Source organism: Simochromis diagramma, unplaced genomic scaffold (genome assembly GCF_900408965.1).
Source record: "Simochromis diagramma unplaced genomic scaffold, fSimDia1.1 OVJJ01000176.1, whole genome shotgun sequence".
Taxonomy (NCBI): domain Eukaryota; kingdom Metazoa; phylum Chordata; class Actinopteri; order Cichliformes; family Cichlidae; genus Simochromis; species Simochromis diagramma.
In genome coordinates this window covers 672,147-744,235 of record NW_024386892.1, presented here as the reverse complement: position 1 = coordinate 744,235, position 72,089 = coordinate 672,147, and positions in this window count along the sequence as shown.

Below are 72,089 nucleotides of genomic sequence, written 5' to 3'. Positions count from 1 at the left end.
TCTATAAAAAACAGTTCTTTCTTTGTGTCTCCTAAGGCTATGGCGACCCAGTGCAGGCTGATGTCATGTTTGGTGCAGTATACAGATGTCCCCTTGCTGAAGACATGCTGAAGTAGATGCAGATCAGGAAGCAGCTGTGTCTCAGGCCACTGACTAGACAATAGCATTAAGAGAAGCCAAGGGAGATCATTCTGTCCCATGATGGTCTGACTGCGTGCATTTATTCTGTTTATCTTTCGCCAGCAGGAGTTTATTTTGAGGACTGCTTATGCGATAAGGTGGGGGAAAAAACACCGTGACAAAAGCCCAAAGAAAGAAAATGCAAAGAAAGTGGAGGAGTTATTGTCCTGTTGCAGTATATTTGCTTGTGGACCTATTGCCTATTTCATAGCTTGTGCCCTTGGCCTTTCGTCTATGAAAGTTTCGATTAATATGTGAAACTGCTTCTGAAAAAGTCACTTTACCTTTAGTTGCCAAGCAACCGTCAATCTCTAGGGGTGAAAAAAAGAAGCCCGCAGAGAGGTACCAAAAATTGCAGTTCCTCGAGTGGCCACCAGAGGCTGGTTCCAAAAGGGAGTAGGCTAAATGTCATGCTCAACTCAACAGCTGCACAGCTACAGGCTGTAAACAAAAGATGGACATGGCCCATTGATTTGCCCAATGGGATACCCCAAGTTGGGAATTATCATTGCATCTTTTTGATTTGCAGCCAAACATTATCACACTGATAAACTGAGGAACACCTATCAACCATACAGTAAAGTAGTGAAGTTATTCTCCTTTTGCCCTAAATGCGTACAATTTAAGAAAAAAAATGGATTCCAAAGACAAGGCCTTTTTGTCTGAATGGCAACCAGAGAAGAGCACTTCCATTCTTGCTTTACTTTTTAGACCTGTAAATATAAGAAAAAACCTTTGGGCCTCTATGGATGGTTTCTTTCTTCATAAGTAGGCCAATAGCTGCAGCCAGTAGCTGGTAGACCTCTAGAACTTCTTCAGGTTGCTACGTCCATCTATACAGTCTATGCTCCATGAAAAAAAAAAATCAGTTTTTGCCTCAACTTTGCACTTTTCAAACCCCATCCATCTATTTTCTTCCACTTGTCCACTACAAGGTCGCAGGGGCCTGGTGACAGTCAATCAGACGTTGAACACAAAAAGCTAGACAATCATTCATACCTATAGGCTATTTAGAACTACCAGTAACCCTAACCCATGTCTTTGGACTACACACAGAAAACTTCAAACTATACAGACTGGTTCCTGAGCCTGGTTCTGCTGGAAGTTTCTTCCTGTTAAAAAGGAGCTTTTCCTTCCCACTGTCGCCAAGTGCTTGGTCATAAGAGGCAGTTGTTGGGGGTATAGTAGGATCTTTATCATATAATATTAACTGTGTTGAGGCTACTGTTGTGATTTAAATATGTGAATAACATAAAATTGAACTGGATTGAAACCCTAAACCTACTTCCTGTGAGGAGACAGTGCTAACCATAACACTACCGTGCCACACATTTAGAGTTCTTCCAACTCTAAAATAAGTATTGTGACTCATGCTGCTGCTGATAATAAAACATCACACGGTGCGAAATGTTTTAATTCTGACAGAATTGAGAGCATCATTATCATAATTTCCTGCAGCAGTTAAGGCTTATAAAACAGCTTTTCTTCATTGTGTTTGCTATTTATTCATCACAGAATGCTCTACAGCTCTGATCACATCTGCCATAAAAATGAGGGCATTAGAACAGACACAGTTTACCCTTTTAAAACTAAGTTTTAACCTCAACTCCTTCCCATTCACAGCTTTTCACTTCATTACAGTGTTGGAAATTCATGTATTTTCAACACGGGCGGCCCCAGTTGGAAACAACGCCTGATCTGTGCAGGATAATACAGGACCATCACATAGACTAGCCAACACTACCCACTGTTCTCTTTGGATGAGAGAGAACGTCACATCAAACTGCATGCAGAAACTGGGCTGTTTAATGCTGCCTGGCTCCCCGACATCCATGCATACATTTGAGATCAAAATCCTTTAAAAACTCATTCACCAGTTATTCTTTTTTTTCTCCAACTGCAACAAAAGTCACTGTGTGAGACAGCAGTAATACGCTGACAAGTGGAACTTTGCTTCAAGTCTAGTTTTAACTGAATGCATGCTAAAATGAAGAGGTGACCTTAGTGTTGCAGTTGTGTTTGGCAAGGTAGCCATGTCTTCCAGCTAATGAGGTGACATTAAACTGACAAGAATCAGTGCTCGCTTTGACAGAATTACCTGTAGATCAGCAACAATTGGAACAAAAGAGGCCACAAAGACTTTTCTCTGTTCAGAAGATATTTCTGCAGTCATACTTCCAAAACTATGATGGGATTAGCCCAGAGCTGGTTGCTCAGGCTTTAAAAATCTAACAGCATGCCACATTTCCTTCTCTTTTATTTTCCTTCTTTCTCATAAGCCTGAAGCAAGTAGAGTTTTTAGTGTGAAATGGCACAATTAAAACTCATTCCCAAATGTCCCAAGACCAGAAGTAATAGAAACATGATACATGGGCGGAGCAATTTTATTTCTACAACAATACAAGTCAAGCTTCTTTCTTTATGGTAGGCTTACCAGTGTGCAAATCACCTTTATATATCTAATATTTTTTTATATTTTTTAATCATCTGCTAAAAACTTGTATTAACTGACCCAAGGCTTCCCTTGGAGTTCGTGGCACTGCAAAGCTTAAAACCATATTACCCGTGTATCAATTATGGATTTCCATTTAGGAAGGAGGCAGAGGCAAATCTGATAAATGAGCTTTAAAAACATTTTTCTTTATGTCTAAAAGTGGAAAAGTCTGTTACAACGCAAATGTTGATTACGAAGGAAAAGTCTATTACAAAGACTAAATTCAACCTCATTTGAACTTTTCCTGAAACTGGGTTGCATTTGGTTCAAAGGTTTAGTCCAGATTGGGTTGTCGAGAACAAAATGCAAAAGCAAAATGAGCCTCCAGAGGGTCAAAATTACTGTTCGTATGTGCCAGTGTAGCAGGGTGCTGCAGTGGTTGGCACTGCTGTCTCATAGCAGGAAGATTATGGGTGTCATCTAGGTGGTTAATTAGGAAGAAGAGTTTACTTTCAATTTTGAACCAAATTTAGATGTAATTTCTAGACATCTTTACAACGACCTAAAGAGAAAGGTTTTTCCATTTTCAACCAAATCTCCAAGCACCTAGTAAAGTCATCTTTGTAAGTTTTTATCTGTCTTGGGTGAAACTTGCATGAAAAGCATACAAGAGTGAAAACAGATATAAGATCCCTTGAAAAATTATATAAATGAAACTTGTATGTTTTGGATACTTACTAAAACAATACATGAAAGTAATGAGAAAGTGGCCACTTTCATGAGTAAATCATATAAGCCTTATATGACTCACTATATGAAGTAGGCCACATCTTATGCAAGTCTTTCATAAGTTTTTCTATTTCTTTTCCATATGGGTAATGATTTAGCTATAGCTTTCGCTAAAGGTCAAGTACAGTTTAGTGCAAAAGGCACTCTGAATGTGGCCACTTTGTTGGAGCTTCTGGTGAAACCAGCATTTATCCCAGCTAAAATTTTTATTTATGTTCACTGTTAATTATTCACATGTCAAGATAGATTTAAACATTTTTTTACAGAATTGTCGTCAGAAAGACAGTTTCTGGGAAGCAAAAACCAACCATGCAATCAAAGCATGCTCAAACATGATTGGTTAATAGGATTCTGACTTCAGCTGTACTACAAAATAAACCAGAAAACTAATCCCAACCTAGAGATTCTATATATTCATAGGCAAAATCTGGAAGCAAATATTCATGCCTTGGCTATACATGGACACAGAAAGCTGGAAACCCAACGGTGGTGGGAGTGTGCTTCAGGGGAATCAAGTCAACTTCATTAGAAGAGCTTGGATAGTTGAAACTGATGCCATGAGGCCATAGCCACATTGCGTCTGCTGCTGTCATCACCACTGTGGGACTCACCACAATAACAAATAAAATGAAGGGGAAGCTTGTTGCAGCTGAAGCTTGTTATCTTCTAACATGTGGTTACAAATTTAACATGGTCCATTTCTGCCCAAACCACGATCATTTCCTAATCCTAATTCAATTCATAATCAGTGCACACAGGCCACAAAATCAAACCTCCTCCTTTAATCATGCTTGACATTAATATACCCTTGTATACATCCATATGGCAAATCTCATATCAGGCACACTGTGTAAGCTGATTTCTCCTGCCTGCTGTCGATGTTTCGTCTGCAAGGTGCTTTGGAACCTGCCTCCACCAAAGCTCCTCTTTTTCATGCTGCGTCTGACTTAATCAATGTCATGTCTGATGTCACTGATGCCTGCTCTGTTCTGTACCTCAAGGGTGGGTCTTGCTTCTGCTCTCTCTGCCTGAGGCTTCCCATGTATGCACATGAAAGGGCAAGGAGGTGTGCTCTTCCTGCCTTAGGCGTTCCACCTATGCCAGAACAGAGGCATACCACCAACTATAAACTGCTGTGGAAGGACTTTTTTTCTTTTTTAACTAAAGCAGTCTTAACTAAAGTAGTTTTGTTGCCTAAACTTAACCAAGCAGTGACTGAAAGTGGCCAAAAAGTGAAAAACATTGTCTTGTTCTTCAGCCTCTTCATGTAGACTTCAAAATAGGGCAATAAAGGACTCTTAACAAGGAGTGAGAATCTGCTGGTTTCAAAGCAAAAACAACTAATTAACTGGAAAACCAATCATGGTCCAGTATGCAGCTTACAGAAGTGATATGTGGGAGCTTGAAATCAAATGCTCAGACATCTGTTATCCAGCAGTACCAGAGATAAACTAAAAAAATAATATTTCCAGAAAAATGGGAATTGTAAACTAGCCTATTTGACCGTTGAACACCATAAAAGACACTTCTGATTGTTAAAAGCATTTCTGATTCTTTTATTACTCATAAAACTCTCTGTATGGGGAGTTTTAATGGCCGGTGACTATAAATATCAACAGTTATATGCATTCTAAAGACAATTTCACACATTGTTACACCAGCTAGATTGGTAGTTTATTGTTTCTAGAACGGTGCAACAGAACAGAAACTCAAGCAGACACTTCAGGGTTAAGGGGCTTCTAATGCTGGGCTCAGACTCCAGGAGTTTTATTCCCTCTCCCAGCGTTCGAAGGGGAGAACTATCTGGTGCAGAACTTTGCTCGGCCCAGATATTCTGCTATTTACAGAACCACTCTTAAACCTTCCAAACTGCTCACAGACTCAATGGGACCGTCTCAACTATATTTAACACACTTCATATTTAGGATTCAAATTCAGGATGACGATGACTGATTAGGTCAGCACTTTTACAACAGCAATGAGAAAGCCTAGAAGGAGACAGATGTAAACGAGAGGATATCTGAAATGAAAACCCAGAAATATGCAACTGTTCATTACTGTTATGGGATGAAAGAAAGGGTGAACACGACTACAGATACAAAGTTATTGCAAAGATCAGTTAACGAGAGTTAAAGTCTCCTCATGTTTTCCTCATTGTAAACTATTGGCAGAATTACACCAACTTGTTGAGCCAATCTATATTTTTGCTGCACACCAAATCACATGAGCTGGTGTGTGGCGTCCTTTAGCAGGATAATTATTATTTAACTGATACAATTACTGATGTTGTTTTGAGTCTCCTTGGAAATAAAGAGAAACTAAGATGAGCAAAGTTGGGTTGTTGACAGTATAATATCATGGCATTCAATATAAAAAGCAAACTTTCATTGCATTATAATGAAAGCAAGAATGAACAACAAGCCTCCAACCCAGACAATAACCACAACCTAAACATGTAACACAACTGTACCGAACGGTTAGACAGATTGTTGCTCCATCTTTTGAATTTTACGGATTTTGCCCGTTACTGTGTTGCTTCGATTATATTGGCCTGTGAGGTGTGAAGTAATTGGACTTTTGACAATATCAGAAATCTGTCTTCATTTCTTTAAATGAAAGTGCAGCTCTGCTAACAAAAGCGCCTGCTATGTGTGGGCACCTGCAACTGTCGGATGTGGGCCATTCATCAATGATTCATGGCCGCTGCTTCAGGAGCATATGTCATTTCTCTTTTTTTCATCTCCAAAATAAAATAAATAAATAAATATCAAATAAAAAATGGAGGGACATTATTACTCTGGGGAGCAGTCGAGCAGAAACGTGCCTGAAGGTGATGTGTCTCTTCCGGAGAAAACATTATCACCTTGCCACATTTCTATCACAGCGAACATGAAGCTCCATTAAAACATATTAGTCATACACTTGTGTGTATTTGTTTATGTGTGTTTAATGCGTGTAATAGTTTAGGAAAACATTTCTAAGTTAATTTCGGAGTTAATTATCTAGTATTGGCACTCGGTGGAGAGATATCTGACTTTGGAGAATGATATTATTATTTCTGGCACCGAGGGAGTGATGCATCATTTCCCACTACAACAGATGAAACGGCAAATGGGAAGATTATGAATTCAATCTGGAGGCAGAACAAACACACACATACATGCGCTCACGGGCTCATTGTGCATCTTATTCCCAGTGTCTCAGACCAAACTTGATGTTATGAGATGTACTCGTGATTATGAAAGCAACTACTCCATCAGCCGGAGTGCAGACGTGTTTTTTGTCACTTCCAGACAGTGGACACACACACACATATCTGTGCATTCGGTTTACTCCACATCTAACAACAGAGAGTCAAACAAAGGAGCACTCAATAAAACCTTGCATGTCAGACGGTGATATTAAAATATTCAGCTTGTGTTAAGTCAAGCCTGTTTAGTGTGAATGAGTCCCTTAGTCAAGCTCTTAAAGTCAATACTGGCTAGGGCTGCTACGCTAAGAGAGACAGACAGAAAGGAAGGAAAAACACTTTCAGCTCAAACAAGCAAAATAGCCACAAAGAGCCTCTGTGCCATGTTCATAAAACCATAAACGCATTCATTAAAAAAAATAAATAAACGGAGGTAAAACAGAGACAGCCTGATGTCAGCGTTTCTTTGAAACTCATGAGCAGAAATGTGCCCTGGATTCCAATGAGGGAGGTTTCACAGCTCAGAGGGAAAGTTTAGCTGCGGGGAGGAACGCACCCGGCTCACTCTGTTCGGGTGGAAGAGCTCAAGACACAAGAACACCGCAGGGCGGAGAGCATCAACACTCATGAGCCCCGCTTCCTTAAAGGTTTCTCTCCACCTACTGTCAAATGGATACCGGTAGACATCAAAGCTGGAGGGAAACACCACGCCCCCCACTTCATTTAAAGCATGGACACTTCACACCTGACAAACTCTATCTTCTCTAGTTATTTCAGCCCGTCTCTCCTGGTTTGATATTATCAGTGTCAAGCAGAGTGCCCCCTCCTCCCCCCAGCCCTGTGATTACATCACATACTGTGTGTAAAAAATAGCATACACCCCTTCAGAGCGTGAAAACTGAAGCCTTAAACATGCATACTTTTTAATGTCCTGTTTTCTCCTGTTGGTTTGTTGTTTAGAAGTCTATGGGAAAGAGGCCATCAGCTCCCTAGACTCATACCCACTCTTTATATTTTTGTGATTTTAAGTTTAAGGGCTCAGTTGCTAGTGTGACATGTTATTAAATATAAGATGATGTTTAATTTGGAAATTGTGAGCATGTGGCGAGTCTTTGTTTTAGAAAGAGACCTGCTACGTACTTCTCTGGTTTCAAAAAGCTAAGATGGCAATGCTGAAAATGCTTTATGTTCAGTCAATTGTTGGCCACCAACTGATAGGTAGATGAGTATGTATGATTTCAGCTGTCCAAGATTTTCTTTGGATGACTAAAAACCTACAGATGTAGATGAGAGATGAGATAGCCTTTATTTGTCAGTTGCAGTTGCCCACAACCGAGATGACAGACCTTGCCGACTGTACATACAATACACAAACATCACATTGGGGAGACAGGTCAGGCTAGGTAAAGGAACAAAACAGTGAAATGTGTAACACAAAAGGATAACCCAGGAATGCACTTATACCATCACACCATAACACAATAAAACAAAAGCAACATAGGAGAATATTCCAGTGTGTACAGCTGGATCTGGGACCACTGCAATCTTTGATCGCGCCTCCAGCTGATCCGCTGTCCACATCGGATCTGAGGTAAGCATCGGAGGAGGCGTTGGATTTGGGGAAGGGATGGGGATGGTAAGGGCATATTAGTATCAATGTGCATGTGTGCGTGTGTGTGTGTGTGTATCCCATGTTCAGCTGAGAGAAAGTGTCACCACGCCCGGTTAAGCGAAGGTCAACAGTCTCCAGTGGACCCAGGTGGCCTTGAAGGAGGGACAAAGAGTTCTGACAACAGTCCTGTTATCATGGAAGAATTTTTGTTGTTCCAGTCAGCTTCGACCTTGGCAGGACTTCAGCTGGCACCAGTGGGATAGCTGCATGAGTGAAGATAATGAATGTTTGGGTTTAGTGCGAACAACTGCATCCAATTTTTACAGTTGGTCTAATGTCCGTCACTGGTCACCAATTCTCTCAATCCTCATTCTTCTTCTCCAAGATCTTATCCATATTGCAGAGCCATGAGCGTCTCCAAGATTGTTTATTGAATGCAATATGGATACACAGTCTGAGTACTCACAACCCTGCCCATCATCTATCATGTCGGCCAGCCTTGTGGGATTTTGAACAGCTGTAGCCGCTTCTTGTTCTTCGATGTTCTTTATTTAATTAAATCCATTTCCAATTCAATTTTCAATATATAGCACCAAATCACAACAACATTTGCCTTAAGGCCCTTAATATTGAGAGGTAAAGACCCTACAATAATACAGAAAAATCTCCTATGAGCGAGGACTTTGGCGACAGAGGGAACGAAAAACTCCCTTTTAACAGGAAGAAACTGCCGGGCACAGGGAGGGTTATTTATATATTAATTGTCAGGTTTGTATATATTGTCTTAAATTTATTATTATTTGTTATATAATATTATTGTTGTTGTTGTTGTTGTTGTTGTTGTTGTTGTTATTATTATTATTATTATTATTATTATTAAGAAGAAGAAGAATAGTTATTATTATTATTATTAGTTATAGTTCTTTTCCTAGTTTAATGCTGAGATGTACACAAGAGATCCACTCTATGAGTACCTGTGCAAATGGCAAACAAATCCAATAAGCTTGGACAGAGAAACCCCCGGAAGAAAAGTAAAACAGACATATACAGTGAGAGCTAATGGTTTCTAATGGTCTGCGCTTATCCAACTTAATGTGTCTCTCAAGCTATTTATAGCATAGCCATGCACTCTTTCCTAAAACACATCAGTGGCCACACTTTCAACATGTAAATTAATCAGAACGTTTTTTTGTATAGTATTTTCTTTTCTAAATGTACCTGTATATTGTTCACATGTTGAAATAAATTACCAAAATTACCAATCAAATCACCTTGAAAAATACAGCCTAAAGTTTGCAGTATTTTTTCTCCAGAAGAGCTAAGTAATATAAAAGCTGCAGTGGGGAAAAACTAGTTAACCAGAGTGATGAGAAATGCTGCTATACTACATTTTGCAAAGCTTTCTTTTTAATTTTTTGTTTTATGTGATTTTGACATTTACTGTGTTGTTTGAAATTAATTCTGCTCCTTAAAAGCTCGCGCTAACAACATTTTAAATAGCTACATTTAAATTTGAATTTATTATATACACTTAAAGGAATGAAATAAAAACTGAACCCTAGTATAAACTGTCTTGTTTCTACTGGAAAGGAGCCAGATGCAGCATATATTCTGAGTCAGAACTGATGTCCACATCCCCAGCAAGACTTCATGATCACAAAGAACACCCAAAGTGGCTCTTTTTATTAGTCTTTGACTATCACATATCATATTTATTTATTTCAATACTGTATATCAATGGAAGAAAGAGCCTGTTTCCAGAACAGAAAGCTATTATATACCTTTAATTACTTTGCTTTATTGTAATTCTGCTCTGCTGGAGGCTAATTTGCTGCAAAGCAGAGATGTGGCATAGATTAGAGAGCACAATAAATATGCCCCTTGAATTACTTAACTTATTAAGTTGTTGTTAACAACAGCCGTGACTAGTGTTGGCTAATTGTGGCAATAAAAAGTTATTTGGAACATTATAACTAATAAAAGTAAAACATAAAAGTATGACACACCTTTGCAGTTAGGTTGAACATGTTGGTTATACATCCAGTCTCCTCTACAATTACATTGTATATTGTATATATACATATATATACATACATATCTGAAATAAAAGCTAACTGCTGCAGTTTCAGGGCTGTAGTTTCAGGGCTGTAATACAGGCATCTTTTTGTCAGGTGAAGCTATTCTTTACTGTTCCTAACTTGGAGTTTTGAATTTGACAATCAAGAATCTGACAGAGAAACTACACCTTATTTCGTAACACTAATGGGGACTACACTATACCTCCGCTAAGTCGCTGTTCAGAGTTTGCAGCCTGATTCATTTGTGTATTTTTCCTTAAAATTTAACTAATAACCTCTGCAATCTTAGATAAACCGCAAATACTGTCTGCAATTTTTGGGGGAGGAAAACGTGTCTTGGAATAGTGAAATACCCCGTGAGTGGAGGTTTGAAAGTAGCCAGTCAGGGAGAATTTTTCATCTCTCCTCTATCTCTGGCACATGCAGGCCTGTATCATAACCAGTTTATTGCGTGTAGCTATCACAAGTGTTTCACCGAGTGTTCTTGTGCTTTTTGTTTTGTTCTTATTTAGGGTTCAAACGATAAAAATAAGCATTATAGGCATTTTTTGACAATAGCCATCGTTTTTTCACAATTTGCCCATTCTCTAGGAACGTAACCCCTGTGGATTTTGGGGGTCAACTGTATAAATAAACATTATGTGTTAAACAAGTCTTGCACTAGTGATTGAATTCATAAACACATCAGGAAAAGGTCAGAAAAAGGTTCATTGAGGTCATAGAATAAGGACTCATTCACACAGCCGTAGAGACTGGTCGGTGATCTAGGGCAAAATGTTATTCTCCAACTGGTTATGAGTGGTTGCTGGCAGTTGCTGTGAAATTGACTGTTAAAGCCCCATTCCAAGAGGCCTGTTGACGAACACCTCAAATCCACTGGTTGTTAGGTGTGTTCTGTGACCATTTAGCAAGTGGTTGACAGAGCTTGCTGGGAGTCACTAGATGAAATTGGTCACAAAGAAGTTTAGGGTTACCCCAAAACCTTCTTCGTGCAGTCTGCTTGGGTTTCTAGCAGGTTGCCATAATCACATGTAGAGTTTACAAAAATGCTGACTTGTCTGCAAACATTCAGAATTTACTCTGTGAACTTGAAAGTGTGACACGGTAAAGCAAAACTTTTGCTTTGAAGGTAAACATACTCTTTTTCGGCTTGTGTCACATATAAACAGTTTAACTACTGCTTGTTGAGGAGTGTAGGTATACAGGCATCTTCATACAAACTAATGGGGACGACTGTAACATGCTATTAAAGCCGTTGATATGAGTTTTTTTGTGCAGCACTGTAAACCTCTCTGCAACTATAGCGATAGCCAGCAACTATTTGCCAACCAGTTGCAGAATAAAGACTTTTCATGAGTGGCCAGTGATTGCTAGGTGGCCGTGATAAGTCCCTATAGACCTGCAGTTATTAACAGCAACCACTTGCAACTTTTTGGAGAATACGCAGTTTACTCACAGAGAGATTCTTTCCTATAAACGTCTACAGAATCTGACTTCTTTCAGAGTTGCCCCCTGCTGGTCATTAGAAAAAAATGCGGGTTTAAGGCACTTCTACAAGTGTGTCTTGTATGTGCTACACATCAGGAAAATGTACAGCACATACAACATTAAAACAAATACACTAAATAACACATTTCTTGAATATCAGAAACAATGCTGACATTATAGCAAAAAAAGTAATAAAGTACAGTAACACATTAGGAAGAAACAGTAGTCAGACATCAGAACAAATGTTGCTATATTCAACTGTCAAATGCAATGACATTCAAAAGGTTTATAATTTAATTGAACATCATGACAAACTCAATGTGTCTTTGAGTTAGGGCATTAAGACCAAGATATACACCAGCTTTTATGCAACTGAAGAAAGTTCCTCACTCATAAGTAACATGTCTTTAGTTTGTATGTATGACTGAGTAAATGGCAGCATGCACCTGGACGATAAATATAGTGCACAGAGCAACAAAAGAAATGAATAACATTTAAAAAAGAAACGAGCATTTGGTAATTCCCACCAAGACCTTTCTTCCCCATTTCCCTCATCTCTCCTCCCCTTCATCCTTTACCTGTGATTACCATACCAAAGAAATCCCTTTTCTCAGCTCTGTCCACATCGAGTCACATCTCCTTGTTATTAAAATGAAGACTCCCTCTGCAGCAGTCACCATATATGAGACTAAAGACTACTGTTTCTGATCATCGAGCTGGGAGGCTGCATTTTTTCTTTTTTAAAAGGAGGTTATTATATAAAAAATGTCTTTTGCCTGCATGTTGTTTGTCCTCTCTTTAGACTTTGAATTTAAAGAAATCCACCTGGGAGATGAGCAATGCCCACCATTGCCTTTGATTGTCTGTACATGCTCGCATGTGTGTGAGCGTCTGGGTACATGTGTGTCTGTGCACGAGTGGGCGAGTGTGTGCATCTTTTTAAGATTTGTGTCTCCGCGTCTGTGTGCGCATGCTTCTGTTGTTCGGTGGGTGGTGTTAGCGTGCGCTAACGTGTGCATTCGAGCTTTTGTGTGTGCGTGAATGCATGCGTGTGGGTGGGATGATCTTTGTTGCAGACCAGGTTTCTAGCGGAACTGGAAAGAATAAATCAAGCAATTTAAAAAAAAGAAGAAGAAAAAAAAAAGGTGCCAAACAATTGAAGTGAAAAGGCTTTTCCTCGATTTTTTTTTTCAGCAGGAAGTTTTAAAAGCGCACAACCAGCTCATCTTGAAATAATGTACTTCCTTTTGTGGGAATATAAAGCCACTGGACCATCGCCTTTCATTTAGCACACTAATTAAGACTTCTCAGAAAGAGCACCTCCAACAACTGTGCTGTTATGACAGTAGTTCCTCGATAGCTCTTAAAGTGAAAGAAGCTCCCCTAGGCCAGCAAACTTACTTTAAAAAAAAAAAAGAGAGATAAGGTATATGCACTTGATCTCTGAGGTGTCTCTTTCCTTGTAGGACAATCTGGTTGACATTTCCAAACACACATAATGCAATTTGGAATAACATAAAGCCCCATTTAGACTGGATTAGTTTTTCCTGAGAAAGTGCTGTAATTTAATTTGTTTGCATTATGGCTGTCAATCTACGAGGCCATTCATTATACATAAAGTTTAAAGTTTGAAATTAAAACCTTTTACTTTACTCAGTTTTGTGTGGGGGGGCTTGTGTATGTTACTCCTCCCCTGACGCCTAGCAGAGGGGGTTGTAACAATGCTGGCTCTGATTTTCCTCGCATTATTGCTAGGAGCAGAGATGTTTTATTTTATTTACACAAGTTGCCAAAAGGCATGAAGCACCGTTACATCAGAGCTGATCCAGAAGAGATCAGCCCTATTGGGCAGTGCAGCAGGGGGCACTTGTCCCAGATGACTTTTTTATATAAAAAGCTTTGATAGAAGCTGAGTCACTAGAAAAAACAATTCATACTTGCTTCTGCCGTGTTGCTTGTAATGTTTTATTAAGGTCAAAGAGATCTAAACACATAGTTAAAAGTATTTATTAACAAGAACTGACGAACAGAAAGGTAGCTCATTCTTACTTGGCAGGTTTGGTAACACAGTGGGCAAACAGGCAAGAAACAAAAAAGTTTCAAAGTCCAAGTCCAATTTACTCCAAGCACAGAGGAGCCGACAGAGCTGCAAGCAGCAGGTAATCACACCGGAGAGTTCCTGGAGATGGAGAAAAGACAAGGTGAGCATGAAAATAAGACATGAGGGTTAAGGTGAGCCTGAAAGATCTGGCGAGGGTGGAGAAGAAATGCTGGTCCTAAATACTGCAGCCATTATGAGAAGGTGGGAGATAGATGCATAATCAGCCCTACAGCATGAGAGGCATGCATTGCAAGATCCCCAGCCTGGCATGGAAACCTGCATCAGAGTATGTATAGAAGAAAGCAGTAGAGGGCACAACAGAGATTGGGGAAAAGCATGGGGAGGGCCTGGATTTGCTGTTATTTATTTAAATTTGAACAAATATAGATGCTAGTACTTGGGTAATGTACGCTGATCCCAACAAATGATATATTACAATAGAAGGTGTTTTGATATCATATAATAGTATTAAAAATCTAACATTCTGCTCTTTTTGAGATGATATATTTCCTAGTAGTATTAGTGGCACCCGCTAGCGTGCTACAAGTTCTACTATTAATGCTGCTTTTGGAAATAGCTAGTGCTAACAGGTGCTGTTACTAAGAATCATCTGTTGCTCATTCTTTGCTTATTATTTAAAGAATAAGGTTTGAGGTGAAGGATATGATACTAGATGTCTGAGTTTGTAAGTATTTAGACACATTTTTGACACAGTAGTCAAAACTGGATACTCCTCAGCACTCCTTTCAAGCCTTCCCGTTAGTTATCTGTTTCAAACTACAAATATTTAAATCACATATGGCCAAACTGTTGATTGTTATGACAGGTATTTATATGAACTGAAGTGTCTAACATTTTTCTCTGCCAGAGCTCCACTTGGATGTTTGCATAAATCTTGCAGAGAATCCCTTTTAGCTCCACTCCTACAGAATTAAAGCACAGAAAAGTACAGCTAGTACGCATTTAACATCTGGATGTCTTAATAACTTAACTTTAAGTACCCAGATAATGTTGACCAGTCCTTTGTTAGTTTAGGATTACTTGTTAGCATTCCAGATGTTAGCATGTATTACATTGGAAGTGATGTAGTACATTTTCACTGTGAGTCAAACCTGTGGAACTAACCTGGTACACAGAGGTTTCTGGACTAATGTACAGTTTTGGTTTTTTTTGTAGTTTTGCATCTGTACACTTACATACTGGGCTTTAAATCTCACAACCAAGATTTGATTGAAATGCAGATTTCCAGCTTCAGCTTTGTCTGTGAAGGTTCTCAGTCATCCAGGTCATCAAAGTCTAAGGAGCGTGGAAAAAAAAAAGGGTCTGGGCTTCTTTAAGTTGCTTGAACATTTTTAAATATTATCACAGTTTTTTTCATGCTTGGATGGAAATCCTTTGTAGTCGGTGACTGCCTGAAGTCTAGTAGCCATGGACATTACCACATGCTGTGTTTTCTTCCTTGTGAGGCTTTGAGAGGCCTTCACTGTAGCTGCCTTGAATTGCTGCTTGTTTATGGGTCTTTTTGCCTTCAGTTTTGTCTTCACTTAATGAAAAAGCACGAGCTGATTCTTTCTCTTCCTTATTCCACTTTCTGTCATTCAGGTACAACTTTATCTTGGATTCAACTGTCCAAAAATTGGTGTACATGGTGTGAAGGGGTGACCAACAAAGAAATTTGCAATAATCCCCTTTAGTCTAGTCTCATGGTCTTCTAAACCTTTTGGTGTTGTTGACCTGGCCAATCCATTTCTTCTTTTTGGCTTGGAATCAACGGAAGCTTCACCTTTTAATTTGTCATGGGATAACAAGGGAACAGGCTTCAATGGGCCATGACATTTCTTTTGATTCATTTGTCCAATTATTTTGAATCTTTGAACATTGAGGACTACAAATGGTTGATGACTGTGATTCCTAAACACTGAATTAAACTGCACATGCTCATATTAAAAATTAATATAACAGCACTTAATTTAACAAATGCAACCACAGTGACCTTTTGGGCTTTAGTGCACATAACTCCAATGTGAAAGTCAATAGAGTATTAATTGAAAAGGTTGTCAAAGGGTAGAGGATCCATGATGACTTTGCAGCAAACAGATTCATTTAGAACCTCTCTGACCCTTTCTTACCCTGTAACACAGTCTGCAGTCATTAATCTCGCCTGTCTCTCTATTCTTTTTCTGGCTGTGCAAGAGCCCTCAAAGTTTTCCATGCTTCTGGAAACTTTCCATCACCTAACTTCAGCAGTAACTTGCACTCCTACTCAATCCCTAAATCAACTCATCAGAATACCTTATATTCTACACCTTCCCAGTGGCCATAGCATTTTGCCCTTTTCCTGCTATGGTGTTTCAGCCTTCTTGTTCTGTTTCTCTTCCGCTATTTTGCTGAACTCTGGTCTGTCTTTGGACCTTTCCGACCTTCCTCGTGTTTGGCCCTGAGTGAAGTATTTCAATCCAACAATTATTCTCTGGGCCTTTGACAAGCAATCCTAGAATATATATAAAGCTCAGTGCAGTTAATACACATAGACACAAACAAAGGCAGGTTCTGTCAAGTGTTCAGAATAAAAGCTTTCCAGCTTCTTTGTACGCATCACATTACTTATTACAAATACTGTTCTAATTAATGCCCAAACAGTAGCTGCAGTGAAAGCAAGATGCAAATAATCAAATAAAATTATAATAATACTTAATCATAAAACCTCTCACCTGTAGATTTTTTTCACAGGAAAAGAAATAATAGTGTGGACCTTATTTCATATTGTTCATCTGCTTATTTGGTCTCTGGTGATTTTAACAGATGTAAACACATGACTAATGATTGATTGCTAGCATTCGGGTAATTAAGAGAGAGAGAGTACATCATGACACATTTTAATAAGTGTCATGATAAGATAAGCTGAAGCTACAAAGGAATTTAGACTTGATGGCTATTAAACATATCACCTTACAGAAAGAAGTTCTGGGTTTTATGTGGACTTTGCATAATTTGCCTGTGCCTACGTGGATTTTTGCCAGGCACCCCTCAGCTTCCTCCCACAGTGCAAAGACATGGATTTTAAATTATTTGGTGATTTTAAATTGGACGGAGGTGTGACTGTGAGCATAAATGTGTTTTTGTCTCTCTGTGATAGAGATACTGATACAGTGACTGATACAGTGACTGATACAGTGACGTGTCCTGAATTGGATAAGCCGATAAAAAGGGATGGATCGAAGACAGCTAAAATAACATACTGACCATTCTGACCTGAGCAGGTTATATTTTCTGATCACGTTAAGAGGGTGTACAGGAGGCAGTTTAAGAGTTCAGTTGCAGACTTCCCAGCCAGTCAGAAGTTAGAAACAACATTAGTATTTTCTGTACCATTTTTCCATTGGTTGATCAGAAACAAACATTTCTCTTAACTTTTTATTGGGTGGGCAAGATGCCTATTTTGGGTGGGCACCTGCTGCCCAAAGCCAAAACTGGCCCAACTCAGTTCAGCCCACAAAGAGCCGTAGGCTCCCTGTGAGCTAGGCCAACATCAGAACTAAACCTAACAGAAATAAAACGACTAAAATAGAACTGCATGGCAAAACAGAAATGAAACAGTGAAACATAAGCAGATAGCAGTCAACCAGCTCTCATTTCAGTTGGCTTGACCAGATACACCTGAGAGGAGACATCAAAAAAATGAAAGACCAGTTCAAACCAGCTCAATGAAAGACCGAGATCAGTACATACATAATGATCAGTAGGTGGTGGGAAAGCTGTGTCACGGTACACTAATTAGTATCCCTCTAAATTTCAGTGTTACTAATGCTACTGTGTAGTGTGGTAAATTTATTTTAGTAGTAAGATAGTAAGAGAGCTAACCCCAGTCTTCAAATAGAATTGGAAAGACAAACTTTTCAAGGCAGTGGGATGTCAACAGAGCAAGTCCTAATTTCTTGTCTGAAGATGCAGTACCACACGTCCTAATATTCAGATTTTTTACTTTTTTTTTGTCTTCTCTCCAACACAAACTCTGTCACAACATTATGGTTTTTCAGAGCACCAGTGTGACGGGCTGTAAGCAAAGCTCAGGCAGAAACAAAAGAAGAAAACTGTCAGCATAAAATAGACAAACTGTAATCTCGCAGCAACAAAAAGAAATCTTACTGAAACTGAAACCTGTGAAAATCAGGCATTATTTATGAGCCTCGAGTCTAAAATGTTGATAAATTGAAAAAAAAAAAAAAAAAAAGATGCGTCCCTGATTTATTGCATGACACAATTCCTATACAAAGACAAAGCTTCTATACTCTCTCTTATCAGGATTTCTTGTTGAATATTCACCACTAGAATACTGAAGGAGCTGCAGCTCTTTTGATCCTTTGGTGATAAAAGATAGTTTTACCTACAAGTCAGTTATTGTCTGAAACTGGAATACTGATTATCTGATGTAATCTGCTGCAAACCGACAGGCACCTTAAGTCTTTTATTTATTTGTCTCTCTCCACCCTTTTTTTCTGTTCTTCATATTGATTTTGAGTGCTTTTTATTGATTTCCTTTTGTCTCTCATAAAACATCATGGCCATTTTACAGCTGGAGTTGGTCTCAAATAGCTGGCGGGCATGTCTATCTTATGGAGGTAGAGTTTATCACTGGATGTGGGCAATGTAAGCAATAAACCTGAGAATTAGCTTATCTGTGGATTGATAGAATTTAGAGGAGCTATTTTGCAAGCTTTATGTGCCACCTCTGCTGCACAGTAATAGTGTTAATGATGGAGGTTAAAGTAACTCGAAAAAGGGCTTTTAAATTTGACAATATCAGACAACTAGGTTTACTTGTCATATTTAAACCCTCATCAGAACCAGATAATTAAGCGTTTAAAAGCAGATGGACAATGAGAGGTTAGATGTTTGATATTTGATACGTTTTGAAGCCTCAAAAGATGCATCCATATTCTTTAAATAGTCTTTAGTTTAAAAATGCCTTATTTTCATTCTGCTTTAAGTCATAAATATGATTGCAACCAGATATGATGCTTTTTGGTTGGCGTTTACATTAAAAAGACTACAGTGCCTCTAATTTGTGTATAAGGGGTTAGATCACACAGGTGTGATTGGTTTTACGGGTCATTTGCAAAGTTGTGCTCTTTTCTAAACACAGGTGTAGTCTGTTCATTTTATTATCAAGTGCAAAAATTAAGACATGTTTTATTTTTCTGAGTTAAATATCGGTGCAATTAGCAATCGTATGCTCCTTGCTGTATTTTTTGCCTTGAGAAAGGAACTAAAAATGAGTTCCCACTGTGTAAGGGTAATTTGTTACGTCAAAACACAGTTTTTACCGGAGCAACACATTAGTAAATCTGGGCCTAGAAGTGAAACCAAGGCACTGTTGTCTCAGTGGCCAGAGCTTCAGAGTAAATGCATTGTATACTTTTATCCTAAAACAAACTGTATAAAAGTACAATTTAAGTCAAAGATGATGTAATTTGGGAGGACGAGATATAAAATTATTATTACTGTGGTTCAAACAATGTTTTTGTATATAGCTAACATTAGCTAGCTATATAACATTTATCTATTAGTTTTTACAGATTACTCGATCCTGTAGCGATTGGACAGTAATATTATTAATAAGCTTAGTGGCAGTTAAATTGGTCCACCAATATTCAGAGATACTGTTAAAAAAAAAAAAAAAAAAAAAAGATTGGAGCAATATAGCAATGTGTTCAGATCCAGTGCTATACTTACACTTTGCTAACAGCTGAAAATAAACTAAGTGGCCTATTTAGCATTTTAGCTAAACACACCAAGTAAGTGTCAGGCAGTGGAAGAAAGCTATGTTTTTCTATCCAGATGGGCATTCCTGTGAGGGTTGTGATGTCATGTTAAAACTATAAAAATAAATATTTTGTGCATACTGTAAGTGAATAAGTAGTTTCCTCTAGGTGGGTGAAAAATCTACCTTCCAGGAAGATACTTAACTGCTAAATGCTCCAGTGGAGCTGCTCAGCAACTAGAATTAGAAGACTGTGGCTGTGCTGAGCAGATCCCAGCTGTGAATCTGTCTGAGTATATAAATGAGAAGCAAGCCATGGAGAAGTAAAGCGTCCAACCACAGCAAATAATTCCTGCAAGAGTAAGAGCGTGGGGGAAAAGAGACCTATTGCAATCTATATGTGAATACATCTATAGAATTCAAGTGAAATAAAATAATTAAGAATAAGAATAATTAACCCAAATATGATATTGAGTGACATCATATAGCTTGAGAATGTAGCAAATCAATTGCTAAAATTCCCTCAAAAAAAACCTTAAATGCATGTTGCCAGCCATTAAGAGAGTATTATAATTTGACAGATCAGTGGGCTCCACAGGCTATAAAAAATGATAGCAAAATGCTAAAAACGATGGATTAGTCAAATGTGAAACACTTATACTATTGTCCCGGTGCAGATATTACAAACACAGCATGGCACAACACAGTTATCCTTCTCTCTGTGGAGCTTCATTAAGAATAATTGGCCAAATGACAAGTCGCCATGTTGCACAGCCATTTCATCAGCAGTAGTCGCTGTAATTGGGAAGAGACTCGGCAGCAAGGAGAAGGTTGCCCGCCCTAATAGGAAAGGAGGCTGACTTCAAGCTCCATTCTTGAATATAAATATATAATCTAAATGCCTTCAGAAAGAGAGAATAAGCTGAAACCCAGAAATGCTAGTTTTAGAAAGCTAAAAAGGCTTCACGACCAATGTTCAGCAGCCAAGATGGAGACGTGCCACTTGAAGAAAATCAATAATGAGCTCAACGTGGTGCTTAAACTGCATTAAAAATGTCTGGTTGACACTGGCAAGCTCCTTTTTCAGCTAATGTGGGTAAATGAAAGGAGAGGAGACAAGTCCTTGAAAACAAAGGAAAAGAAGGAAAGGTTTGCAGTGACTTGAAATGCAGTAATGAGATCAGCTGATCAGCTTTATATAGTTCTTTTTTAAAAACCAACTTAATCTTCAAGGCAAGTGAAAGCTGACTGCTTTATAGTGTCATTCAAATAATCAGAAATGACTATGGGAGGATGCATATGCATGTGTGGACATCCTTTCTAATTATGGCGTTTGCTACCTTAGCACCACCTATTACCGGTGGATGGAATCAAGCCTACAGCCACGATATTTCCAGTAGCAAACTCACAGTGGAATGGGTTTTAATAGGTCAGTGACTTGGCACTATCACGGTATGCCATCTGTCCATTATGTCAGTCTGACAAATTTTTCCCCTGGTCAATTGTGAGCACGGTTTTCAAATGCAAACATCTAGGAGAAACTGCAACAGACTGTACACTGCATAATGCATTTGAAACTTGGCAGTAAATGTTGCAACCTTGGAAAAACTGCCCCAGGAAACAACATCAGCAAAAGAGTTGTTTGTCATGAGTCTAATAACATGCATTTCCAAGAGACAGCATTGATACATAAACCTAATAATAGATGGTGATTTTGTCAAGTGCAGTGCACATATTGGATACAAAATGTGAAGAGGGGATATGAACACAGTCAAACCCAATCTTAGTGAACCCATGGATAATCCAAAATGCAATTGACATAATAAGGCCCTAGGTGTAAGAAGACCCTGGAACAAGCAGAAGCATGATAAGCTATAGAAAAGAAGAGCATTAGGATTAGATGACTGTATTACACACTAAGATCCAAGACCACTGGCAAAAAAAAATAAAAATGTGAACTTACCCAGCTTGATTAGACTACACCTGAGTCAAGGTCAGGTCATGGTGATGTAGACCCGTAGCATCCAGGATGAATAGATCATCATATTTTAATGCCAACTGTGATTTGAATGCACTGTGGCCATTGTAATCGTAAGTTCTTAGGTCCCCATCCACTTCTTTCACCTGTTTGGCATTCCCAAATGGGAAATCTGTTAATAAAAGAACTATAGGGCCAAAATTAATGTAAGAGGCTTGATTTGAAAGTTAAGATCTTATAGTTTCTGAAACTGTGCTTGTTTAGTATGTGGCTAAAATTCTACATAACCCTAGCCCACTGGTTCACTGGACATCTGCTGGACAAGATGTTAAATGGTAACTGCTTAGAAGACTGAAAAATATTTGTGGTTTATGGTTTTGAGTGACAGACATGGCATTCAAAATCACGAAAGGCAAACCAGTCATATAATGTGATATGCAGTCAAGAAAAAAGTGGCTTAAGAAAGTTGAACTGGAACACAAACTTTGACCCACTTTTGTGTCAGATTTGTCAAGTGACACCATAGCTGAGTAGAAGTACATCACTGTAGAAAATGTGATCACAACGTTCCAAAGTTCGGCACTGTCATATGAATCTCTTGTCTTTAAAATGCTTTGTTAATAAAATGCCAAATTCTTGAAGGCATTCTGAATGTTATCACAATCCACTTAATTCAACTTTCCTATAAAAACCATGACCTTTACCCAATCATCTCTATGCCATTTAAACTCTTAATAAAATTCATAATGTGAAAAGTTGAAAAGTTGTGAAGACAAGGTGGACAGAAATATTCATGAACATAGTTTAACACTTATAGGTCATCATTTGCATTATGGTGCAGAAGATGCTAAAACACTCAAATGATTTCTATCAGCATGACTCAACCTTCATGCTTAGAATTATCGCCGGTAACAAGAGTTTCATGTGTTTGAGAATATGGGCTCCACCAGTAGAGTACGGTTTTGATCAAAGACCAGAAAAAATGCTCATCTGGAAAAGAGTACACTTTGGATCATGGTCATTGTTTTCTTCCTGGGATTGGTTATTCCAGAGGGTAATCGAGGTCTATCAAGTCATCCATCCATTCATTATCTGGAACTTATCCAGTTTTGGGTTCCTCATCCTGGCCACCTCTTCCACTCTATTTTGGGGGGTGCTAAAAGATACAATTTTTCCAGCAAGTCCTGGTCCAACCTGGGGCCTCCTCCTGATAGATCATAGGAGGCATCCTAAGCAGATGCCCAAGCCACAACTGGCTACTATCAATGTGGTGGAGTAGTGGCTCTGCTCTGAGTCCCCCTTGAATGTCCAAGCTCCACATATCTCTAATGGAGATATGTGGAGAGATTAGAAATTAATTTCGAAGGAAATTAATTTCCACCAGATATCTGCAACCTCATTCTTTTGGGCATCCATTGATTGCAACCTTATTGTGGTGGAGGGGTTTGTGCTTTTCAGAAGACCCTACCAGTGATCCTCGTATCACTGGTAGGGTCTTCCATTACAAACTAGTCCTGGAAAAGGGAGCAAAGAACAGTTCTATGACACCTTAGAAAAAAAATCAAGGGTCCAGTTTACTCTACCTAGAACAGGATCACTGGGGTCCCAACTGGGAGCCTGGCTCGGGGTAGTGGTTTGGAGTTCAAGGGTCTGGTGGACTTCAAGTGGAGATTATGGGGTCTGGCTGGGCTTAGCTCGAAAAGCTACCCTCCTGTGGGCCCACCACACACAGTAGTGTGGAGTGCAGGTGCTTTGTGAATTGAGGCCAAGGGTGGACCGCCATCCTGGCACTCCGATCTCCTTCCAAACTTTCTAATTCATCTTGGGAAGAAAATCTGGACAAAAAAAAAAAAAAAAAAAAAGAAACCCAAGAGTGCACAATGGCAACTCACTAAACCATTACACCCCACTCTGCAGATTAAGCTCCCTTTGTCCATTTCCTGAAAATATAACAGAAGTGGAAAGGTCACCTTGGAGATACACTGGAGTGCCAGACATGGTGCTTGACCCACTTACCGAATGGGATGTTCTAAGAGCAGTCAAAGCATAGCAGAAATGCTTGGAACTCCATATTGTATAACGTGACTACTGCAAAGGGAATGACAGCAAAAACTGAATCAGGTATGATACAGTCTGAACCATTTGACATTATCTGATACTTACATTATGTGCTCATAGTCGATGACTAAGATAAAGACTGAGTGCCAGTAAAGTGCTTTGTCCATATAATACTGTCAGTCACACAGATTGACTGAACACCTCAAGCACATCAGCGATAGATGAAAATGTGATCATGATGCACATGATCAGTGTTATCTACACTGCTTTTCTGCAGCAGTTTTTCCAATGATCCCTCTGTAGAACTGTGTGAATACCATTTAAATAAAAAGCAGTTGTGCTCCCCTCAGATGTCTACTCCAACGGTGCTCAGGTACCCATACCTCTCTACTTGAACAACAAAACATTACGATTTCTATTTTTTTTCCTTTTTTCAGCCAAATACAACTGATATATCTCCACATCAGCACACACTCCCGTTCTGGAAGCACACTCTGAGTAAATGTTAATACAAACAGCGAGACAGAAATTATGGTGGCTTGGACCTGAGCCTGTTAACCAGACCATACAAAATGCTTTGAAACACACTCCAACTGCTATTTCCAGACTCCAGAATATCAATCCCATATGTATGAAAGAATGGGTGACAGAAGGAGAAAGAGCCGTCTAGGGAGACTGGGAGATAACCTGATGAAGGGAAGTGAATGTAGTGCCTAAAAATAACAACAAAAAGATTCCACTTTTACTTGCCAGCAGCCAGTTCATTTTCAAATGCAAATCAACATTTTTTTCTATAAAGTTCCACCTCGATGAAGCACTAATGACTACGATTAAGCTCACTACAGTGAGAGTGGGTTTAGGTCCGCTGCATTCATTGGCAACTTGGCACTTAAAGAATTTTAATACGGGTTAGACAGTTAGCTCACAAATTAGACCATTTTCATGAAAAATGGATGCAAAAACCTTGTCACTATAGAATTAAAATTCATAAGAATCTATAAAGGCTGAAACAGTGTATAGGATGTATAGCATAATGCAGTGTTTTATGTGTCTGATTTGAGTGGGTTTTATATGTGGAGATATATTGCAACTTTCCTGGGTTGTGGCTAAACTATAAACTTCACTGTGACTTTGCTGATTATTTGCATGTGGGTGTGCAATGTGGAAAAGCCTCAAAAAAACAAAAAAAACAAAAAAAAAACCCAACACAGTGACACTTTATTCAACATCATTTTTGTCTTCAATTTTTCATTTTGAGATTTTTAGTCTTTGTTCATATATTTAAAAAAAAAAAAAAACTGAACAAGAAAGCCAAATAGGCACCGCTGCAGATATTTTATTTTTTCTCCATCATACCAGAGCTTCCGAGAGTGAGCAATTCCTTTTCCTTCTCAGGCAATATTTTTTAAAAAGAATTCCAACTCATACTGCCACATGAATAAATATATACTGCTGCTGTAGAACATCTTAATATCCTTCCCTTTGAGAGAAAATGGTAGAGGGGGTAGGAAAGAAGTGGGTGGAGGTTATTTTCTTGGATAATTTTACACAAGGAAATGTGAGGTGACAACCTGCTAGATGCATGCTGAGTGCCGTGGTTTATTCACTGCTTCAAGTTCAGGGGTTATCTCAGGGTATCTTAGTGTCCACTGGCAGTCACATTATACTGCATTAGAATATGTTTGATCATGGACAAGCAAGGCTTTTCATGTAAGGATCTGGGTGCACAATTGAGGCAATACAAAGAAAAGATACACAACTTGAGGAGTATCTGGTTGCCGCTGGGGAATTGGCCATGTAAGATGACAGTGGAAATAAAGATGGCGAGTTGTCAGATCAGTGATGTGCTCGTGTGCACACATGTGTTACAAGAGGCAGTTTTGATGTGAGCGTGAAAAATCTTCCACAGGTGACGGAAGTCATTTCAATCCCCCATCTGTTTTTCTGGAATGTGCACTGGTTTAATAGATGAAAGCTGGATTTCTTATGGAAAGGAGATTTAAAATTTTAAACCCGCAATCATTATTTATTTCTGTCAACAAAGGTTGAGATTACTAACTGAGATTACTGTGAATGCAGGTGTTGCGAAGACAAATCCAAACTGAAATTTTGGTTTTCTCTCAGAATCACAGGGCCTATTTAGCTTAGTTTACCATTCTGTTTTGGTTTTAATGCCCAGAATGTGCCAGTTTAAAAGACACCCCTTGCCTTGCACTAAATACTAGCAAGAAATAGTTAGAAAGTAGGTACATATACAAATAGAAAAGCAAAGATATACTGCTACAGTAGCTAGCACTAAACACTGAGAAAACAGAGTTAGCAACTAGCTTGTGTCCATAAACAAACATCTGCATGATGGCTCAGTCACACTAGAATAAATGTTTGATGGCAGCCTCCTTGCAACTAGGTAAGAACTGGTGATCGCTCAGTGACTGCATTGAATTTTTGCGTTGGGCACCTGATGACCAACTGGTTATATTCTAGTTAGATTGTTACATGAAAACAAGATTGCCGACTGATTGTAGACCATGTTGCTGTGTTGTTGCTGCACTAAAGTCACTTTGAAGATAATAGCTGACAGTGAGTGGTGCACAGACCTGGTCTCTTTTTAACACAAACATTTCAAAGGTTATCACAAGTTCATTGAACACAGGTATATTAATTTTGGTTGTCACAAGGTCTCCAAGTAGACAAGGTAGTGGGTGCATTCTGTTTGTAGGTAGTTTTGACCTTTCATGTTCAAGCAGGCTTTAACTGCATGCAGATAAAACAGTCCATGTGAACGGAGGGCTTGCATTTGCAAATTGCAATTTTAAATCCATCAGCTATCTTCTGAAGACAATTAAAATTTATTGGATTTAAAAAATGTATGTGCATTCGTAAACAATGGTCAGCACATAGAACAAGTAATCCTGTCCCAGATATCCGTCGTTATTGGTAGACCGGAAATATTTGTTGTTGTCACCAGAGGCTACTCATCAGATGATATTTGGGCTCCCAGGTGAGAGCCAGATATTTCCCACTGGTACAAACAAAAACAAAGGCAGTATTAGACTAAAGATGGTTCAGAAAACTCTCACTCTGAATGCACTGTATGCTAATGTTACTTAATATGCAGTGTTTAGTTGCTCTTTATGACCTAAAAAGGGAACAGCTTCAGCTTTCATTGTATCCTTTCCTTAACAAAAAATAAATCAATAAATTCATATACTCTATGTTAAGGGTCAGTTTGCAGGATATTAACACAATTTAAACACACACATGTACAAACCCCTTTAGTAGAATATTTAAGCCAGCCTTCAGATAAAAGGCATGGGAAGGAATGGTAACCACATGGAGCATCAATAAAAAACCAAACCAGGAAATTATTATAACGCTAATTGTTGTCATGACCCTGAAAAGGATTAAGGAGCTAGAGAAATGCACTGCATGAATAGATCCTCATTAGATGTTTCATTAAATGTTTAATGTTCTCGTGAAAAATCTTAAAAACTGGAGGGAAAAAACAGCTGTTTGTGATACATGACTGACAAACCAAATGTCCAAGTCCGTGCCCAGTAATAATCACAAAGGGTAATCATGCTAAATATGAAAACACACTATTACAATGTTTTGCTTTTTTTTTTTTTAATCTCTAACAAAGCTTCAAAGCATTGCTTGGTGGGATAAGAAAGCTTTTATGACTGTAATTATCATGTGTGTTCAGCTTACTGGGTACTGGGGCACATACTCAGATGTTGTTCGAACATCAGACGGTCTGACGATACTTATAAATAACAACAACGGAAAAAATGAAAGTGAAACGGCAATATTACTCTTGAGATGATTTCAAAAGCTGATTCCAGTTGTTGTGACAGACTTATTGCACAGTGGTATTGCAAACTCAAGTCTTGCTGTACTTGTCAGCAAAAAACACCAAACACCCCAGTGCATTTGTGGTACTTGGCAAAAATCCATCTATCTGCTGGGTTTTTGGCTGCCCATCCAGGTCCAGGTTGCTAGGGTAGGAGACTTAGCAGAGCAGCTCTAGCCGCATCCTCCTGCTTCTCCCGGGAGACTCGGAGGTGTTCGTGGGCCAGCTGGGATAAATAATTCCTCCAGCGGGTCTCTGGTCTGCCACGGGGCATTATGCCTAGTCAGACTTGCTTGAAACACCTCCGCAGGGAGGAGTCTGGCTGCTATCACCTTTACTGTTCTCCTGTCAACATGAAGGAGAAGCTGTTCTATACCAAGTTTCATCCACAAGATAAATTCAACAAAGTTTAAACAAATAATATACTGTGCAGTGGAGCAGCACAGTATATTATAAGACTAAAAAAGCTGGAGGTGACTGTGAAAAATCTACTGGAGGTACAATAAACTGATTATGCTGGCCTACAGCCAAAACACTTTTGAAATAAATGTAGAAAACTTTACTTATTTTTGGGTCACTGAAATTGAAAATTATGCTCAAAATTATTGGTTGGCTTTAGTTTTGTTGATATGCTGCTATGTCAGTTTTAACATGTTTTAATTGATGTCAGACGTGACTAAAACTACATTAGTTGGGCTTAAATGGTACTACATTTCAGATGCCACTCTTTCATGAATCATTCATCCAAACTTGATGAAACTGAGCTCACATCTTACACAACTGTATCAATTAGCAATGGTCAAATTTCAAATCTCTGTTTGGTCTTTTGGCTTATACTCTGGCCTTGTATTTTTAATGTATAATATAAAATATACAAATTTCCTTTTTCTAAATGTGTCACGGCGAGTGAGGTGAGCCGTGTGGAGGAAATGAAGGAGGATCCAAGTGCAGGCAGTCGTGAAGGTGTAAAGGTGGTTTATTGAACATGAAAGTAAATACAAACGGCAAATGGAGCTGGAACTAAACTATACTGGGATCAACTAAACTACAGAGCACAAACCTTAACGAGAACGACCAGAAGAGACTAACGGCGGACAGCAGGGAGAACACGCAGATGAGGCAGGGTGGAATACACAGACGGACCAGCAACTACAATGACGGAGGACATGACTTAAATACACACAGAGAAATACGGGAATTACACACAGGTGGTGGACACAGCTGGGAACAATCAGTAAGACGAGACAGAGGTAAAACTGAACACACTCACATGAGACGCAGACCTTCACAATAAAACATCACACGCAGGCTCGACATCGAGAGACAGACAGGAAATAACATATGAAACTAAACCCGCATCTTAAACCCAGATAAACAGAAACATGGAACTCTAATAATAAACATCATAATCATCATCATAAACATTACCATAACACGACAAGAGAACAAGAACACAATCCCTGATGCAAACTTAAATCAAAACACAATAAACTCAAAATACTGGGTCCAACGGATCCAGAACCGTGACAAAATGGAGGCAAATAATAGACTGTATATTAAAGATGCAAATAACCACTATAACATCACCCATTTATTTTGGACTTGCAAAATAAAGTCTTAACATTAGCATTTTGGCCACCACTATATTGTTTTTTGGAGCCCACAGTGTCCATAATTCTAAAAAAAGGTGGAATGCTATTACAGCAGCTAACTTGATTTTTTCCTAGCAGATCCTAGCCATGCCTTATAAAGTAAAAGTAAGAAAAGACTGAATATATTCAGTATGTTTTATGTAACATTTGTGTGTAATAGCACCACTGTCAAAACAAGTCTAAATAAATAGCTTACATACATTACATTACATGCTTACATTAATTTTTTTTAAATAGTAACTAAGTGACTAAAACAGTGGACTACTGTAGTTTTTTGTAAACACTGAACAAATAGAAAAATGTAAATAGTGCTTCTGTCAGGGACTATTGTCACTGTTGATTAATACACACTATTTCCAGCACCAACACGTTGTATGTGGGATTAGCTCAAAATAAACTCCACTGCCCATGTCAGTGGTACAATGGTGTGGCTTACTGGTGCATGCTTAATGCCTTCTGGACAACAATAGAGCTCTGTGGCTCAGAGAAATAAGCTGTGGCTACACAGGATCAAATCATTGTTCCATGTGATAGTTACCTGGAAATTGGTGACAATAACGACACTCTTATCCTTTAACACCAGTGCAGAAACCTAAGACTTACATATACTCAGCTTTTTAAAAATGTGATAATAGATGCCTTCATGTGATATGTTGTTTAACACAAGTTAAGCAAGTTAAGTGTTGAAACTTCAGGTATAAATGATCACCTTCAAGACTACATGTAACTGCATATTCTATCATTTTTCCCTACAATTCATTTGTAGACCTCATATTGTAACTTTTTTTGTGTTTTAAATTTGAAAGGAAATCCACCTCTTTAATTAGATAACATTAAACTTTAATTATCCCTGTGGGGAAACTGGGATACTGCTGCTGCAGTAGGGAATAGATGTGGATAATAATAGATCAAACACGATCTATTCAGGTTAATACCACAAAGTGATAAAGCAAAAGAACAGATAAGTGTTAGTTAACAAATACAGACATGTAAATAATGATCCATAATTTCCATTGTGTATAATGTTAGCTTTCCACATTGTTATTTTTGAAGTCTGAAGACATGGCACTGAACATACAGTCATTGCTAAAGCTTTTCACCAAATATTATATCATGGTCCATTTGTTCATATCACCATAAATGAACAAAACTGCTCCGTGAAATGACCCATTATCAACACATGGTAATGGCACCATACTGCAACAAAGTCCCCTTGCATGCTGAAAATGATACGTCCATTTAATTTATCAAGGTGAACAAGTTTCTCTCCAGTGACAAGTGATCCAAGCCTTAAGACCCCGCGTGGTGACTGAAGAGAGTCCCAGATAATGTTGTGAATAATTTATGAAACATTGTCAGTGCTTCTTCATAATGACTTCAAATGGACATCAGCCAAGCGTTAAATGACAGGGATTAATCTGCTTTAGAAATAATAGTCCTGATGGAATATTGAATCCTCTGGGACACGGCCCAACTTGAGAGCCAACTGTGACACATTGCCTCTGCCTTCAGTGCGCAGTGACCCCAAAAACACACTATTAAAAGTTCAGAGTGTTCCAGAAGTTCACTGCTTTTGTTCAGCATGTGCAATATTTCTCAGGTGGGACTTAGAGGCATGACCCCAAAATTGCCTGGGGATGTCTTCCAAAAGGGAAGACTGGTGAAGCCAAGGTAAACAAGTCAATTAATCTTTTCAAGAAAATAAGGGCACCAAATAAAGTTCCTGTGGATGTTTCAGAAGTTTACTCGATGGCATTGGGACAGAGGCACACAGAAGACTTACTGTCGGCTCCTCAGTTCCCTGCTAGTCACTATTAAACTGGTTGGTAGTAATTTCACCTTAATAAACCAATATGTTTTCTAGGAAATCTTGGGTCCAAGCATTGATGTGGATGTCACACTGTTATGCAGCGCCACCACCAATATTGTTGCTTGTGTGCAGGAGCCTTCCTGCATGAAAACTCCCCAGCTGGACAGTGCAGCCTGCCATAGCCTGGTTTGTGGCTTACATTTGAAACCTTTGAATTAGCTTTATAGTGAAAATATTCTGATGAGAATGTGGTTTTTATCTATCTACCACCGTCAAGCTTGGTTGGCAAGGTGCATCCACAGACTCAGGTGAATACACAGATAATGAAGAATTATTGTTAGACCTAACAATGAGCAATCTAGTAGAAGAACAACAGCACAGACTTCTGGATTGGTTGTTGGTACAATCCTGCACAACAATCCCTTTTTTAATTTCTTAGATAATTTAAAGTGCTCAGAAAGGCAAATATGCCACAAATATAGTCGAAAAATCCTGTTATTTTATTTGAATTGAATTAGTGGAGTAGAAGGCTTGTATACAAGTTACCTGCTGAAGTAAAGCAAACATTTAAACATGGGAAGCTTCCAAGTTATGCTTATTCTGTTGTACAGAGATTATGTCCATTTGCATAGGTATTTGCCTACACAGCGCCTATGCAAACAGGAGAAGTACGAAAAAACATCAAAGATCTAAAAATATAGTATGAGAAGCACAGCGGGTGGCTGCGGTGGACACTGTTCATTGTATTTAACACTTGGCTTTACATCAGCTATTTCTATGTGGACAAATTCCCTCTTTGGCTGGCAAGGACGGGCAACAGCACAGGCACGAATAGCCCACAGACCGCTTGTTGGTGACACTGCCTCCTAAGGACCGTAAAGAGCTACAACATGTAGGTTATGGTCAAGAGTTGCTTTGGCAGCATGAAGTGGGGGTTTTCATATTTTTGAATACCTTGGACAAACCAAGGTTAGATGATTAATGCTGTTTTAAGTAATAGCCTTTAGCTAAGATAGCCACCAAGTTGAGTCAAGTGTAGGTAAACCTGAAATGGTTCTAGGAACTGTACAATAAACAGACTGTATGTGCTTTAAAAGAACACTGCTTCTAATGGTTACTTCCTAATGTATAAAAAATGAATCATAAGGCTTATGTGTCATGCTTTGACTCAAAGTACCGCCTTTAGGATTTTTGTCATGCAACAGAATTAAGTATGACTGACTTTAGCATTTTGTTGCATGAGAAAAATGAATATTATATAAGGTTAACATCTTTCAGATTACTCGTTTTCGTTTTCATGGCTTAGGCAGGAAAAACTGGACAACTGCAGCCAGCATACATTTGGTTTGGACCATCTTCAGTCTTTGTGTGCCACTGTAAATTATTTATTATTACTTCCTTATAAAAGTTAGAGTTGAGGCACAGGGAAAATCAGATATAATGATGAATACATAAATACATTTGCACTCCGGGTACCTGCAAGTTTGCTTTAAATTCACCATTTAACTGTCATAGTTATCTGCAATGTCATAATAAAACCATTCCAATATTCATACTTACTTTTTCCCATCTGCAGGCAAATGCAAATACGATGGCGTACACTGGGGTTGATCCAACAGAATAATTGAATTGCTAGAGCCTCACGTGGTTGAAATTTTATGGTGAGCCTGGAGAAGAATTTCATCAAGAGCTGCAGCTCATTCATCCAAAATCTTGCTCAGTGATGCAAATACTCTATCATTTAAACTCATTTATCCTAGCTTTAGGGTTTGCAATGGAGACAAATGTGATAGCTCTCCCACACGCACACACGCTCACAAAAAAAGGCGTGAAAAACCCGGAAAAGCGAGGAATGCGGCGGAACGCATTCATTCATTACTCAAATAGACTTGTTGCTTTTAGCAATTCGAAAGTGGTGACATTTCATTTTACAGCCTCCAAAGCACTTTTTCTTCTCCTGGGTCTCGCTCATTCATCCTTTTCTTCTCTGAATTCATCCAGAAATGTTCTAAATGATGAGAAACTACAGTTCAAACGAGTATATTCAACAGGGCAGCTGCCAGGCTGACACAAATTGGTGAAATATGAGCTTTGGTTTCATAAGTGATGATTACTGAATCTCTCTACCTGTTCTTATTTCCATTGCCTCCTTCCTCTTGTTGATAGCTGCTGTCTCAAAATGATGTTAATAGATGCTCACGTCTTTGATCTCTCTGCAGATTTTGGGCCCCATAATGAATCCTCATTTTATTGCCACAGATATGTGTAACATACATGAAAGAGCTGGTTTCAGGTAGAGTTTCATGTTGGATGCAAGTCTCAATTGGAAAACCAAAAAATCTAATAGATCTCTCTTTACTTCGATAATTGCAATTTACATTTAAAGTCTATAAAAGGTTCAGGCAGCCAGGGGTTCATCTGAAGCTGAAGTTGTTAAATGGAAATTGAACGCTCACAGGTAGTAGAATATTATCATTGAGTACTTCAAGGTAAAAGAATAAAAGTATGTTCTGTTTCTAGTGCCACCGTCATGTATGTTCTTTATAGTTATGCTATAGCTGGGAGTTAGCTTAACATGGCTAATGTTTATATAAAGACTAAAAGCTAGATAGATGGCTCATTTCAATGCTCAACGATGTTCTTGTGAACATCTGAAACATAACCAAGCGGTTTTGATGCATCACTATGGTATAATATTAAAATAATCAAGTTGTTAAATTGTGCAGAGAAACACTATTTTTCACATTTAGCATGCAAAAAATATTATCCACCTTCTCACTTGTGAAAATAGGTTTTTCTGTTTGGGGAGAGCATACTGAAGACACGACACACCACCAAAGATGAATGGACATAGTTTGGCAGGTTCTTTGAGCATTGCACAGTCTGACCTTGGAGTGAATTTGCTAGGATGCCATTGTGATAACTTACACCTGAATGCTCCAGACCAGCAAACTACTAAAGACTAAGAAACTACCAGAGGTGCTCACACTTGCTGATGATCAGTTAATCAAGCGCATTTTGTTAGTTTTAATTACTCTGCTAGCAGTTAGGGCATACTTAGTTTTTCACAGGACTAGTTCTGGCAGGTAGCCAGCTGTACATACCAAAAACATGCCTTTCCTCACTTAATATACCAAACACACCATCGTAATTTGGCATTGCTGCCTGTTGTTTCGACCTGTTTTCGATCCTAGCATTCACTTTAGGCTCCAAGAGGAGGTTTGCTCAACTTTCTTCACATTCCATGTGTATCAAATTTCTTGCGAGTGTTTTCTCAGCTAGGAGGTTGGAGCCAAACCAACTGTAGTCTCCTGCTTTAAGTAAATATCACCTTAAACCTGTTATCTAAATGCAATAAAAAAAAATGGTGGGAGATAGAAACATGCATGGCACATGCAATAACCAACAATTTCTTTTGTGGATTTTCTGCAAAAGTCATCAATACTGTGTCCTGAATTTGGATGAAAACAGGTTTATCGCATGGACTCAGTGTTTTTCCAACAAAACTGACCACTTTATGTCTCTTAAAACTTAAAAATTTCCATGTAAAGAGCAGCTTATCAGAATAATAGTTCTCCTTGCAGATCTCCCGTGTTTGAATCAAGTCACTTGTTAAAAAAAAGGTGTAAAAATAAGTACGCTGCACCTGTTTATACCGATGTGTCAGACGTAATTAAGAAACATTTCATATCTTATGCCTTTCATCTAATTTTCAGGTTGAAGCTACAGGTTGTGAACAGTAATTAGTCTGCCAATCAAAACTGTTTTTGCCTTCTCAGTTAGCAAAAGGTGATCTTAGATTATTGGGTTTCAGTTATTCATAAAGCTTGACAAATAATCTTGTTCCATTTAGATGACACAAGGGAATGCTAATGATAATAATAATACAGGCTGTCCAAATCCTGGCACGGACCAATTGGTGTGGAGTTTACATGTTCTCCCCATGTTAGGGTACTCCAGCAACCCAAAGATATGTGTGTTGTAAGGTTAGGCAACAATTCACGCTCACATTCACAAATATGGCCAATTTAGCCTGAACATGTCAGCATTCTGTCACAGTGCTAACAAAGCCAGACAGTCAGTCAGAGTGACCCCAACTCTTGCAGCATGACAGCAGGCCTAGGCTCCAGCTCCTCAACAGGATAAGTTGTAGAAAATGCATAAATGGATGGATGTATGAATGTTTGGCTTGATACTTTAAGGCAGTAACAGACCTAATATTTTTCCTTGAAAACTACTCCATTCCATGAAATTTGCTAAAAAGCACACCTGCCAGTTCTGCAAAAATATTATATTCAGATAGGATTAGTATTGCCAGAGGACCATGTGTGATTTAAAAATGAGCCCACCACATTTCACGTGGTACATTCACATAAGCCAAGCAATAAGCCGAGTCTGTGTTTTACTAAGATTTACTGACATCTGTGGTTAGCAGCTACAGACGTAATGTTACTATTAATAGGCTACTACAGAATAACTGTTGAGCCTGCTGAAGGAAAAGAGAGAAACATTCCCAAGCAAATGCTGCCACGCATGTTGTCCATCTCATCATACAAATTCTGTCCCAGTGTTCAAAACAGTCTCCATGACTCTTGCTCAGGAAAGAGACAGAAAAAACACACACACAAAAACAGAGCACTAATAACTACACTGAACCTAGTGCCCTATACCAAGTAGTTTTTGCTGCTTAAACATAATCAAAAAAAGATGAATAATTGCATTTAAAAGAGAACTGAGAGTTTACCATAATTCAGTCAGCACTCATTCTGGATCATCTGTTATGCAGGAAGAGAAATTGGACAGGATAAATAACTTATCTTCATTGTGACAAGCATTTTATTTCACTTTATATGGTCTATGAGCCTTTTTTTCCCTTTCAAATTTCTGACACGTTCTTTTTTCTATGACCTGCATGAAACAGTATAAGAATACCTGGGGCAATGCAGTTTTGTAGTCAGGACATTGCTGTTTCACCACAGCACATTAGTGGTGTGCGGATCAATATTGAAATATTGATTCTTCTGATACCAGTAATTTATGTTCTAGAATCGCTTCTCATATTAAAATATCGATATTTTAGTACTTTGGGGTAATTTTGTAGTTTTCATTAACAGGAACACAGTGGAAAGAAACTATATCATCCGGATCGTCTAAATTGGAAGGAACTAATTCCTCTTACGCCTTAATAGTTATATGCGAAATACGGCTGTATAAATGTGCCGCAGCCCCTGGCGTGTGCACTCACAACAATGGCTGAGCGTAAACGGAGTCATGTGTGGACATATTTTACCTCCACAAACAGCCAAGACGTGGTTTGCGATACATGTGGAAAGTCAGTGAGGTGTTGTGGCAACACCACTAACCCTCATCAAACTCCTCAGAGTAAATTATATCACAGAATATGACGAGCGTATGTTGAGGTAAACTGAAGAGGAGGAGAGGGACAGGGACAGGTGCTGTAGGGCGAGACAGATGTCTCTCCTTTAGTGCTGCAGGCAGGCAACGTGTTCAACTAGCACACAACTTCAGGTTTTTTATTTCAATATGATTATTCTGCATTATTAAGCGATAAGAACAAGTAGTCTGATGTCCAGTAATCATTACAAAGCTATATTATATTGTTATTACAATTACATAATGCAATTATATATTGTACTATGAAATACAATGAAACATTACAGGTTTTTTTTTTTACAGAGTATCAGTATCGGATCAGTATTGTCGATATCACCCTAAATTTTACTTGGTATCGGATCGGAAAGGAAATCAGTGGTATCACACACCCTAGTGTAAGATCACTCATTTTCTTTGACCATCACGGTTCAGTTTTTTTTTAATATAGTGCCAAACCTGGTAAGATTTTTATTGTAAGGTAAGGGCCTTAGGGTAATACAGGAAAACTTCATCAACCAGACACCTTCTGTATTAGCAAGCACTTTGGCAACGGTGGGAAGGAAAAACTCCCTTTTAACAGGAAGAAACCTTACTTTTAAAATTCCATAACAAGCACATACAAGTGACATCAGATTAACTCTGATACGTTCGGTATTTCATAGAAACGTTGAGTCACACAGTGGAGATAACCTTATACTTTGGCAAACAACAACAACAACAACAACAACAACTGGACGGCACCTACCTATAGAGCTGATGCAGGTTATTGAAGGAATAATCAAAGATGTAGCGCTACCACATAAGTGCATCTCATAGACCCATATAGCAGTGAAGTATGAATAGCAGTAAATAATGTTTCTTTTTAATCGTGGCCATTTAGTGGAAAACATTTCTTAACACTGTAATCTGGATCAGGATAAGGTATCTGTCTGTAAGAGGGAGGAAAAAACAGTTGAATCGAGGATGCGTCACTTTTGTGGAGTAAAATGAGAGATTGCACACACTGCAGGGAGTACAGAAATTGAGAGATAACTAAGATAGCGAGCAAAAAATATTCCTTGCTGGGTTTTGTTGTTGTTTTTTGTTTGTTATCGAACTCATCTTTTATTTTTTTGTTCTGATTTTTTTCCCCTTCACTGGCAACGATTTATCAGTCCCTTGTTTTCTCTTTTTTTCTTTATCTTACCTACTCTTGACTCTTTTTTTATTACTTTTTATCATTTTGCATTCGCAGCATGAGGTACAGTCACAACGCATCCGTGAAGAGCATGTAAAGTACATATGACTGAAAGCGCAAGGTCCCTGGTGGTAACAGTTTTTAAGCAGGGAATTCAGAGTGTTTTTTTAACTTGCATTTTTTTGTTGTTGTTGTTTCCAAGACGGAAAAAAAAAAATCTTGTCTGTATCAGCACATCAAGCCTTCTCCTGTGGGGCTTGTCAGACACCCGTCATAAACTGTGACTATGAATGGCACTCTGATGACCCCGGTGTAGATGTGACACAGGCACACAAACACACGTAGAATCCCATTCCTTCATTGTGGTTACCAACTGCAAACACACATGCACACACACACACACACACACACACTTAAGCCCACACGACTTTAAACTTGTGTGAACTTCAGAGCTGATCCATGCTGGGTTTCGTGACTTGTGATTTGATTACTATGGAGAGCTGCCAGCAGTGTTTGCACTAGAAAGTTGCACTTCTGACACTTGACCACTCACCACACACACAGTGCGACACACATGTTGACTGAAACCGAAAGTCAAACACACACACACACACACACACACACACACACAATACCTTCCCATCCTTTCATATGCTCTTACAGTCTTTTTGAGCGATCACATTCCTGGGAGGGGAGTCACTCGGACAGTGTGTCTGATCTCGCTATGCTGACTTGTGATTACAGAGATAAAAGGGCAAGCCACAACCTAGGAAGCGACACCGGAGGCAAGAAATAACACCCGACACAGTTTTGCAGCAGCATCAGCAGCAATGGAGGATGACAAGGGTGTTAAGTTCCATGGAGGGAGGTCAGGTTTATCATGGACCTGGTTGGTTCAACGTGGTCGAACTGTGTGAAGCATAAAGAGAGGTAAAAAAAGAAAAACAATCTTTCCATCTGGAATGTAGTCCTTTTGATAAACAACCTGTGCTAAAAGATTGTTCTAACAACAATGAAAATCCATTCTTTCCAATTAATTTCCAATATTTTTTTTTTCCAAAAAGGTAAATGCAAGTTATTCAGTAAGACTGTTTTTGTAATTATATTATTTGCAATCAAATCTAAGTAAACTCATCCATCAGCTTTGCTAATTGAGTTACTAAACTGGACCTCCCCGCTGTGTTTGTGCTACATGTGCCTTTTGGACCGTTTAATGAAATTATCTGCCACATTATATGTGGTACAGATCGTCCAGTACGTTTACACTACAGTTTTCATGAGTCAAATTCTAGTATTTTGTGTGTTGCAGTCATATAGTCTATGGATAGAGCATTTCGAGTTTTCTAGGTTTGCTAGCTGATAACTTAGCACTTAAAGCTACATTCCCATCCCACGCACAAAACCAAAAAAGATGGCATCCAATGCTAACATTAAAAAAATTGAAGAACCCAGAAACCATGAGAACATGTATAATTAGCCAGTGTTTAAATGCTCATCTTCCTAGTTCTTAGTGCAAAGTCTGTGTAATGCTGAATTATCCCCATGTGGGAATAGCACAGCTAACAGTCTGGTGCATCATGCATGCTGCTTCATCCAGGCAGTGCAGTAAAATCATCTGAGATGGACTATGTCCTGCTGTGTGCCACATGTGAGAAAGGACAACTGTGACAAATGGCCTGATTTGACCAAAACTGCCTGAAGTTTATGTATGAAATTGGCTCAAGTTTCCCTTTGGGTTTGCTTTTAAAGCACATCAGCTACTGTCTTGACCAAAGGCCAGCCAGCCTTCTCCTGATGCTCTTGGCATGTGCAGTCAAAAATAGTCCACGGCTACTGTCCTCCTGATGAACAGTAACTTGCAGTGATGAGACTTTGCTCAGTTTGTGTCAAGGATAGAAAGTGCTGACCAGAGTGCAAAGAGACAAATAGAGGCAGACGTACCTGAGTGACTGAACTCATTGCTTAGGAGGCTGCCAGTCACTGACAGATTAAACTTTCTTTAATTAACATCAGCACATTCTTCACATGATTATTTTATAGTGGCTAGGGTGAGTGTGACTGAGTCAGATCGCAGTCGATGACTTTCAGAAAGGGGCAATCGTTAACAAAGTCCAAAATGTGTTTCTGCAGTTTAATTACATTAAATCTACTATTTGTCATGCGTTAGTTAGATAAAAAATTTTAATTATTCAAGTGTAAGAGATAAGAAAGTGAAAGAGCCCCAGTACAAATCTGCCACTTACATGCAAACTATCTAAAATGGCACTAATTTCGCTTGAGTCACAAGAATATTGATATTTCTGTGCCCAGTGAGTTATATTTGCTGGCATTGCTCTGTTCTGGTACTTCCCTGTGCATACATGGAATGCAAGACACCCCCACCCCCTTACCCCTAAGGACAAAACAGGTCTGATATCTGTGACAACAGATACTGACCTTAATAAAAAATATTGAGTTGTGGATCTCTTAAAATCATCATCAATAGTTAACTTCAATAAAAAAAAAAGTAATTATTGAAAGAATTCAGTTGAACTTCCCCTCCTTTTAACTTCCTTATTAACTTTTTCAAACTGTTTTTACATCTGATAATCAAGATCAGGGTGTCTAGATTCCACAAATTGCCCGAATTCCAGTGCTGTTATTAGGCCAACAAATGAGAGACCCTTCAGCAGACTCCACACATTGCTACGCTCGTCATGGAAAGAAATCATGTGGGCACTGGACTGGAATCGGGCCACTGTGTTTGCCGTCCTTCAGGCAGCCATCTTTAAAGCCATAATTTAATACTTAATGTCCTTTCCTGACTTTATGAGGATTGGAACTGATTGTGAACTGGGAACATGTCAAAGTCAACAACAACAAACAAAGATGCACTGGGGGACATCAGTGGCCGCGGGACATTGAAGGTTTTGACCATGAACCACAAAGGCCTGCAGGTTTTTGTCCAAATCAAGGGGCCGGCAGCCAGGGTCATTGGCTGCATGTCATATTGCATCTTTTGCACCCAGCCATTGCTTTATTTCTCTAGTAAAATTTCATATAATTTATGCCCTCTGCAACTATGATGACAATACGAAGCTGTTACCACACATTTAAATGCTTAATAGCTGTGATTGGTGTTTGCAGTACCTTACAGTGTGTTAAGATGTCCTTTTTGGGGGTATTTTTTGTCTTCATTATTTTCTTCACTATTAAAACAAACCTAAAAAAAAAAAAAAAAAAAAAAAAAAATATATATATATATATATATATATATATATATATATATATATATTAGGGGTGCAACGATACACAAAATTCACGGTTCGGTTCAGTTCGATACTTTGGTGTCACGGTTCGATATTTTTTCGATACAAAAAACAAATGTTCATGCCTTTTTAATTTGTCATTTATTAAATTTTCACGGCACATTCTGCACCACATCTCTGTGCGTTCATCATTTGTTTGATGATTGCGATTTCAATATGTCACATATTGATAGTGGCTCACCAATGCCAATGACATAATTATCCAGCTACATTTTCGAAAGAATGCGAAAGCATTGACATATATTTTCCTTCTTACGATAGGCCGACGGGCAGGGCAAAGATAGATTTTGGTAGCCCGAAAAATCGCTAGCCCCGGGACGTCGGGCTAGCGATTTTGCGAGCCCTGTATCTGATTGAGGAATCACTCATCTTTGGAAAAGAGAGTTTATTACAGAGAAATGTCTCTTTCCAAAATAAAAGCTATACTATACGCTTCTTCTGGGCTATATTCTCAGCAGCATATTAAACATATCAGGTCCCCATAAGGAGAATCATGTGCTAACGGCTGTCTAAATGACTCGGGTAAAGTTTGTAGCATGCGTGCTTGTTGTTTTTGTCGGCTTCCACTTGTCTTTGCACTAGGATCCTGTCAGCGTAAATGTGCAGTCATATTCGTTGTGTTCCCACTAGTGCTGTCAGCGTATATCTCGTTGAAATGACGTTAACGCCACAACACGGCAAATCTCCGTTAACGAGCTACCGCGGATCGCCCCGTGCGTGGGGCTGAACGGCCAACACGTTAACGAGCTAACTGCGCTAACACACTAGCTCCCACCCATGTAATTGAGCATTGCATGGCACATCCAACATACTGTTTTACTTTAGTCCATGACGCGCTTACCTTCAGGGTCATACGTCACATGAAAACCAAAATAGTTCCAAACGCCAGATCTGAATGAGGGTGGGGGAAGTTCAATTTGCCACGTTGCAAGGAGAGCTTAACTTCTGTCTCGCTAGCTTGCCCTGCGCTCAGTGAATCTGCACTCGACTCCGGCCTCTGGGCCTGCGGCTCGGTTCACTCTGGCACAGCTGGCTGCCGGCAGAGCCGGCAGGCACACCGGTGCAGCCCCCTCTAGCTTCTGCTCGGTGGCTACTAGGTGACGCCTCGTCTGGGGATCCTCAGCCCTTCCCATGAGGGTGGCACAGATGCCCCTCCGGTGGTCCTCCTTGGGCTCTCGCACTCTGGGGCCTCTGGATGTCTGGGACCTGGATCTCCTCCATGCCTGCTTCATGCCCTGGGGGACAGGGCTATGGCTCTCTACATCCTCTTGCAGACCATTACATGTGGAAACCATTTGAATACAAGCGCGCTGATCCACACAGGTGTGCACACGGGTGTTCACTATTCGTAGACTTAAAATTACACCTTTCTTGGCTGCTACTTCAAAGCACATTGTGCGCTGTCTGTCCTGCGTACTGCACAACAACATTGAATATTTAGTATTTACTGCTGTTTACACTTAGCTAGATTAATGCGATGGTGTTGTGTTTAGTATGTTGCTTTGGTTTTTTTTGCTTGTTTTCTATTATTTCTCTCTCAACAGGTGATCCAGGAGATTTTATTTTATTTTTTTTATTTTTTCTTCTTTTTTTTCCCCCCTTTCTCACTGTCCCTCTCCCCTTCTTTTTTTCTTTTCCTTCCTCTTTCTTTCTCCCTTTCCTATCCCTCCCTCATGTCTGTCCCGTCTGTAACAACTGAAAATAAAATAAAATAAATAATAAAAACAAAGGTCGATCAAATGGACCAATACGGCAATGCCACGATAATCCATTTGGCAAAATAAATCCATTGGGTATCCTTGTTGGTCTTCAGACAACAATTCTGACGGCTAAAGAACCAAATGGGACAGGCAAAAAAAAAAAAAAAAAAAAAAAAAAAAAAAAGAATCTGCGTTCGACTACTCCGCCTAGGCTGCACTGTCGAGTGCAGCTTGCCCTGCGCTCAGTGAATCTGCACTCGACTGCTCCGCCTAGGCTGCACTGTCGAGTGCAGATCCATATATATATTATATATATATATAATATATATATATATATATATATATATATATATATATATATATTAGGGGTGCAACGATATTCGTATCGATATTGAACCGTTCGATACAGTGCTTTCGGTTTCGGTTCGAACAATACAAAATTTTTAATTTATTTTATCAACTTTTCTTCTGATGATGCTGTCTGTGTTGAGAGCTCAGTGGATCTGCGTTCGACTACTCCGCCTAGGCTGCACTGTCGAGCGCAGATCCACTGAGCGCAGCGCAAGCTAGCAAGACAGAAGTTAAGCTTGTTGCAACATGGCAAATTGAACCTCCCCCACCCTCATTCAGATCTGGCCTTTGGAACTATTTTGGTCTTCATGTGAAATATGACCCTGAAGGTAAGCGCGGTAAGCGATTCTCCTTATGGGGACCTGATATGTTTAATATGCTGCTGAGAATATATCCCAGAAGAGGTGTATAGTATAGCTTTTATTTTGGAAAGAGCCATTTCTCTGTAATAAACTCTCTTTTCCAAAGATGAGTGATTTCTCGATCAGATAGATTTATTATTTTATGCCCTTGTTGTTTCAGCAACATTAAATTTAAAAACTGTATGTTTGAGTTAAAATATATATTTATAATTTTAATAAATGACAAATTAAAAAAGCATGAACATTTTTTTGTATCGAAAAAATATCGAACCGTGACACCAAAGTATCGAACCGAACTGTGAATTTTGTGTATCGTTGCACCCCCCCCACACACACACACACACACACACACCTCTGCTAACTAAAGTCACTGACCAGGCTCTCTCCACAACATTTGGGAGGTGCCTGTGGTGCATCTTTAGGGAAAATATCTGACATATAATATGGCCAGCTATTTGGTACAGATCATCAAAGTGTGTAACTCTGTGCTTCAGTGACATTAATTATGTGACTGATAAAAACTGTCATCTTAGAATCAAGGGGTTTAACAGAAATATTTCATTATCTGTTCAGGAATTACAACCATTTCTTATACACAGGTTCAGAGGCTCAAAAGTAACTGGACAACTGATTGTTATTCCATGACGAATTGATCAGATACAAGGTGTGCAGTTGATTCCAGTTGTTCAATTTGCATTTAGCAACTTTGCTTTCTTTGGAACTCTCAATAGGCTTTCCAAAGAGCTCTGAATACATGCGAAGAAGGTGTCTTGAGCAGAAAAACCAAACTATGTCGATCACACATAACGAAAAATAACTAAAAGTAGCCAAATCAACAGTCTGTACATTATTAAAAAGAAGCGATGCAGTTGTCAGCTAAGCAACACCAAAATGCCTGAAAGACCACAGAAGACCACTGAAGTACATGACCGTATAATCTTTGCCAAAATTGAGAAAACTCTTTCACAATATTTAACCAAGTCAAAAACACTCTCGGGGAGGGAACCTACAAAGTCAACAATGCCTTCATTAATGTCAATACAAAGGGTTTACCACAAGATGCAAACCACTGGTTACACTACACATGAAGCCAGATTACACTTTGCTGTAAAACATCTAAGAGCTAATAGAATTATAAGGACACCACATTATCTGCCAAACATGGTTGAGCCATTCTTATGGAATGGACATATATGGGTGACTGTGTCACTGATAATGAGACTTCTAGTAGAAGTAGTAGGAAAAATTCTGAAGTGCACAGGGCTATCTTGTCTGCTCAGATTCAGCCAAATTCTGCAAAACTGATTGGATGGCACTTCACAAATGGATAACGGCCCAAAGCATACTGGAAAAGCAATCCAATAGTTTCTCAAGGCAACGAAATTGGTCGTTGGCCTAAACCACCTGATCTCGACCCAACGGAGCATGCTTTTCACTTATTAAATACAAAACTGAATGCAGGAAGAGCCACAAACAAGCTTGACAAGCAGAGCATGTCAAGGGAGGAAACACATTTATGGATTCTAGACTTTAGGCAGTCATGGGTTTAAATTATGTTAGCCTGTTCAGATACTTTTAAACTGCAGTTAACTGTAATATGTAACACATGGTGTATTCCCATATTTGGTGTAATAACAATCCTTTATCATCCTATCCTCATGAAATAAACAAGGCCTGTTGTGATGGTAGTTTAACACTTCAACACTTTTCTACATAGCTGGTCTTAATAAGGCCAGGCGAGGATGAAAAATAAACCTCAAGGCAAAGGAAAATAGTTGATTTTGCAATTTTTTTTATTTTTTGCACATAGAGCTGTGGGGTATGTGAGACCTTAGACAAGTGCAATAACTATCAACAAAACAAAAGGGTTAACCTTTAATAATGCCGTGTAATACCACAGATTGTTTGAAATGAAAATAAGTAGCCGTGGGGTTAATTGGGATAATAATTGGAGGTTAATCACAGGCTTTGCAGCTGACCCCATAGCAAGCAGAGCTTTTTTTCTTCTCCAAACATCAGTAAGCTCTTTAAAAGTCTCCAGCTGAAAGGACATGGATTCATGGATTTATTGGCGCTAACAAGAAGTGTCAACCTGAAATATTGCATGTTCTGCTCCCTGTGTCGTAATCTGAATAAATGCCTGCACAGAGGCCATTTACAGCTATGCTAATTTAAAATCAATGCAGCAGTCAATGAGGATATAGTCCTCTGACTGCAGTTTCCCATGGTGCCGTTACACTGTTGTGTAGATAAGTGGTGAGAGCACGATTCATATAGAGAGGGGTAAACTTCCTGATGCAGCATTTAGCCCCCGCTGTGAGACAGAACATGCTTATCGCTACGGCTGAGGTGGGAAGCAGCTGCTGGAAGAAGAAAAAAAAGACAAAGGAGAGCTGCCACTCAAGGAATAAAAGACATTACACAAGCCGGTGAGATTTAAATGAGAGGAGATGTACTGCTGCTGCCCCAGCTTCCAGATTATGCATGGAAAGCATTAACCTGGCTTTTAGTGTGCCACAATGGGCCCCTTAGCCTCTGTCAACCCACACACAGCTGAGTCCCAGTGACATCGACTGCTCTGCAAAAAACATTCATCCACTACATGCACACAGACATACATTCATGCATACACATGTGCACTCTCAGCCAGAAAAGACAATGAATCTGAAACGAGTTAAAGCCTCTCTGAAAGCACTTTATTAGCTTTTATGACACGCATTTGCAATTTTGCTTCAATGGTACTACATGATGTCATGATGTAAAAAAGAATGCTATTAATATTTATATATAAATTCATTTCCGTAGTGCTAGAATTGCTGTCTTCTTCTAAATCCTGATTTAAAGTATGTTAACCCTTGAAGACATACTTTTATTGTCACGGATGTTCTTATAAGTTAAAAAAATAAAGAAAGAAAAAAATCTCCCCCATTAATTTATTCCAGTATAAAGAAACACTGAGGTTGCCCTCGGGGACTTAATTTGTTCTTACATCAAGCTTGGATGGACACAATCAGTGACAAGACAGCGGCACAGCTGAACTTCTGGAACAGCAATGACTGTATGACCTATGAAAAGAGATGAGCAAAAAAAGGCATATGTCGCAGATCAAACTCAGGGACAGCGTCTTTGCACTTTTCTTTCTAAGAGATTCAGGCGGTACAATGGACGTTTTTTATGCAAATGCACCCTTTTAATCAACCAACACTTCAGAGAGTCCTGTTTAAAACAAAGAAAAGAAAAAAGAAAATGGCCAAATTAAACTATTTAGAGAACCTTTCCATACAGTTTTGAAAAGATAGGACAGAATATGCTGCAACACTAATGAATAAACAGTTCTATTCCCAAAACTTAGTGTAGCTGTGATCCATTTGTTCAAAACTTTGGGCCAAACTAATGTATCCTAACTACTGTTGGATCAATTATCAGATTTTGTAAATGAAATTGGGATCCTCACAGTGAACATCTTTGCAACTATTTTTGATGAATGAAATTTGGACCCCAGACGCTTACATACACTCATCATGGATATGAATGTCATGGTAATTTGGGGCTTTTCATGATTTCTCTGGGCTGTGCTTGCAATGATTCTACAGTCGTACCTCAACCAAATAGTTTTGGTAGCCATCAAGCTGCTGGCATAATCCTGACTGGATATTAGACCACTATTCTTGTAGGAAATGGTACATTTAAATTGTTTGGTTTCCTGGCACCGACCTGGCTTTTAGGTGTAGTAGATGGATTTTCAGTAGGGTTGAGGTTGGGGCTAAATGCTAGGCTTCTTTAACCATTCCAAAACTAGTTTTGATGTGGGTTTGGGATTAATATCCTGTTGGAATACCCAACTGTGTCAAAGGTTTAACTGTCTAGCTGGTGATCTGAGGTGAAATTCAAGAATCTGGATGTAATCTGGATGTAATGTAGTCTTTAGAAGACTCACCTTTACTCCTTCAAACATACCTCTTGTCATTGAGAACAAATAGCTATCCATCCAATATAAACTCACTTTACTGTAGACAGTGTTGCTGGTGTTCCAGGAGTTTCCAGTTCATGGCATGTTGGTAATTTCTGGGTTGTTTCTGAACATCCTAACCAATTTCTTATAATGTGTGCCAGTTTGGGTCTTCTTCTAGGCCTTGGCAAATGGGTGACAGATCTAAATAACGTGTATTTATGGACAACTGTTTGAACTGAGCTTGTAATCAGCAGTTGTTTAGAAAAGATGTTCCCAACATCTATGCTTCCCCCTTGCAGATTTTCACTGAGTTCCTTGGACTTTCCCATTGTTCTGAGTATTGAGTGCTCTTTCTTTTTATGTTGGCAAATGAGAAACTAGCAGGTGTAGTCACTCATGATCACTAATGAGAAGTTAATTGAACTTGTTTTAGAGTTATTGTGATCATAATCATTCCAGCTAACATGACTTGTATACCGAAATTGTTTGCATGGGAAAAGTAGCATTTTAGCATTACGCTTGTCAACTCTGTATCAAAGTACAGCTTCTCATATTTTCATATATATTGAAATACTCAATTTTGAGGCTCATACTTGTGAAAAAAATATAAAATAGTATAATGCTATACTTGGCACTCTAATCATAGACTTTATAACAGATATTCTAAGTAGATTAGGTTGAACTTGGTAGATTTTTATACATTTACTGACACCTGCCCAGTATTTTTGCCTTGGTTTACCACAAAACCATGAGCAATTCATCAGTTTCCATTGCACTGAAAAAAAAACTAGTCTTGGCATACAAGACTTTTCCGATCTTAGAGTCCGATCTTTTTTTATTGTAACTGGGACCCACAGAATAATATATGCCAATATACCTAGCAATGTCTAAGTAAATATATATAAATACCATGGCCCCATCACAGAACATATCCTTGTCCCTCTTTCAGAACACAGGTTGGATCGTTGAGCTGTAACAAGCTATATTTCTCAGCACCATTTGTGGTATAAGTAGGGATTACATTGCTTACCCTAACAATGGAAAAAAATGATATTCATGTCAGTGTCAAATATATATTTATATGTATATATATATTTTTGCCCTTGATCAAGAGACCCGTCTTTGCTTTTCCATTTCAGATTATTTTATGTTTCATTAAGTGGTATAAAAGCATTTTCCTGAACAGTCACCTGGCAACAAATAATACCCATTCATTTTCCATGACACTGACATGCAATACCTTTTTGAAAAGCTCTCACTCCGTGTTGAGTGGCATAAGCACACAGTACTCCAATTACAGTTCTGTGCACAGCAATTATGCTGTAAAGCCAAACAGAAAGATACGCTGTTAATAGCTAATTTACTTTCCATTTAAAAATATCTTTTGATAAATGCATTTATAGCACCCTTCCACCCAACACCAATGACTGGTTACCTGCGTCATACATGAGATTAATCAAGCAGTTTAGCCTAAAGTGACTTTGGAACTACGATTACCTCCCTTATTAAAGGCCCCCTCAAGTGACTTCATTACAATATTCAAATGTATGTACCGCTGCTGAAAATTGCCCATCTAAGGAGTAATTATGTCTCACAGTAACAATCCCAATCAAAATGGGATTTGCTTGTGCATCAGGGGATTAGGCACACCAATGTGCAGCTGTGCCAGTTTCAATTAGAAAGAACATGTTGTTACTCCACCCTGCAAACAATTGATTTCCTAACAGGGGATTTATATGAAACTGAGAATCACTGGTGACATTGCTTTTTATGGTTTAAATGCTGACATGTTCATCTACAGCCTTTTAGTCATTTAGCTAAGACAGCTTGATTCATCCCAATAGTTATTCCTCATCTTTTCATTTTGAAGTGATGCTACAAGTGCTACAACTAAAAGAAAACTGCAAGACAAAGAAGTCAAACTTTACATTTCTAATGAACATTTACAACCTGGTGTGAAAAACAGGGTCATTGGGGGCAAGGGGAGGGACTGGGTGTAATTTACCTGTTTAACCCCTTATTGACCAAGCTAATCTTGGCTATAAAGGGTCAGAAATCATACTACAAGTGAATGATTTTGCCCCTTTTTTCAGAACAACCTCAGCTTTCAAAATCTGGCAGTGATTTTACATTATTGTATTGTTATGACAATGGAACAACAGTTTAAAATGGACTTTTTTTTTTTTTTCAAATTTATAGTTAAGTGGAAACTGATTTTCAACATGAACAAAATGTAACACAACATCAACTTAAAATATGAACTATACTAAACATAAACAAAAAGTTGAGCCTAGGCCACTCAGTTTTTTTTATAATTTTCAGCCCTTTTTGGGGGGGCTTTGCTACTTCTACACACCCACCTCTCTGCTCCATGCGTCATCAGTTCTTACTTGTGATTGGACTGTAGTTGCTTGCATTTTCTAATGATAAAGTTTCGTAAGGCTTGTCTTCTCGTCTTTCAGTAACCTTTTGAAATGTCCCTGTAGCCCAAATGGTCGAGGAGTTACGTTAGGGCGAAGCGCACATGGTAAAAGTTAAGCGGAGTTGACTTTTCTTTATTCAGACAGAAGTAGCTTGTGGACGTTTTGTGCTACCATAATATCCCCATAAAGCTCAGCCTCTCTTCTTTCAGTAACCCTGTGAATTTTTCTCTCTACCTCAAATGGTCGATGAGTTACAGTACTGCGAAGCGCACATGTTAACATCTAGGCAGAGTTGAGTTTTCCTTTGTGTTAAGACAGCAGTAGCTTGTGAATGCTTTGGGCTACCATGATACACCAACACAATACACAGCTTCTCTTCTTTTTGAAGCTGTTCACATTTTCTCTCTAGTGTAAACAATGATGGAGTTAGTCATATAAAGAGTGCTTGTAAAATAAAAAAAGGTTAAATTCTTAAATTTTGGATTAATGGGTCATATGCTCTGTCCAAACAGGGAGCCATGCGCTCATTGTGATTTACTTAATTTGTCACAACACTATCATTGGTAGTTGATGTCATTACTTTGTCTGAAAGTTGAAAACATTTTACCTCTGTACACACTCTGCTCGGCCAGTGTTCAATAACTCTTGTCACTAGATAAAAGGCCTTCCATTAGAGCAAGCATAGCAAGTGGTGCTTGTCCAGTAAAATCTGAAAATGAAATGAAATTAAAATGAAGTAATTTTTTTAAACATTGATTAAAATATACCAAAGTGAAAGCGAATTATCCCCTTTCATCTCAAATGGAATCCTGGCATAAATCTCCTTAGCTTGTATTCATCCTTTAGATTACTCTAAACTTGTGGCCACAGTTGGCTATTGTGTCTGGAAGCAGACTTGACTCTGCTTCCATTGTAATCTGTATGGAGCCAGAGTGTTTGTGTCCTATTAACAATGACTTGAGCTTATCAAACTGAGAGGCCAGTAGCTTTTTCTGTTTATCTGTGTACGTGTTTGTGGATAAACCTGAAATTGATGAGAGACCACAATGCGCTTTCAGATTAGCAACTCTAAGAAATCACTTTGCTGAACGAACTGCTAATACACCACCTTAAATTTTCATGAAAAGTTTTGAATATTAGATATTGAGACTTAAGTATGGCACACAATGCTCAATACATTGGATTCAGTGTTCACTTTCTTCACATATATTTTTAGCGTGCCTACATACACAATCATGATGTAGGCCTGTGTTTCTGGGCTCATTAAAAGCCTCCCCCCCCTCCAATACGTGAGTCTCATAGACAGCGACAACAGAAGTATAAATTTAGACAATAAGAAGAGATTAAACAGAATATAAAGCATTCACCATAACTTCCTTCATTTTCTGCTGATAATTTATGTACAATTTTCCAGTACGGTAGGTTTATGTACAGTCAAGCCCATAATTATTCATACCCCTGGCAAATTTTGACTTAAAATTGACTTTTATTCAACCAGCAAGTTTTGTTTTTTTTGACCAGACATAACACAGGTGTCTACAAAAAGATAATAATACAATGTACAAGAGGCATCACTGTGGAAAAAAATAATAATGTGTGTCAACAATCAAGAGAAAAGCCTTTATTGGCTGTTACAGCAATCAAATGCTTCCTATAATTGCAGACCAGCTTTTTGCATGTCTCCACAGGTATTTTTGCCCATTCATCTTTTGCAGTGAGCTCCAACTCTTTCTGTTTGGAGAGTCTCCTTGCTATCACCCTGATCTTTAGCTCTCTCCACAGATTCTCAATTGGATTCAAGTCAGGACTCTGGCTGGACCACTTTAAAATGTTAATGTTTTTGTCTGTTAACCATTTCTTCACCACTTTTGCTGTGTGGTTTGGCTCATTGTTGTGCTGAAAAGTCCACTGTGCCAAAGGCCAAGTTTCCCTGCAGACTGCCCGATGTTGTTGTTGAGAATCTTCAAGTATTGGTCTTGTTTCCTTGATGCTGTTTACTGTGATTAGGTTCCCTGGTGCACTGGCTGAAAAACACCCCCAAAGCATTAGGTTCCCATCACCATGTTTGACAGTGAGGATGGTATTCTTAGGGTTGAAGGCTTCTCCTTTTTTATGCCAGATGAAGGAAACACCATTGTGGCCAAACAACTCAATTTTTGTTTCATCTGACCATAACACAGAAGACCAGAAGTCTTCTTCTTTGTCCAGATAAGCATTTGCAAAGGCCAAGCGAGCTTTTGTGGACCTTACCTGGAGAATTGGCATCCTCCTTGGTCTGCATCTGTGGAACCCAGCAGTGTCCGTTGGACTCTCTGCCACCAGCAGAGCACAGATTCAAGGACATGGCCTTGATGGTGATCCTTGGATTCTTTTTTTACTTCTCTCACTCTCCTCCTGGCCAGCACAGGTGTCACTTTTAGCTTTCCCACAGTGCAGAACACTTTTTCTCACATTTTTTCCACTGTAGCCACTGGAACTTGAAAACATTTCGATATGTCCTTGTAGCCCTTTCCTGACTTGTAAGCAGCCACAATGCACAGCTTCAGTCTTAGCCATGACTGTCCACAAGCCGACTGCACATAGCAGCTGTTTTTCACTTGTTGAGTTGATTAATAGTTTAATTAATAGTTTAATTATTTATATAGCACATTTAATTACAACAGGAGCGTTGACCAAAGTGCTGTACAAGAATACAACATACATAATAAAACAACTTAGAGTATTAAAAGCAAACACCAAATATGAATTAACAAATAACACTCATGCTGTATTAAAAGCCAGTAAATAAAAATGCGTTTTAAGATAAGATTTAAAAAGATTGACAGTAGGAGCCTGTCTGATGTGTAGGGGTAAATTATTCCACAGCTTAGGCGCTACGACTGCAAATGCTCGATCACCTCTATGAACATGATGATTAAAACAGCTGTTCCCAATTAATCAGGGTAATCAGGATGCTTTAGAACAGCCTGGATTATTTGGAATGGTATAGAACTTTGGATTTTCAAAGAGATTGGCTGTATCCCAATTCAGGGTCGGCAGCCTTAAAGTACGCAGCCTCAACGATCCTCAAGGGCCGCGTACTTAAAGACCGCTAAGGCCGGGAAGTGCGAGGCTTGTGAAATAAGCGGTCTAGCCTCCGCTGTGCTGCCCAGGTTGCCTAGCAACCATGATACTAACAGCTGGAAACGTGTCATACAGCTTTGTTTGACAGAAATGAAGGAGAAAATCTTTTGTTCATTTGTTTGTTTGTTTCTACATGAGCTTTGATCATTCTCTGTAAGATTAAGGTCAGCTATTGAACGGCGTATATTTTAAAGTAAAGGCTGTAAAACCAAGTTAGTACAAACGTCACTTATGTCACATAACGTTGCCAACATGTGGCCAACAGTAATGTTTTAATGTTCTTCGTTATTAAACATTTGCACATAAATAAGTGACATGATATTCAGTACTTAAAGTTTACTCTTCAGGCGCCCCTCACCCGCCGTTTTTTTCGGCAAAATTATCCACACCCACCACCGCGCTATGCATTCTGGGATATATTGGGCCACGAAGTCTACACCGCCACGTCCTTAAAATTCAGGGAAATTAAGGACGCATTTGAGGGCCGCATTTTGAGCAGCCTTCGAATTGGGACAGCCTTCGTCGCGTCGCGGTGACGTAATCGGCCTTAAAATGCGGCCTTTAAGGCTGCAGACCCTGAATTGGGATACAGCCATTGTGACAAGGGTATGAATCATTTTGGACATGACACTTTTTGCTCAAATGTAAATAAAAGCTGTTTTTTTTTCCACAGTGATGCCTCTAGTACATCATCTTATTATCATTTGGGAGACACCTGTGTCATTTCTGGTAAAAAATAAATAAATAAAACTTGCTGGTTTAATAAAAGTAACTTTAAGGCTAAATTTGCTATGGGTATGAATAATTATGGGCTTGATGGTACAGTGAGGTTTTCAGTGTTTTATTGCTACATTTGTTAAAAAAAAAATGATTCTAAGAAATATATAAATAAAAAAATCTACCCATTATTGTCAGATAATAGTAACTATTTACATAACTATAGAAATAATAATAATATTTTACAATTCTTCAGCCAGGGAGGAGTGCAGAAAGAACAAAACATGCAAGCAAGCAGCGGGCTGTCAGCATGTATTAATGAATAAAAGATAGGCAGCAGAAAACAGTATGTTTTTAATCTGGTCTATTTTTTAGTGTCTTCTTAAACAAGGAGGAGGGTCATCATCTGTCTGCATGCCTTTCTGTAAAAGTTACTGTTGGTGCCATCTTCATGCATTTTCACTGTCATGTTTTACTACTTTTGAACAACAATCTATTATTTATCTTGTCCTGTAACCATTACAGAAAGTGGTTAGTACTGTCCAACAGACTTAGAAGGGCTTTCTGGATAATTAAAGTTGCTTAACATTTAATTTCTTAAAACGTTTTTAGCTACTATTTCCCAACTACTGAAGATCGATAGTTATCAGCCTTGATCTTGAGTACTTCGTGGTATTTTTTCAAGGCACTGGAGATACTTAAGCAAATCTCAACCTTCAAAAGTACAGTAGGAACACTCCAAGTTCAGGGAGTCAGATAATCAATTTTCCTAATCAAAAAGTAGCGTGTCAAAGTTTTGGCCTCTCAAGATACTGTTTCACACTGATCAAAGATTTACAAACCTAATGCCTCAAAAAAACTCAATACCCAGTTAATTTTGGCCAATGTGTGGAGCTGTCAGCATTCATATGAAATGCTGCTGTTTCGCTCCCAATTCTTGCTGAACACGGCATTGCCACCAGACACAGAGAGCTCATTTAGAGTTGTGGTTTAATGCCTGTCCCTTGATGTGGGGAGCTGTCAGCCAGCTGTCTTGCCTTTGCTCTTTTATATAGAACATTCTTCAGCTCAGTGCTGGGCTCACAAACATATAGTGTACAGAACATAAGCTCTGATGTTCTTAAAGACTACAATAAGCATAATACAGCTGATCAAAGGTGGCAAGAAAGGCAGATGATGAAATATGGTTGAAGAAAACTGCTTACACGACAGGTATGACTTGTCTGAATGCCAGTTTATTTTTGAAGTAAAGCATGGCAACCTGAAATTAAATCTCATTTAAATGATAATTCAGAGGTTGCAGGTGTTTTTGTCCCCAGGCATGTGAAGTCACACCTGAGTCCTTGCCACTGTATCTCTAGCAAATCAAAGAGCTAAGACACTTTCACAAAACAGGCACAAACTCGCATACGTACTCAAAAGAAAAGAATTTGAATTGGGCACACCATCACAACATGAGGTTAGCTAAAGGGCAGCTTTAGCTTAAGGAGAACAACCTTGGTTTAAATTGGGGTCAGACTTTGGTAGCTCTAGATGCCTTCTCAAATGTGATGATACCAGTGGTTTTTCCTCATTATTAATACAACACATAAAAATCTAAACTGGCCATTGTAGTGCATTAACTACAAGGTTCACTGAGCCTTCTGAAGGTCATGAGCTTCTTTTGTTTTCCACGATCCATTAAAAGCAACCTCCAGCAGTGTACTTCTGCCCTGACAAACATAATCCATCATTTTATGTACAGCATGTTTCTTTTATTAATGCCTCAAACATATAGATAATTAAAGTGATCTTTATACCTGAAAGAGTGAAAAACAAAGAGATTCAGTGTTTTCTTTTTTTCCTGTTTCTATTACATCCATGTAAACCTAGCTTTACTGATTACACTAGAATAGAATAGGATTTTATAAGAAGTATTTTTGAAAGTATTTCCCAAGTGCTGTTAAACAGAGTAAAGAATTAATAACACATCTTTTTCAAACATGTTAGTTTTATTTTGGATGCTTTAAATTATTTAACTTTGCACACAGAAACAAAATGATTTCAGAAATTCAAAAAACTACCACTGTCAAAACGATTAGCATCCCACAGTCCTGTGTTGTAGTCTCATACACGTCTCCTGAGCAATCCCAGCCCATTCTTCTTTGGCAAATCTCACAAGCTCCTCCAGATTTGACAATCTTCTGGAGTGGACCAGTGAGATTCAAGTCACGTATATATACAGTTCTTAAAATTTAGATTTTAAATATATCTATTTTTTAATTAGATAGATAGAGAAATAGATGATTATTTTTACTTATATTTCATTATTTAATATATTTATATTACTTGGGGGTTTTCTTATGTAAAATGTGAGGAAATATTTCGTTAGACTTGCAGAATGACAAAGATTCTTGAATCTTAACTTTGGTTTTCTTTGGTGACGTATGTTTTTGGTCGTTGTCTAGAAAGAGAAGCGATGATCCAGAACCAGTTTTGCTGCTGACGGTTTGAGGTTTTCTTCTATTCTTCACATATCATTTCTTCATCTTTTCATTCTCCTTGTTGAGAGTCACAGTTCCAGATGCACTGAAGCATCCCCACAACATCACCACCACCGTGTTTTACTGTGGAGACTGTGTTCTTTGGGTTCTACACCTCTCCCTTCTTTCTTCCAACATAAGCAGCATCTCTGTGGCCAAAGAGCTCTAGTTTTGTCTTATGTGACCAAAGAAAATGCTTCCAGTATGCAGAATGTTTCTCCAGGTTATCCTAAGCTTACTACAGTATGGCTTGAAGTGGAGTCTTTCTTGGTCTTCAACCTCAGAGTCCATTTCTGTGCAGAGTTCCAGTGATTGTCTTGTTTAAGATAACAATTCCCAACTTGGCTAAGTCATTCATCAGAGTCTTGGCAGTTGTTCTCACAGTAGTTCTGATGCATCTCTCGCTAGTTTTTTTTCCAGTCTCTGAAATCTTTTGGTTCTCTGCCAGGCTTGTTCTGTACTGTGTGTCTATATGGGACTGCCTGTATAAATAAAGGTTAAATTAAAAAAAAAAAAAAAAAAAAAAAAAAAAATATATATATATATATATATATATATATATATATATATATATATATATATATATATATATATATATCATATGGGGTCTAATAAATTGGTCATTATCCATTGTTTTTTGGACCTCAATCTTACAATTTTGGTAAGTACCACTGTTTTTTCCACAAGTTACAACATTTAGACCAGAGAGTGGATTGCTATGTTTTCATCTAAACCTAAGGCAAGGTTGGTTAGGAAGCAACACACAGACACACTTATCTTCTAATTAGTGCTAAATAACAGAGTAAAGTGGATAACCTGAACCACACAGCAAGCCATACTGTGAATCTGCAAAGCCACACCCTTAGCTCTAACCTTAACAATACACAATGTATAGCAATTATGAAGGGCCAAAAAATGTTTTTCAGGCAAGATATAAAGATGCTTTTTTTCTTTTCATTCTTTGTGCTCTGGAGCACACAAAACATCCATTCACACAGGTAATATGTTTTATGTTACAGCCAAACACTATCATGAAGCCAAACATGGATTTCTTCGCATTTAACTGCACTTGAACGTGTACATTTTTGGGCCAGAGGTGGCAAAGTTCACGTGTGATGTAATATCTCTCAATACACGAGAAAATACACATGCTTAAAATGCTTCCATTCACATAAAATACAGAAACACAAAATGTTGTCCTGAAGCTTTGTGTGAATTATACACAAAACTTTGTATGGCACCACTGATGAATATACTGGGAAAATTCTGAGACTGAACTACGTTACAGTTTGTCAATGATATTTAAAGGAAGTTCGTAATCATGATTAGGACCATGTGTGTTTGCCGCTAACAGGTGTTGGAATATTAATACCCCTTGTTTAGTGATGTGGTACTTTTGATGCCTGTGAAACATTCTGTCCTGCATTTATGTTTTTAACATAATGGAATGTGTTTCATCAATGATGTATGTAGCCGCGCATAGAAGACAGCAACATGTAAGCCAATTTAGAAACTGATGTAAAATGTATGTCTTTTCAATGTAACTTCTAAGTACAGCAGACAAAAAGAACCCTGGCTTATTGTGAAGCAATCACACCTGCCAATTTCATGCACTTTCAACGTAATTCAACATAGGGTTACCACAGCAACAGTGAACCAACAATAATTGTGAGATTTAAAAATTTAATATCTAAAATCATCTCAACAATGCACATAAGATCATGTTGTAAATAACTAGTTAGTTGTTTTTTAATGCTTTTTTTTTTTACTTACTGAACTTCTCACCACCTCCATTTACTTGTGTTTTTGGAAAAAAAAATTAAGACATGAGGTTCAGTTAATACAAATTTTCCAGGCACCATCACAGATGTTTTTTGCAGGGCAGGATGAGCATGTCTCATTCGTTGCACATTTCTGCATCTTCCAGGCAGTTTAGGGATTCATGCAGCAGCTTATGAACCATGATTCTGCTTCCTCAGCAACACCACTCCAGCTACTGCCAGGTGGGGTGTCTTTGAAACATTTATACAAAATGTACATCAAATCCGCTGCCTGCCATAGCTGTAATGTAAGACTTCTTTGCAGTTTTCTATAATTTACACTTTCAAGGTGGTCTTCGTGTATTGCGTTTTAGGATAAATTGAGTCACCTTGAAGCGTTGCCAGAGGCTCGAAGCCTGCAGGGGCCCTCGTTAGGAGCTACTCTGAGGGATCTGCATCAACTGTCTTCTCTGACAAACCAGCCTTGCCTGCTGACTCCCGTCTTCTTTCCCCCTCACTTTGCACTGAGATATCCCTGCATGCAAGCAGTATGACAAAGGTAAAGTTGCACGGCGGAAAAAACCCCAACAACCCTTCACTGACAGCGGCTAGTTTTGAAACAATATGGACAAGTTAGTTTTTTCTGGCTTTCAGACTGACAGCAGAAGAAAGTCAGAGCTATACTTTGTAATTTTCCAAGTTTTCTTTCTCTTACAGCTAAAAGGCAGACCTTAATGACATTACTGCTTTTATAATAATCCAACCCATAGCCTGAGACGTAATATGTTATCAAGAAATTTATGTGGAGGAGTCAAGCCGTTTCTGGCACTATCTGTCATTTTTCCTTCTAATGGATGGGAGTGATATTTTTTCACTTAAAAAGTCACTTAACACCAGGGTAGCAAGAAATGTTTCACTTTCCTGCCACACTGAAAGTTTGAACTGTGGGAGAGGTAAAACGGCCATAAACTGTTAATCTACAGTTGGGTGAGAAATCAAAGAGAAACCCTGCAACTTTCATCCATACACCAAGGCGGTTCTGTTATGCTCTAGAGGATATTTTTCTGACATGTTTTGGGTCAACTTGGAGGAAAGTGTTACTTGAAATCAATAAAAAGTTGTTTCTCTACCCTGATGAAACATTTCTGTCCTGAGTAGTCTCTGATCTCATATGCTTTGCTCCTCAAAGTTGGTGTGTTTGTTGGTTGTCTGGACATAAAGTGTTGATAGGTGATATTGGTCCATACTACGATTTTATGCTGAATGAATGGAAGTAGATTTGAATATTTTGCTTTAATGCCAGCACAACCAGTGTTTTACACTACTACTCAGTTTACCCAGGTCCTATTCTGAAATACAACCCAAGAAGTCTACTTGGACCCACCTATGTAGTTATGTCAGCTCTGTCAAAGGCCTCGTAACTCTTGGGGCCTGAATGTAGAGCTGCTCCTGTTTACTTTTTTGAGAGAAATTCATCATTGATTGACACATGCTGATTAAAGGCTTCACATTATGTCCCCCAGGATTTTCTTCCAATGTAAATTACTCCACCTTTCATATGTTTTGGTTCTCTAACATGTTTGCAGTGGTAGGGAGTCAGTTCTACTGTTTTGCCACATTCAAATTCACCAGTGTTTTTCACTGCCCAGCCCACAGTCTGCCATCAGTATCTTCTCAAAGGAACCCTAATTCATTCAATTTATTCTTGACATTTAATTTTCAAACTTGTCAAAACATGAGCTGATTTTTAAAAAGTACCAAAACTGGACCAGTAACAGCATTAGAATCCATCCATCCATCAACTTCGACTCATATGAATTCAGGGTTGCAGGGGCTTTAGCCTATACTAGCTGCCAGAGGGTGAGATTAGGGTTTCTTCATAGTACCAGACTTCAAACCGCTGCACAATGTTGACCTGACATTTTACTCATTAAAAGTAGTTTACCAAAGTAGTGTGCTTCTATTTAATTGACTGGCCAACAGTGTACCCTACAAGATAACTTGCATGAAGGCAAGGTAACCTTTTCACTAGATGACCCAGCACTGTGTTGGTGTCACTGCTCTGTTAATAAATACTGGCTTATCAAAACTGTATGAAAAATGTTAATTTAAGAAGGGTGTTTGGTAATTTTCGCTCACAATGCCAGAAACTTTGATAACTATTTCACCTGCCTATGTCACTTAGGCATGGTTGTTAAAGCCTGCTGGTGTTTGCTACCCTTTAGTTTCAACCTTAACCATAGCTTGGTGAGAACTAATTGCTGTATAATGTCATGCTGTGCATTGTAATGTAAGGCAAGAGCAGAGACTGTTTTCAAGAAAATAACTGTACACTGTAGCAAGACAGTATAGGGCTGCACCACTAAATATTACAGTAAATATATAAATATTACTACATCAGAGATGTTCACATTTCTTGGGAGTTATTGCTGTGTGTTAGGCCCTGTAGCAGTCTGTCAGTAGCAAAGCTCAGGGGCTTTCTCAAAAACAAATGAGAGCAACTTCTCAATGCTGTTCAGGCCTTGGCAAATTCTTTTACTTGTCTTCTGCATTTAGTGGCAGAGTCTTGTTTTCGTCAGTATACATTATTGATATTTGAAAGTAAAGTTGCCTTTAAACTGTGGTGCAGTGTGGAAAAACTGCATTCTGCTAGTGCAGCATTAATCTACACTTGTCAGAAGTCCACAAGTATCATATGCAATTCAAAGCTCCACAGGCCATAGGCCTGAATAAAAAGCCCACTGAAGAACAACTATAAGATACAACAGCCCACAGATGTGGTTCTCTGTAATGCTGGGGTTGGGTTCAATTTGAATGTGTAAACTGATTCTTGGTACTGAAGATGAACGTGATACTGGAGAACTGTATTGTTTTCTTCTTCTTTTTTTTAACTTTTGCATGATGATTTTAAGAAGCAAAGGATTTTAAGGTTAACTAAGCTATAGCTGAGCTATAAATAAAACACGATAGAGCATAAAATTTGATACATCATATGTCCTTTGTAACAAAGTGCAATAACTATAAAGAGTTTTTTTTTTTTTTACAGTACTTTACAATTGTAACTAAACACACAGTGGTGCATTATTATTAGACTGATCACCACTAAGGAATTGTACTTTATTGAAATATCTTCAAATGGAAGCATGAACCACTTTGTCAACACTACCTGTCATGTTCAAGTTTGTTCATTTAAAATAGATCTTGATTACTTTCATCTTTTCATCAACCATTTATTAGTTATGTTTAGCTAACTGACTTATCCTATGACTTTCTAAGATTTATGCTCTTCTTGTAGCTACTGTTTCATTTCAGATATTCATTATGTTCAGTGTCCAATTTCAGGTGTCTATCCATCATGTTTAGCTAGCTAGCTAACACTTTCAACTGTCAGACATACTTTTAACTTATTTTAAAACTAGCACAAACTCAGCTAGCTATTTCAGTTTACCAAGCAATTGTTTATCCAAACTGGTAGCTAACCTTTGTCTATAACTTTTCCAATAGTTTAAACAGTTAGTTTTACTTTTAGCTCACCATTTCAACCCATTATTTTCTTGTCATTACTTTGACATCCATTTTTGCTCCACACTGTCTATTGCTTTGTGTTCACTGTTTTAACTTTTTAAATTAATTTAGTTCATATTTGCTTAGTTCACCATCTTAATTTCAGTTAATTATTATATTATTGTTATTACTATGTGTTAGTACTCGATATGCATAAACTTATATGTCTTTTGGGAATAACTGCTTTATAAGGGCCCGAGTTGTAGTTGTTTGTCAGTGTTCTCTGTTCAGCAAAGGTACCCTAAGCATAAATAAATCTATCAGCTCTTGGATGTTACAATTTGTGTTTCTTTAAGATTTTCTTTAAGATTTTTTCACATCGCAGTTATGTAAGGAATACTACAATGTTGTCTTTCCTGACCTGACTTTGACCTTGAAATAGATGCAAACTGACTTTGGCAGCTAAAGAGATCTGCAAGGTATTCTTTGTTTCACTGAGGAAATCATATCATCAGACAATTTTTTAAAAGACTCTTTGGTGTGTTTCAACGCTGCTACATTCATTTTACCCAACATTCCCAAACTGTGGCAACTATTTTATACTTATGTTAATCTTCTCACTAAGAAAACCAGAAACCATAAAAACTGGAACCTAAGGTTTTAAATAATGAATTATAATGTTTTACCAGAATGAGTTTATCTTAAAACCACTTAATAGTGATGGGATTTCGGCTCACTAAAAAGATCCGACTCTTTCGGCTCCCAACCGGCTCTTCAGGGTGTTTTGTTGTTTTAATTAATTTATTATTAAATGGTAAATGGACTGGTTCTTATATAGCGCTTTTCCACTCTTCTGAGCACTCAAAGCGCTTTACACAACTTGTGCATTCACCCATTCACACCCATTCGCACAAGCACAACTGACATTCACACACATTCATACTCCGATGAATGCATCGGAGAGCAATTTCGGGTTAGTATCTTGCCCAAGGATATTTGGCATGCAGACTAGGAGAAGCCGGGAATCGAACCACCAACCTTCCGATCAGTAGATGACCTGCTCTACCACCTGAGCTACAGCCACCCCCAACAACAATATATAATTATGGACAAAAGGAATTACTAATGTAAAAAAAACAAAAAACTGTGGTTTTATTTATATATGTTTATATATAAATATATACAGTGGCCCCTAGAGACAAAGCATGTACAAACTCCAAAACACAAGTCCAGACGTGTGGTATCCACAGAAACCTCTGAATCTCAGCTAAAATGTCATATAAATCATTTCTACAACCACCAAACACATCGAAAACAAGCCATGATTAAACGAGCAGTTACGTAAATGCGCAAAAGACCGCTAAACAAACAAAACCAAACCAGAAATTCTCCAGACTTCATATAACCAGCTGGTTAGCTTCCAGAGCAATCACTGACTCCACACACCAAGTTTCACCATGATCAGACCAAAATTCACTGAATGAGCCGCAAAAGAAGACCACAAAAACACACAGCGGCGCAAATGCGCTAAGACAGAAATTGGGTTACCGTCCAGAGTTCCTCCGTTATTTTCGCCGGTAGCCGGTAGCCACGTAATTATCAGTAGTTACCATGCCTACCTAGCCGCATCAGAGCCGTTTTCCGTCAACAACCTCCATTTTAGACCCACCTACAGACACGTGACTGGACAGACGCCACATGCAGTAAATTTGGGCCCACGTGGGTTTTGGCATTGCAACGTCTGATTGCTTGAAGTGACGTGAACGTGGCATCGTTACTGTGATTCTATTGGCTAAAACGATTAAAACGAGGCGTTAATCATGCAAATTGACCAAAAGAAACCAAAGTTACAGCCCCTCAGAGTTTAAAGGGCCAGACCAATTAAACGCTCCATGCGCACTGCAGAAAAGGGCCATTATCATGTAAATGTGTGGTTAATTTTTCAAAAATATATTTTTAAAAAAGCATTTTTAGGCCTGTTAATAAAATTTATTAATTTCTGCTCTTTAATACCTGAAAAATTCAACTGGCATGGTGTCCAATCGTGCGCCAAAATTGGACATTTTTGTACAACTTTTGGATATTCATGTATTGACAGGGCTGTAATTTTTCACTGTTTCACTTTAGAAACATAAATCTTTGCACAGATGATGTTTATATGTTGGTTACTGAATTTCTGGAATCAAATGTGAACTGAGGAATATTTTTAAAAGGGTTATTAGTTAAAAATTAAAAACAAAAATTAGGCGAGGATAAAATCTACTTACTTTTTCTGTGTTCCAGTCTCAGTAACTTTGACACAGTAATATCTGCTTCAACATTTACACCTCTGATGAAATCTCACAAGTGTTAGCTTTATTTTGATACCAAGATTGTAAGCACAGAGTTTGTAATTGCAGAGAAATAATCAATTAGATTTGGGCATTACATTTTCGAGCAGGAAGCTCAGAAACCCCCTTGGGGCTTAAGAGGTTAAATCTTTGTTATTTTATATCAGTCCCTGTCTGTTTTTTCATAGCTGATAGAAGAAGAATGCTTTGCAATGAAAGTAGGGGAAAAAATGCGTGAAAGACATGAAAAATAAAGCAAGTTCTTGTCTTTGTGGTTATGAAAAACCTTTGTGTGTTTAATCCATATAACATAAGATTTATCTAATGACATGAAAGCCTTCTGTGTGATCTTTTTTTAGCAGTCTGACATAGGCCTTTGCTCCTGCTCATTCTAGTGGATCTAATAAGAACCAATGAGAACTCGCTCTACTTTGCAATGGTCTGTGCACCTACTCAAAAGAATCACGACACTGGTTTTTGTTTGGCTTTTTTTTTTTAAACTGAATTACTATTAGGACGGGACATTTTGGGGATCCTCTGATCATTTTGATATTAGAGTTCAAGTTCAGCTTTCGTGATAATCCATAATGTTCCATGTGTTCTTTCCTAACCGTTAGTTAAATGCATTTGATGTTATTCACCTCATCCCATATGTGGTTCATTAAAAGCATAGAATGAAAACAATTCAGATCCCTAGGCATTAGTAATCACTGTTGCAGACGGTGAAGTGATATAATGAAGCCTCTGGCCATATTGAGGAAGGCCTTTGGGCGGTAACAGCTGTGAATGACAAATTATTGTGATTTAGAGTGGATTTGGGCCAAACAGACTGCAGACACATCAGCATTTCTTTGACAGCAATCAATCAACATGATCAGACTGCAGTTTTCTGCTCAAATTCACCAGCATCAACAGAAAAGAAGGCTGTTTTTCTGCCCTTGTTGTCTATAATCAGACTCTATTTGCACACAATCCACTGCTACACCTCCATACTGGCACCAGATGTGTTTTCCAGCAGAGTTCTGACACAACTGCAAGGCTTCAGTTCTGCTCTGCTCCCTGTTTAGCCCTCGCTGTTTTCTTCTGATCTGTGATGTTTTCCATTACGTTCTTCTCTGGCTCGCTCTAATCTCGGTTCCTCTCTGATACTGCGTTCTCTCATGTCTTTCGGTTTGTTCTCTAATCTTCGCACCATTGATGTTCTGTACATTGCTGCACTTTAGAGAACGTTTCATCTGAGCAATAACATAAGCATTGTGGGGGAGGGTCCTCCCCCACAAAATTTGGAGAGTCAAACAGCTAATTTCAGGCATTATTGTAAATTTTTATGCACTGATTGATGGTAGAAATGCCTTAATTTTTGTAAAGTTAAACTCAATTCCGGGAGCATGGTATGGTTAAACAATTATAGGAATATAATGCAGCGAGGCTGCCAGGCACACTGTAACTTTAAAATGATTACTTGAAAATTAGTCGCAACTTTTTTCTTTTCTGTCAAAAACTTATAGACCTACAGATGGAAGAAATGCACTCTTGTTTTGGGTTTGCCTGATTTTAGATATTAAAGTTGATGACCGTCTGGTATTGGGCCACTTTTGTGTGATTTTGCTTTTGCTATGATTTTTGTGTTTCATATCCTCTTTTAATGTACATAAGTAATAATTCCGTTCTTAAATAGCTTGATTTGTTTTCAAAAACATAGACCCAGGCACTCATTATAAAAGAAGGTATGTCTAACTCTCTAGAGTCGATGGAGGCACATCCAAGTAACATGACATTTTTAAGATGATGTAAGACACACCTTCGCCAAGTGTCTGTTTTTAGATGTTTAGAACGTGCAGACTTCAAACTATGTACCAGTTTTTAAATTGTGTGGACAGGCCAAGTAAAACCAGAGATGCATCGCATTTGATCATTTAAGGCTTTGATGCAGCTACTCAGCCATGGAAATTGACTGTGGAATAATTAGTAATGAGGAAATTTCACAACTGGATTTGTTGGACAGGTGCTCAAGTCAATTGGAATGATTGGAACATCTGAGTTCATTGAATTGGATAGATAAGTGAATGCTTCTGCCAATATAGTGTACATATATAAATTTATATTTCAGCATGAAGGCACATCTGGTCTTGTAGTGAACTGAAAACAAAAAGGTTATATATTTATATATTTTCTTTCTTCTTTTTCCTCCATAATTATCAGCCTGCCTCCGAGTTAACAGCATCAGAGGTGATGCTCTGCATCCGTGTGTTTCTAAGAGAATTACGTTTACTACAAATTATTAATCAGTCGTAAAACTAAAATTTATATTTTGAGTTGAGACGAAGTTGAAGTAAATCGACCTGCCCCATTTGTCTGAGTAATGTCACGGTGTTTAAAAAGGGTCTGCTTTAAAAAAGTCTCCCCCCTAATCCCCCACCTTACTACAACTAAGCAACCCCATACCGTCTCTTTTCTTTTGGGTTGTACTTGAATCCATGCTCCAAGAGGAGGAAAATAAACCTCAACAAGCCTTGGCCGATACATTTTTATTTTCTGTCCAGAATTTGTCGGCTCATTTCTTCGAGTCCTATCTCTTCAGTGTGTGTGTGACGCAATAAACAAAAGCGGTGGGAGACCAAATCCATTAGTGTGAGGGACGTTATAACATAATCTGAAACAGAGAATTTTTTTTCTCTTTGCTCCCGCAACGACCCCATTTAGGGAACGACTCAAAGCCGTATTTTACTTCGGTGAAAGCATTTGTAGTTTGTCGGGGACCAGATTTAAGAGGCTTCTTAATCACAGTGTGCTAAGCCTTGGGGACTCAAAGTAGATAACAGCACCACACTGGGAGATTTTTTTCAGTTAAATGTTACAATATGAATCATCCATTTAACAGTCCTTTATTTCCTTTTTTGTCCATTACCAGCATATGGAGGACCTTTCTATCAGCATTCGTTCCTACGTCTGACTTTAAAGATGTCTCGCTACCTCGGTGGCTTATCTCATATGGTGCTGAGTCACACATACAGTATACTGCTAAAGCACAAAACAAAGAGGACACACCTCACTAACTTACAGATATGATTCATGAAAGCAGGTGAAGTGCATTTTTCTGGCTCTCTCTCAGTCCACTCAACCCCTCAGAGGGCAGCCGCTGAATAATGATCGGCTTCTATCTATAATATGTTCTTCTACAGCCCTCCCAGTTTCAAGTGCTTTCTGGCAAGATGACAGTGCTGTCATCCACAGGGCGTGCATGGTCACTCTTAGCTTGATGAACATGAAAACCATATCAAACAAATGCCACAGCTGTCTAAACTGCCAGATCTGCACCCAATTGATCACTCCAGGGAAAGGGATTTGCCTGTTTTTGTCAGTAGCATCCCGCCTCTTGTGTATAAAATTGCTTAGCATCACATGGAGCTGCTCATTATAGCCAGAGTCTTGTTTAATCGCAGCAGCTGGTGGACTGAATGCCTTGCTTTTTGGCACTTGGAGAAAGACGCACATTAGCTTTAAAAACAGAAGGATTTCTATTTTCTCCGAGTGCCCAAACCAGCTCTGTGTGTAACAACTACAGCACAACACAGAGACAGTACAAGAAAGAGGCATGAATCCTAAATAGAAATCTTTGGGATTTTTCTAGTTGCTGCAGTGACGCGAGTGCTCAGTTGAGGTTCGCGATAGATTTAACTGCGTTGCTGGCATATCATATTAGGCCATTGGTGGCCTACGTCTGCAGTTTTCTGTGAGGCACAGTTGGCCTGTTGTAAGCTCCAGAAGGTCATCTCTGTAGACAGGCTGTGATCAGCATACCTCTACCTGTACTGTGGTTGGTTTCCTATTCTTTGTGGATTTAGCCAACTAGATCCTACAATTCATAGGCCTGTTATGGCTGCTTTCCAAACCCTTAGCTAGGATAACGATGGAATTCGGCAAAGGATTACTAAAGAACATTATCAGTTTAAATTCAAATTGATTACTTCTTCTAAAAGCAAGTCCTGATACTCAGCAGCCATTCTGAAACATACCTATTCACTTATATTTCCAATTATTTTGGCGACATCATTGAAACTAACTTCCATTTCAAAAGTCAGTAGGATAGAAAGTCATCCAAAGCCTTTTCTCCTGGTAGTTATACTTGTTCTACTACTTTTGCTGCTGCAATTTCTTCGATCCATCCATTTCTCTCTCTCTTATATCATCTCTGCTGCTATCCAGGACCTAACCTAGCACACACCAAGCACATCATAATCATCAGTCACCACTGCCACAGTGTTCATCATTGTGAACAGTAGCGCAACAAAACTAACTACCAGTGTAAACTTTGAATAACATGGATTTATTTCAGAAATGTTTTCAGAAATATTTCAGAATATGCAATGTATGACTGATTGGTATTATTTACTATGTATTGTTTTTCTATGCTTTTTTGGGGGGTCTTTTTAAGCATACTTTAGGTTTGTAGTGCAGTAAAAAACAAATGCAGTGTGCACGCTTTTGTTATTTGCTCTGTTGCAACCCAATTTAATAAACCTGACATAATTTTGCATATAATAATATTAACATGTACCCCCATATGTCACTCCATATATGCCTATATGTTTTCAATAAGTATGAGACATAGTTTGAAATAGATCTATATAGCATTATTATCACTTTGACCACTCCTTCAAGGTTGATACATTGATCTGAAGGTCAGAGGTCAAATCTGACATAATATTTGAAATCTTAACGCAGTACTTTACTTGCCTTGAAGAACTTGGTTGATGTAAGGTACTTTTTAATGGATTGTTTTATCAGAATTCATTCAAAACGTTTTGAGCTACCATGTCTACAGACAATTCACTACAAAAAACATAACCTCTTTAGTTGAGGTTATGAATTAGGACATTATATGTGAGCTTTAAATTTCTGATTTATAACATATTTTCTGAGGAGTCCTTACCTTTGAAAAGAATGTCTCATCTTCCTCTCCTGGCCTCTCTTTTCTACATTCTCCATCTCTGAGAATACAATTATAACATATTAGCACCGCCTTCCTTCCCTGGAAAATAAACTCACTGGATTTGAGCTAGCAGACAGACTGGTTTGCACAATACACAGAAACAGTTTGTGTCCCATTGGTTGAGCTCTTTGAAATCTTGAAATTGAAATGACCTGCTATTTCAAAAAAGTTACTCCATTGATGCTCAATCCTTTTCTGTAGCACTAGATAGATGCTGAAGTACTGTGAATGCAACTATATTGAGATCTGAACAACAAAGATATGATAGCCATGAGTTAGTCAAGTCACCATATGGCTCTATCTGCACCCATGTTTTTTCTGTCTCTGTGGCAAAAAAGGACGACCAGACAGCAACACATGAAAACTGAACTGAACTCTGTATTAATATCCCGGCATATCTGCAGTTATACCCACCTCATGATTTTTGTCAGGCGTCTAGCCCACACAGCATCTACCAGTGCCATGAGTAAAGTGTAAGGAGCCCAGATTAGGCCCAGATGTGTCTGCTGGGCCATTTATACACTGGTCCTGCAAAAGCAGCACATTCTCACTCCCAGCTCATCACAATACTGATGCTTGGTCAGCAACCTCAGGCATCATATTTTACACACTGGAGGATGTTTTTTTCAGATCTGATGATTGTACCTTAGACATCAATAGACATTCTTCAGTGTCTGAAAAAAAAATAAGAAAGCACTGTGAAGGGGAATATTGTAACCAACACCATGGTATTTTCCTAATCCTAAAAAAGAAGTTATGGTATGACAAATTGTATTTGTACAGCACGGTGCATGTCTAAAAGTGTCACTAAAGTGTTGTTTGTAGCACAAAATTTGGGATCAAATGGAAGAAATTTGTTTAACATTTAAACCTATTTTCTGCACATTCCAGCACATAAAATAAAAATTTTTTTTTGTGTTTACACTCACTCTTTCAAATAGATGCAAGTAAAACACAGCAGAAAAAAAATAAAATCAAAGACTCAGCGGTCCTGTTGCTCTATTTTCACCTGTAAAGCAGGAGCAGGGTAGGGGGAGGTTTGCCCTGGTGCAGGTGTGCCGCAGCGGTCAGTTGAAGAATCCGCGAGTTTCTCTGTGAATTTCCCATTATGTGGTAGCGCACTCGGTGCTTGCTTGGAAGTTTAGGGGGGTTTTTTGCTGTAAAAAGAAGTTTTCCTCCCACGCACAACGGACACTAATGTTTTTGTCACTTTTTATGGAATCAAAGTCAAAGTAAGGTCAGTACTTCCACGCTTTAAACGCTGCACGCTCATACTCTCTCCCGCACTCGATATATGATCCATTGTTGATCTGCACACAGCTGTTGTCACGAACGTCGCACTCGCTTACGTCACTGTCATTCTCGCAAAAAACTCACGGTTTTAGTAACGCAGTAACGCAGCGTTCCTATGGGAAAGTAATGGTAATCTAATTACCGTTTTTGCAATAGTAATCCCTTACTTTACTCGCTAAATGAAAAAAGTAATCGGATTACAGTAACACGTTACAAGTAATGCATTACTGCCCATCTCTGCTCTTAACAATAGTGCTATCAACAGGTAGCACATGCTCATCAATCTGCTGGTCCACATGAGGCTATAACGTGAACACGACACATGTTTCAGATTCCCTTTTGAAATAACTGGGCAGAATTTTGCTCATTTGCCAGAATCAGTTTAGTTGTATGTATTTCATCTGAAGATGAAATTCTGTCTCAAACCATGTGTTTCCATATGAACTTAAGTTCTTGGATTTTGTACTCATAATGGTCAAAAGGTTTTCTGTGCATGAAGGAGATTCAAGGAGAAAGGCAGTTACTCTAGGAGAGCTGGAGAGGGCTGTTACAGGTCCTAAACCCATAAGCAGGAACTGTATCTGTTTCTTTGTGCGAGGAGGTGCAGGATGCACACTGCCAGAACTATAAAATGACTTCCAGCAGGTCACTGGTATGAATTTCTTTGACCCAATAATCAGAAACAGACTTTATCAGGGTGGTCTGAGGACCCGACATCCTCTTGTGGGCCCTGTGCTCACTGCCCATCGCTGTGCAGCAGGGGCGATTGAAGCCCATTTTTGGCAAAGCACCCCCAAAGATTTCTTACTTTGACAATATTTGCTGTTTGTATGAAACACTACTAAAAATATAAAAAGCATACAGTACTTGGTTGAGACGTAACATTTTAACAACAAAAGTATAGATAACCCTCTCCCCCCCCCTCCCATAATGGTTTGTTCCACCTCGCCTCTCCCCTACTCTGGCTCTAGCGCCGTTGCTGCTAGAGCGATGGTGGCTCAGCGGAGCGGAGGTGTAAGTGCCTGGCTTAAAACAGGACATATTAGCTACATTTAACCTTCAGTTACTCTTTATATAGTTAGGTAGGATTCAGACCATGAAAGCATTACACCCAGGTAACCTGCAGTGTTGAAAACGTGTTTTCCGACGATGTTTGCTACCCTACAATCCGTCTTGTTCTGTAGTAAAATCAGCGACATTTCACCGTCCTGTTGTTCCCATTGAAATGTATACAGCCTATTTAAAATCTAAAACTTAAAATTGTCCGTAGCCTGCTGTTCTTACCACTGTCCTGTTTGAAATGGATACTAACTAGCTAACTGACTGGATGCCCATTAACCTTATAACTCCTGTTGTGTGTGTGTGTGTGTGTGTGTGTGTGTGTGTGTGTGTGTGTGTGTGTGTGTACAGAGATACAGCCAGGTTCATAATGGATATAAGGAAGTTTTTTCAAAAAAAGGAGCCACATTCAGGTAAAAGTGTAAAATCAAATGATCCGTTAATCAAGAATAATGTTGGATCCGTGTTTCAATATTTATATCTTTTATTAGATGTTCATGTGGTTTGGTTATTTGCCTTTTGGTTGAAAGTACACTGAGAGAGGACTTTTTGTTAGTGATCTTAATAGTATTTTTTTTTTCATATTAATGTAATTTTTAATCTAATTGAATACAATCTATTTGTGTATGATTGTCAGTCCGAAGAGGGAGAGAGGAAAGATGGGAACGTGAGGAGAAAGTGCAAGGTCAGGAAGAACCAGGTAAGAAAACAGACAGGGAACAGTGACAGGCAAAACACAAACTGTTAAACTGACAAAGAGAAAAAAACTGATTTTACAAGTAAATTTCAATTTGCTGCAATGAAATTCTGGCAAACTGGACTAGCCTGCCACATGTTTTTTTTTTTCACTTTTATTTCCATGTGTCTTTGAATTCAGTCCTCTGTATGCTGATGATTTTCATTTCTTTCAAACGATGTGTGATGTCCTTTCTTTCTGAACACATTACCCAATCCATATCAGTATAGATATCCAGCATGATTTCCCCCCCAATAAGCTCATCTCAGTGGGGGAATATTAAAGGAACTCTTTCAAAGAGTACCTTTAATATTTTGAGCAGCGCAGTCAACATGAACAACGACCATGGTAGTGCACTTGATGAGGTAAACTGCAGAACTTTCAAAACTTTAAGAAATATG